This window comes from Mchenga conophoros, linkage group LG3 (assembly GCF_057382185.1).
Source record: "Mchenga conophoros isolate Kocher_MC1m ecotype Shallow Benthic linkage group LG3, M_conophoros_male_GT1.1, whole genome shotgun sequence".
In the NCBI taxonomy this organism is placed as follows: domain Eukaryota; kingdom Metazoa; phylum Chordata; class Actinopteri; order Cichliformes; family Cichlidae; genus Mchenga; species Mchenga conophoros.
Window position 1 is genome coordinate 57,525,054 of NC_140528.1, and position 61,550 is coordinate 57,586,603.

General features: G+C 39.2%; 1 protein-coding gene and 1 pseudogene across 2 annotated transcripts in view; both read right to left on the minus strand.

Moving 5' to 3' along the window:
• Positions 1 to 9,204: 9,204 nt before the first annotated feature.
• Positions 9,205 to 42,528, minus strand: LOC146579720 (uncharacterized; annotated as a pseudogene). Its single transcript, XR_014890666.1, has 35 exons — positions 42,412 to 42,528; positions 41,204 to 41,224; positions 40,011 to 40,166; positions 39,747 to 39,914; positions 39,464 to 39,493; positions 38,518 to 38,673; positions 38,247 to 38,414; positions 35,449 to 35,478; positions 35,024 to 35,065; positions 33,203 to 33,241; positions 30,146 to 30,301; positions 29,882 to 30,049; positions 28,130 to 28,159; positions 27,683 to 27,724; positions 27,467 to 27,505; positions 26,467 to 26,622; positions 26,196 to 26,363; positions 23,881 to 23,910; positions 23,435 to 23,476; positions 23,219 to 23,257; positions 20,165 to 20,320; positions 19,901 to 20,068; positions 19,155 to 19,759; positions 18,996 to 19,048; positions 15,725 to 15,846; positions 15,407 to 15,628; positions 14,040 to 14,243; positions 13,724 to 13,855; positions 13,427 to 13,605; positions 12,150 to 12,326; positions 10,699 to 12,065; positions 10,560 to 10,601; positions 10,152 to 10,202; positions 9,956 to 10,031; positions 9,205 to 9,668 (listed from the first exon to the last, which is right to left on the minus strand). The product of XR_014890666.1 is annotated as an uncharacterized LOC146579720 (transcript).
• A 9,163-nt stretch (positions 42,529 to 51,691) lies between these two features.
• Positions 51,692 to 61,550, minus strand: part of LOC146579721 (adhesion G protein-coupled receptor F4-like) — an 11,221-nt gene continuing 1,362 nt past the window's right edge. The window contains exons 4-14 of the mRNA XM_085264298.1: positions 60,608 to 60,729; positions 60,299 to 60,511; positions 57,285 to 57,488; positions 56,969 to 57,100; positions 56,672 to 56,850; positions 55,237 to 55,413; positions 53,779 to 55,152; positions 53,641 to 53,682; positions 53,042 to 53,092; positions 52,856 to 52,922; positions 51,692 to 52,537 (exon numbers count right to left, since the gene is read on the minus strand). Of these exons, the coding sequence (XP_085120424.1) occupies positions 52,479 to 52,537; positions 52,856 to 52,922; positions 53,042 to 53,092; positions 53,641 to 53,682; positions 53,779 to 55,152; positions 55,237 to 55,413; positions 56,672 to 56,850; positions 56,969 to 57,100; positions 57,285 to 57,488; positions 60,299 to 60,511; positions 60,608 to 60,729 (2,620 nt within the window). The 3' untranslated portion in view covers positions 51,692 to 52,478. The remainder of the gene's footprint in view (positions 52,538 to 52,855; positions 52,923 to 53,041; positions 53,093 to 53,640; positions 53,683 to 53,778; positions 55,153 to 55,236; positions 55,414 to 56,671; positions 56,851 to 56,968; positions 57,101 to 57,284; positions 57,489 to 60,298; positions 60,512 to 60,607; positions 60,730 to 61,550) is intronic.

The window sequence follows — 61,550 nt, forward strand, 5'->3', positions numbered from 1 at the left end:
ACTGTGGAGAACTGTTCTGGAAAACAGAGAAGAGAATTAAAATAACAAAAAGCCAAACAGGATTTCCACAAAGACTCTCTTGGAATCAGCAATCAAAAAAATCACTGGTTCATATTTCAATTAAATATGAACAGGTTCCTTAAATGTACGCAGTTCAGATCTGATTTAATTTAATTTCCTTCACACAGCACATTCGTCCAGGCTGACAGGTAAACATAGAATTAATCTCAGGTAACATGACTCATAGTAGAGATTCAGTAAGAAAGATTGCAGGCTCTAATATTATTACCACACAATCCAAGGACACACCAACAGCTCAGATTTGTAGAACTATTTAAACAAATGTCTTCTGAATATTCAATTCAGGTTCGCAGTGGGAGGGTGGGGAGGTGTCGTGGAATTTTTTAAATAAAGTCTGCAACACAGAAAGAGCTGTGATCAAGCTATTTATTACTGCGCCAACACACATCAAACATCACAGTTCAGTCATGTCAGCGCTGCCACAGAGGTCGTGCTCCTCCTCCTTTATGCATTCCAAGGAAGAGGGAGGAAGTTAAACTGATCACACCACACTTCACGTGTCTCGCTATGAAACCTAACCGATCAATGGTTAAGCTGTTTTGTGCCCTTGGCCTTATCAGCACCTGTAAAGGGAGTTGTTTTCTCAAACTGCTGACGCTGAAGTAAGTTCATCTAGTTTTAGAAACTTTCACTGAACAGTAACAGTGTCACAACTAAGCACATGCATAAGCACTTAAATACTTTAAATGAGAATAACAGAACATTTCTATTACAGAGGCTAGAGCCTGTCCCAGTAGTCATAGGTAGAACACATCTGGACAGGTCAGCAGTCTGTCAGAGGACTAACACAGAGACAGACATCAGAGTAACAAATCTATTTAAAATTAATGTAAGTTTGCTGCAGCTGTATGTATGAACATGTGTTTCTGTGCTCACAGTCCACCTCTCAGGAACCTGCAGTTCATTTTTAGTCAACTTTAAACAGACCTCACAAAAGGCTGATGTGGCTGGATCAGTAGTCTGATTTAAGTACAATACCTTTGGCCAGGGATTCATCTGGTGCATCGCTTCACTGCAGTCTTACGTATTTTCCCCACATCTGAATTAAAAAAAAAATACTGATATATACAAATAACAGCTTCAGCTGATGCAGCCTGACTCAATCCTAGATGTTCAGCACACAGAGACACAGAGGTGCCGTTTAAAGTTTAGTGATAACCTGAGTCACTGATCATTTGCAGTATTACAGAGTCTGGCAGTCTTTGCATGACTTACTCATCACTGTAAGTTTCTAGCTGACTCTCAGGTGTGACAGGTGTGCCAGCAGGAAAGAGTAATAATAACCTGCATCCTGAGGTTTGTCATGCAGGATTAAAGGAGCCAGGCTTTGTTCACACAGCTGGGATTGTATTTTACACTGACCCTGGGTCAGTATAAGTATCATACAGTTTAAACGAAGCACTGAAACTTGCACATATTTATTATAGATGCACTGAAGCTAATCGAGATATTTGCTGTCAATCTGTGGCTGCCATTAAACACTTTACTGAAAAGTTTATTAACTAGTGTTGGGGGAAAACTCTGTAAAAAACCCAGGAGAAATAAAGACACAATGAGACAAAGTTACTTTCTTTATCAAACGTGTACACGGGTGAGCTGCTAAGAACAACTCACACCATGCACAGTGGCTTGGTAATTTTTATAGGCACAGAGCACAGAGACAGTGAGAACAGGATAACAAATAATAAACAGATAAAATAAAACAACTCCATATATGGTGCTAGTCTCGTCAGCAGAGAGCTAGGGAAGATAAAACAATCTAAAACAATATGTCCCAGAAACAAGATGTGTTTGCTGGGAAAGTCTAAAAAGATAATTCTAAACTAATCTAACCATAGGCAGAGGGCAGACAAAAGGCATCTTTGTACATTTAAAAGAAGGTAAAGAAACATAGAATCATTTTTCCTGTAACAACTAGTAACTTCATCAGTCATGACAGAAGCTAATATCTCTGTGCTAACATCGTTTAACCAGTAACAGCTTTACTAATATAAGCTAACGTTTACACCGTAACTTTAAGCTAGCACCACAAAGACGGTAAAACACGTAATAATATCTACAAATGCATCTTAAAGCTGTTATATTAGCACTCGGTGTATTACTAACATCACCACATTAACATTACTGACACTCGCTGACTTTTAATAGTCATTCTATAAATGCTGTCCGTTTAAATGGTCTTACCTGTTGGTAATATCCACTGCATATCCAGCCAGAGTGGATTCTGGAGTCTTCCCACGCTCCTGTTAGTGATCCTCCATCTGGATGGATGAGAACAACCTTCTGAACAATCTAGCAGGAGATGGCCCATATCTATGGGACTGATTTGTGCTAATAACGCCCATTGTATGGACTGATAACAGCCGAAGCGGGTGAATAAAGTCACCCAGTAGCTAGCTGTGCCGTTACCCAGCATACATCACTCCCTCCGTAAATGCAATAAACGATACAAAAGTATCGTTCTACCTGTTTTTCAGGTAGTTGTTTACATTATATAATTTATTGTGTTCTGTATACGTCACTACAATGTGATTTGGAAAATGTCTAAATATACTGACAACAGGCACTTCCGCGGCAATCTCTTCAATCGAAGGACCCTCCACGTCAATTCCCGATGCGAGGGGGGTACCCTGCGCGTCCATAAGTGAAGCAGAGGGAGCCTGACCATGCGTCACACGTTTGACGAGTTGGGAGTGAGAACGTGTTGGTTTAGCTGAGCAGCCAGCTGTACCTGGATTAGATAGGTCTCTGGAGGTGCCTCCCCGTTATAGCATGGTAGCTTCATGCTCCTGTCCTGATTTGTATTTGAGGGAAGAGACATACGACTGGGGGTCCATTGTGCGTCAAAACAATGATTTTATTAAAACACATATATGTGGGAAGTCGAGCACAATCACTCAAACAGCATCGATCTTCTCCGGACAATAAATGGGGTGTCATATATATAACATAGTTGATGACGAGCATTATGTGTCAGAGCAGATAAATAAACATGCATGTTCCAGTAATTCCAGCTCGGACATATTCTAAAAAAGAACAGTTCCTTCCTCTGTTCCTCCGCCACCGCCAGATGCTTCCTGTTATTTCACTTACTGCACTTCAGAACAGAACATGAGCATGCCGTTTACAAGCAAAACAAGTCTATATACTGTGCATGTGTGCAGGCAGCCCGTGTGTCTTTACCTCAGTGCATGACCTCACTCGACAAACAAAGACATTTTAGAAATATACGTCCTGACTCCGTTTGAGTCAACTGTTACCAGGCAAACTCCAATGCAGCAGGCTGCTGAGGGCACACACAGGCCTTTAATATGTGGTAAATTGTACTGTAAGTATGTATGCAATTCTTTCAATAGCTGTGGGTCACTTTGCACAATTGATCGGTCGAACATCGCGTCGGCCGTAGCTTCAAACCATTAATTAACTTGACCGAGCTTCAACTCTTTAACTCAGCCACTGGTAGGATTTCTGGATATCAGCCACCTCCTCTATCTGCCGGTGGTACATACCGTGCAGGGGCCTGTCCTTCCATGATGGTTCCTCATCTCCCTCCTCTTTCTTGGGTTTCTGCTGCCTGAGGTATTCACTGAGCACTCGGTCAGTTGGGGCCATCTTCCCAATGTATTCTTGGATGTTCATTGTCTCATCCTGGACTGTGGTGCTGACACTCACCAGTCCCCGGCCCCCTTCCTTCCGCTTAGCGTACAGCCTCAGGGTGCTGGACTTGGGGTGAAACCCTCCATGCATGGTAAGGAGCTTTCTTGTCTTTATGTCAGTGGCTTCTATCTCCTCCTTTGGCCAGCCTATTACCCCAGCAGGGTACCTGATCACGGGCAGGGCGTACGTGTTGATGGCCCGGATCTTGTTCTTACCATTCAGCTGACTCCTCAGGACTTGCCTGACCCTCTGCAGGTACTTGGTGGTTGCAGCTTTTCTAGCAGCCTCTTCATGGTTCCCATTCGCCTGCGGGATCCCCAGGTACTTGTAACTGTCCTCTATGTCTGCAATGTTGCCTTCTGGTAGTTCAATCTCCTCAGTTCTGACTACCTTCCTTCTCTTTGTTACCATCCGCCTACACTTCTGCAGTCCGAACGACATTCCGATGTCATTGCTGTATAGCCTGGTGGTGTGGATCAGTGAATCGATGTCTCGTTCACTCTTGGCATACATATATATATATTTTCTGCACGCATTATGTGTTGCTAGCGGAATGGAAATCAGTGGATGTCATGTGGTAGCCATCTAAAAAAAGAAAAGTGAAGTTATTCTGGGTTGTATATTCAAAAGAAATACAACAGTAGATACATACTACACCGGGAATCTGTAGTTTTGTTGGCAGATAAAATAATTGTATAATTTTTTTTTAAATGACATTTTGTGTGTGTTGATGCGAAATGCATCCAATTATTATTTTCCCTGTTGGACTGCCTGATTACAGTACAAGCACACCTAAAAACACACAGCTTTCACTTCATTTTTATATAGAAATTTAGTTGATTAATTCGATCGATTCCAGTCACCCGGAATGACGTCACCACGTTGCGGAGCGTCATTTACCTGGCAGGAAACACGGCGGCTCAAACGCTCAAAAGTTTGGTTATGCTTTATGAGAATGGATGACAACAGGGCAACTTGCAATACTTGCAAAGTAGATATTTAATTTAAGGGAGGAAACATTACGAATATGCAAAAGCATTTGCTCATCAAACACGCGATATCCTTAAATGAATGTCATGTTTTTAATTTCGCTCCGGACTCGTGAATCTCAGCCCAGCAGCAGTGGTAACGTTTGCACGTCCTCTCCCGTTAATGCGGCAGGTAAATACCGTAATTGTCGGGCTATAAGCCGCTACTTTTTCCACAAGCTTTGAACCCTGCGGCTTTTAGTCAGGTGCGGCTTTTCTGTGGATTGTCCCTGATTTTTGTCATATCGTAAGACGATTTGTTTTGTTTGTTCCGCTGTTGTACGGCACTACGTTGCCTGGTGGAAGGGCATGTGATCAGACACACAGTATCGGGGTTCAAGAGTGGTATGTTGGCCACGTGTCCATCCGCCAGGCAACATAGTGCCGTACAAGTAGCGCGAAAAACAAACTTCAAAGTAGCGGTACGCGTTCAGCGGGAGTCGTGGATGACGAGCGGCGATAAACTTGCGAAAAGCAAGTTATGCTCAACTCCACCGGTGGAATCTGACAGCGTGGAAAAGTGTGAAAACATCCATGATCACCAACGGATTTCGAAGGGCTGGACTGCTGCATGATGGAGAGGAGGACACTGCCACGGCCCTTCAGAGGGTGTTCGACTCTGACACTGACAGCGAGGATTTGTTTGGTTTTGTAAGTGACAACGAAGGAAAGAAGCTGAGAGTGGATGACGAAGCCACTCTGAGCCTGTTCGTTTCTGACACTGGAGAAGAGGACTTTGGTGGTTTTAGTGCGCAGGAAGATGGTGGTGAATGACTGACTTTTCTTCATGTTAAAGCGTGTGACTGCACCTGAGCCTAAAAGGTAGTCTGAATCTATTTTTCTGGTGTGCTGTAGGTTATTGTTATGTACTACATTTATTACTCATTTATGAAGCACAGTACATGTTTCCTACTTGTAATTACCGCTACTTGTACATATTGTATGCTAATGTGAGAGATGCATACAGAGCCACCCCCCTCCCCCCACTAGGGAAGTCAGACCACAACCTGGTTTACCTACAGCCACATTACACACCCCTCGTCCAAAGGCAGCCGGTCACAACGCGCTCCATCCGGAGATGGACCCCAGAAAAGGAGGATGCTCTGAGGGACTGTTATGACACCACAGACTGGGATGTGCTCCTGAGCCCACATGGTGAGGACATAGAGGGGGCGACACACTGTCTTACAGACTACCTCAACTTTTGTGTGGACACGGTCGCCCCTGCTAAGACGGTACGGTGTTATCCTAATAACAAACCGTGGGTAACACAGGAAGTCAAAGCTGTCCTCAACATGAAGAAGAAGGCTTTCAGGAGCAAAGTGAAGGAGGAGATGAAGGCAGCACAACGGGAGGTGAAACGCTGCCTGAGGGAAGCAAAGGACACCTACAGGAGGAAGGTGGAGCAGAAGTTGGAGAGGAACAATATGAGGGAGGTCTGGAATGGTGTGAAAACCATCACAGGCCACAACACCAAGAAAAGCACAGTGGGGGGGGGACTGTGGAGAAGGCAAACGAACTCAACAACTTCTTCAACAGGTTTGACCAGCCCACAACCCCCCCACCCTCACCTTCACTACAGAGTCCAATCCCCACTCTCCTACCTCCCTCGCTTCCCCCCCTTCCTGACACCATGACACCCCCCTCCTCCAATCCCTCTCTCAGCAGCAAGACATCTCCCCCCCTCCCCTCTTCCCAAACATCTCCCAGTGTCACAGTGGATCAGGTCAGGAGACAACTGAGGAAGCTTCGCCCCAGAAAGGCAGCAGGCCCAGACAAGGTGTGTCCTAGGATGCTAAAGGCGTGTGCTGCTGAACTTGGGGAGCCGCTACAACGAGTCTTCAACCTCAGTCTGCGACTGGGGAGAGTGCCCGCCCTATGGAAGACATCCTGCATCGTCCCGGTCCCCAAAAAGAACCGGCCCAATGAGCTGAATGACTTCCGACCGGTGGCACTGACGTCACATCTTATGAAGACTCTAGAGCGGCTCTTCCTCAACCTCCTCCGACCACAGGTACAACATGCCCAGGACCCACTACAGTTTGCATACAAGGCGGGTGTCGGAGTGGAGGATGCCATCCTGTACCTCCTACACAGAGCCCACTCACACCTGGATGGGGGAAAAGGCACGGTCAGGATCCTGTTTCTTGACTTTTCCAGTGCCTTTAATACCATCCGGCCCTGTATGCTTCAAGAAAAACTGAACAGGATGGAGGTGGACCCCTGCCTGGTGGCTTGGATCTCCGACTACCTCACCGACAGACCACAGTACGTCAGGCTGAAGGACATCACGTCTGACACTGTGGTCAGCAGCACAGGAGCACCACAGGGAACTGTGCTGTCCCCTCTTCTCTTCACCCTGTACACCTCTGACTTCTGCTACAACTCTGAATTATGCCACATTCAGAAGTTTGCAGACGACACAGCCATCATGGGGTGTATCTGGGATGATCAGGAAGAGGAGTACAGAAGTCTGGTGAGGAACTTTGTCGCATGGAGTCACACAAACCACCTGCAACTCAACACCTCAAAGACTAAGGAACTGGTTGTGGACTTCGGGAGGTCTAGAGCAGGTCCACTGCCGGTTCAGATAGAGGGGGAGGAGGTGGAGGTGGTCAACAAGTACAAGTACCTCGGGCTGTGGGTGGACAATAAACTGGACTGGTCATGCAACACAGAGCACCTGTATAAAAAAGCCCAAAGCCGACTGTACTTCCTCAGGAGGCTGAGGTCTTTTAACATCTGCAGGAAGCTCCTGAGGATGTTTTACCAGTCGGTGGTTGCTGGAGTACTTTTCTATGCTGTGGTGTGCTGGGGGAGCAGCACAGCAAAGAAGGACTCATCCAGGCTGGAGAAACTGATCAGGAGGGCTAGCTCTGTGGTTGGCATGAAGCTGGACACTCTGGTGACAGTGGCAGAGAAAAGGACATTAAAGAAACGGATGGACATTATGGACAATGCCAGGCATCCTCTGCACACGGCCATTAACAACCAGAAGAGTCTGTTCAGTGACAGGTTGCTTCTCCCAAAGACAAGAACTAACAGACTTAAAAACTCCTTTGTCCCACACGCCATCAGACTGTTTAACTCCTCTCTGGAGGGGAGAGGGAGGGGAAACAGGAGGACAAAGGAGGGAACAACTAAGCTGTAGTGCCTCTTCACCTCACTGTGCAATACCTTTTGTGCAATACTTTTGTAAATAGTCAACGGTGCAATAGACTCAATACTTGAAATGTGCAATTCACTTGTATTTTTATTTTTATTCCTATTTATTCTATTTATCCCCTTCGTATATTTTATTTATATTGTCTCTGTATTTATATATATGTGTGTGTGTATAACTCTGTAACTTCTGTCGGTGCTGTGCTTTTTTGGAAATCGAATTTCCCAGAGGAACCCACCCGAGAGATTAATAAAGTTCTATCTTATCTTATCTTATCTTATCTTATCTTATCTTATCTTATCTTATCTTATCTTATCTTATATACCTAAAAAGTTATGCAAACATGTACCCATAACTTGTTCTTCAAAATATTAATAAAAGGGGTGTGTCTCCAAACAGCCATCTCTTTCCTGACCATTCCCTATGTGCATATTCTCTTACATATGATAAGTCAACATTGAAACACCTGCGGCCTTTAGTCAGGTGCGGCTAATGTATGTACAAAACAGGATTTTACCGTGATTTTAGCTTGTGCGGCTAATATTCAGGTGCGCTTTGTAGTCCGGGAAATACGGTAATCAACTAACAGTGCATATTATGTTAGCACGATCTGCCTTATTACAAAACCTGCCATTACTGTGCATTTAGGTGACCGTGATGAGACAGACAGAGTCTGGCTCAGATGCTGACAGTTCTCGCTGCAGTCTACCGGTAGCGTCTCCTTTCAGGCCAGGATAGACGAATGTCACCGAGCAGTGACTAAGTTTGTGGTCAAAGGCTTGAACCCATTTGCCACAGCAGATGCCCCCGATTTAAAGTGAATGTGTTTAATTGTAGGCAGGACATTACTGGATATTCTTGTGTAATTGCTACAGAATAATTTATGTTATACTTTGTTATTGCTACAGAAGAATATTTATCTTATTATTTTACATTTACATTTTTTTCCTGGGGACCCTGAGACACCCCATTGAAAACCCGTAGGCTGCGGATCTCTTAAGATCTCACTATTGGGTTTGTAAGGCCATTAGGGCTGGGTATCGTCACTGATTTCTAGATTCGATTCGATTAAAATCTGGGAAATTTTGCCTCAGACACAGAGTCACAGGTTCTACACTCCATAGTGTACATAAATGCCATTTCTTTTGCACAATATCCAATTGCTAACCTCTGTATATTCTTTATTTCACATATATGTACACACACACACACACGTATATATGTATATGTATATATATATATATATATATATATAATTGAGAACCTTCCGGAAACTTAAGCATTTTATTTTACATGGATATACTCACTCTTTAGAATAAGTAAACTTAACTCTTCCTCTAAAACAGATGAATAAAAATGTATTACTAATTGCAAATATGTACTCTGTGACATGTGATAATCATGCATTCAAATCAAAATCAAAGATAAATAACAAGTTATAATTACAATTCCAACATTTATTATGCCATTCAAAAATATTGTAGCAATCACATACGTTTTTCTTAATTAAATTTTCTTCAAAATCAAGCCAGATTCTTGTAGGATTCAATATTATTTAACATATAAATAAAACCATCACAGATTAACTTATTGTAAATATGGCAAAAAAAAGGGGGGGGGGGGGGGGGGGGGGGAAGCCGACTTGTTGGTTATCTGAATAACCACAGTTTTCTGCACACATTATGTGTTGCTAGCGGAATGGAAATCACTGGATGCACTGGATGTCATCTGGTAGCCATCTAAAAAAAAAAGAGTGAAGTTATTCTGTGTTGTATGAATTTAAAAAAAAAATACAACAGTAGATACAGTACGACACCAGGAATCTGTAGTTTTGTTGGCAGATTAAATAATTGTATAAATAACATTTTTTTAAATTACATTTTGTATGTGTTGATGCAAAACGCATCCAATTATTATTTTCCATGTTGGACTGCCTGATCAAAGTACAAGCACACCTAAAAACACACAGCTTTCACTTCATTTTTACAGAGAAATTAAGTTGATGGTTTCCTTGATGGTTCTTTACCTCTTCCACGTCTTCCACGTCTCCAGTTCCTTAAAAATCGAAGTCGACTTGATGTTGAGTTTCCAGCACTTGTGCTCTAAAAAAACAAAACAAAAAGCAAATCAAACAATATTAACAAGAAGCAAATTAGCTGTGATTAACAAGAAAGGAAAGAAAAAAGGAACATGAAGCCCATGACAGGGAATCTTGTTCTTACCCCTGTCCTACTTCTGGAAGGTTGTGACCATGATGCCATTGCTGACCGCACCTGATAAATGAAATGTCAAATGTTAGAACACTAAAATAGAAGTCACAGAAATTTGATAAATTTGTTCTTATTGCCAAGCCAAAAACTATAAGCAAACTATCTTGTATTGTTTTTGCACTATGGTGATGTTCATCATATTTTTTTGTGTGTGTTCTTGTGTGGAATATGAGCATATGCACATAACTGTTATTTATTAAATGGTCCCGTCTACTACTTGTCTACTTCTATCCTCAAGTCTGAGTAGCCATTTAAACGGGCTTACAGAGAAACCATGACATGGCACTGAAAGTGGAAGTGGATTTTAGTGCAGTATTATTAGAATTTATATTTCTGTTCTTAAAATTGAGCTGTACGTACCTTACCGTCCAGCAGTGTTCCAAACACCAAAATAAAGAAGCCCTTTTTTTAAAAACAGAGTAACATGAGTTATCAAGGATTTAGTGATTAAAGATGCTACTATCATGGTATACAGATAGGGGAAAAAATGAATTTGTACCTGTAGTGAATTGAAGAATGCAAATGCAATATGGATTCCTTCATTTGGTGGATCAGCCAGAATTCCAATTCCCAAACCCCAAGTTATGCCAAAAAATGGTGTGAGCACAGCCAAGCTCTTGGCAATAACCACTAAGACGTGCTTTTCCTCTGCTTGTGCAGCAGTTGTTCCAACCCTTCTCCTTATGATTTTGTACAAAACCACAACCAGGATAATGAGGTTTATCACCACTATTAAAAGTGCAGGAATCACAAATGCCAGCAGAGCTTTGGACTTTTCCCAGTTGAGCCAGCATATGGTATCTTCTCGAATGTATCCGTTGTCAGGTGCAGTTGCAGCTATAGTTACTGTTGCAATGATGAGAGGAGCTCCGTAGCCTAGAAAAAATCCAATGGCCAGCATAGATGCTTTAGACAAACCCCCACCAAAAACATTAGTTGTACGGTAGAGCAGCAGCATAGCTGAGGCCAGCATCCAGAAGAACAGGGCTAGGTAGAAAAAATGGATAAAAAAGGTAGCTGCAGTGCATGCTGGGGGGTTTTTAACTTCTGCATCTGAAATGGCCGCTCCAATGATAAACCAAATGTTTGCAATCAGGAGGGAAACGGCGATGTTAACAATGGCAACATGACGCAAGTAAGAGGTTTCATTCTTTCTTATTTTTCTCCAAATGAGGCCTTCAATGATGAGACATATGACCAAGGATCCCATTGAAATGCCAACTCCAATGTAGGTTATAATGTCCAAATAGGGTTTCTTCAGACTGTTCGGTGACATGAGGATGGAGAATGAGGTCAGGTGGTTGCAGTTGCAGGTGACAGTTTCTGTTTCATTTATGTTTAACACTAACTCGCAGCCCTTGCCGTCCCATCCTCCCAGACCATCAAAGAGGCTGAAGTTCCAGAAGACACATTCAGGGTTTTCCAGTGTATCATTTAAAATGTCATATGTGAAAGAGATATTATTGATTTGGCCAGTGGACTGAACAAGTACAACCCTGCCATTTATGGACTTGAGCGATGAATTGGCCTTGCAGGTAGTACGTTATCTAAGGAGTTAAATACTATCATAGTGATTGTTTTGTTATCTCCATTAGACTCTGGTATTTGTATTGTCACTGAAGAATTAAATTCAGCATTGAAAGTGTCTGTGAATGTAGTTCTGTTTAACTGAATAAAGCCTGTCATAATCTCAAAAGTTGCATTGACAAGACGAGATGTTATTATTTCAAGGGAGTCCAAAAATGATGAGCTAACACTTTTAACAGCAGTGTTGTTTGAGATCCTTTTGTTGTCATTGTTATTGAGAATGTTCCATGTTTTCTTTGTTCCATTGATGGTGAGAAACCCTGCTGTTATCAAGACATTCTATAGTAAAGAGAAAAGAATGATTTTAGATTAAAAACATTAACTGTTCAGAATGTGAAAACGTCTGCAATCTAATCAACATACCTCCATTGAATCTCTGCTAATTGAGATATCGAGGGATGAAGATTTGTTGGCGACATTGCTGAATATTCTCACAATAGCTTTAATGTTGGCAGGAGATGTAATCACTTCTTCAGTAAAATTGACAGTGACGTTCTTGAGCTGTTCCAAAAATACTGGCAATGTAGCGGCAGTCAAGAACTGTGAGATTTGAACAGAGGCATGTTAACTCCACTTAATAATTTTATATATTCTACTTATTTTACTTTCTTCTAGTTTTCCTGCAGGTTTAAGCATAAGTGATGCACTTGCTTTAAAATCACATATGAGGCTTCTGATGCATTTTTCTCATTCCCTTTTTAAGGAGAACACTGGACCACACACACAGGACCACTGTGCATCAACAGTACAGATATTCATTCATTACATACAGCCAATATACTGATATAGAATTATTATTACACATAATTATTTGCTAGTCTTGGTACCCGGGAATCAGTCTGCCAGGGCCTCTGCTCCCATTTGACGTGCGACACCCATTGCAGCTGACCCCCAATGGCACCTCCTACAGGACTGTGGGCCTACAGGATGATGGGCCCATGTCCCTTTTGCAGGCTGCGTCTGGCACACTATGTGCAGAGGTGTCCAGTGACCATATGATTTTACTATTTCGTGGCTGACTGTGGACTTTAGGAGGACCATGAAACCACCACAACATAAATACCTCAGAGAAAACACTGACAATAAAGTGGAGTGGGTTAAAAACACAACTGCACTTTACAGGAAGGGCCAGAGTTTTCTCTATTTTCTGAGGCAGATGAGGTCTTTTAACATCTGTTGGATAATACTCTATGAATCTGTTGTGGGCAGTGCTTTCCTCTGTGATGTTGCATGCTGTACCCATTTTAGGTGGTGTTGGGGAGTAGGATGGTATCTAAGATAAGTTCAATACAGGCCAATACCTCCCACCAACTCCATCACAGTTGCCAAATTAGGGTTTGGCTCAGACCATTACTACATCTGACCTCTGTATATTTTATACATATGTACACACACACACACTTAATGATGTGCATACATTATTATAGTTCCTATTCTTGTAATTCTCTTGTTTCTTGCATTTTGCACAAGACTGTTGCTTGAAGCTTGCACACAAGAATTTCACTCGCATGTGCTGTACCAGTGTACCAGTATATTGTGATGTGACAATAAAAGTAATTTGATTTGACTTGCATTGTGTTGCCTTAATTGAATCAATGATTCATTATCTGTTGTTGGAAACAACCAGAGCGCTAGGTTACCTGGGACTGGTCAAGCAGCTCCTGAACTGGCAACAGGATGCAGTTGTCTTCAACATCGTCAAATTTCCTATTTTCCTTGCACACTGCAGTTATTTCTCCCACCTTGTTTGGTTCACAGGGCACTGCAGCTTTGTAACCTATATCTCCTTGGCCAAATGTGTCATCTCTACAGTAAGCACCTATGCAGAGAGAGAACAAATACATCATCAGTTTTAATATGTATTTTTCATTTTGTATGTATGAATGCATGTTCATGATCATACTTGTGAATATCTGAATGTATTAAGTAATACTCACTCTGTGAGGATAACTGTAGTGTTATTGTATTTGCAAATACAGTTTGGTTTTTTAACTGACAGATGACTGTCTTTTCCCCTTCTTGACAACCTTGAGGTGTAGGATAATTATAGGTAATCGAAGTATTAGTGCCTAAACAACAACAATAAAGGTAAGTTAAAAATATCCTAGAGAGCAGAACAATAGCAAGACTGAAAAGTTACAAAATAATATTAATTGCATTAAATATGCTTTTGTGAAAAATGCTGTGATATAAAATGTTTCTCAGTAACAGATTTGCCTTTTGTTGATTTTTGTGTTTTTGTGTCAGGCTTACCTGCTGCAGAAATGTTCTGAAACTGAACCTTATACCCATCATTCACACTGCACTCCAGAGCCACACTTCCTCCAGAACATTGCACATACTGTCTGATTGGTGAGACTGTGATTGTGGGTTTTGTTTTCAGACTGAATGATGTTGCAGATTTCTGACGAAAAAATGCTTTGTCATTTGTGCGCATCAGCCGACATTCATAAACTCCTGTAATTAAAAGTGAAAATTTCAAATTAAACCAACAAAAGAGGTATAAAATATTTGTAATAACAACAACAATAACATTTTTGGAATACTCCTGGTTTTCCGCCCTCATACACTGAAACTTTACTTTTTAGCAATCCAACCCTAATTTTTCTGGGAATAACCAACTGCGATTGTTTAAAAATATAGCTTAAATGCTTAAAAGCAGAACATATTACATTCTGTATTAAAATGAAAGGACTCTTTACAATGTATTGTGAGGGAAAAGAAACTGGACTGCACAGAACTAAAAAGTAGAATATCAGCTCATTAATAATAAAATAGTACAGTAAAAAAACAACAACCTAATACTCTGTTTGGCCACAAATTGTCATAAACTGCACACCCGTTATAATGTGCTTGCAAACCCAAGAGGGGAAACTGTTTGTCTGCCCCCAACCAATGGCGGTACTCTTTTGCATCACTAAACTATTATTTGAGAAGTGAGCCATAGAAACTGGGAAAAACTGTATATCAGAATATTAGTGTACCTATAAATGTCACGTCCCTTTGTTTAGATGCTATTGTGGTCCTTAAATCACTGGTTAAAATGCATATACTGCTCACATGAAGTGTAACAGCTCAGCAAAGGAAAACATTTTTGGGCTTTTGTACCATATTTCTTTTGTATGATCTGTGTTGTGGATCTTTTGGATGACATGTATACCTATACACTATATATCTATCTGCACTGAACATATATACTGTATACAGAGTCTTCCGCACCAGACATTTTGCTCTCATCAGAGTTTATTGCGGTGGTTCAGTAACATGGCAGAATTCTTCTGCACTGTATTTCTGTGAGAGACTTAGGCACAACCATTGGATACCTCTTCAATACATAAAATAATTGTAGTGGTATATTTACTACACTAAGACAGACTGCGCTATAATTATTTTTGGGTGAAACTTTCTCTGCAATTTGTTCTTTTCAAAACCAGGTCAGACTGATTGATGCACTGACAATGCTTGCGTTGCACTGTAAGATGAATTTTACCCAGCCAATCAGAATTTTGCTGTTGCTCTGGCCTGAGTACTAAGAGAAAACTGTGATGCAGAATTTTAATTTTAATTAAAGCAATTCTATTAAAATGTATTCCTATTAAATGCACCAACCCATTTCTTACCATTGTCAGCGCTAATAAACCTTGACACAGTTAAGGTTGATTTTCCATCCTCAATTGGATTAATTCTGTGTTCTCCATCTTCAGATATGAGCACCGTATTACGTCTCCACTCTGCTGCTGAGACATTGCCAAAATTGAGATCCACTGGTGGAGGGCCACATGTTACAGTCACTGTTTGCTCATAAAATCCATCATTTGGCGAAAATGTCAGGGGACCCGAGGCTTTAAGGACAAAAATGTCACACAATTATTAAACAACTATCTGGACCAACAGATATTCACAACATTTGAAAGCATAAATGTAAAAAACTACCTTACCCTCAAATATTACAGGATATAATTTTGCCAGGTTGTTGGATATGTTTAAATTTGTTGTCTGAAAGTCTGGTGTAATAGAAGAGGGAGCACTGACTTCATATTGGGCAATGGTACTTCCACTCCTGCAACAGAGAACAGAATTCCTTTAAAAAGAATGTAACCACAAAAGAGTTGCCAACTCTTAAGTTCTCACATGCTATGTGTTCACTCACACAGGCCAAACAAGTTTCATCTCAAATAACAAAAACATCAAATGCCTTTAGTTATGGCAACAACAAAAAAAAGAAATTACAGTAAATTGCAAATAATTAACAATTATTTTTTTCTCTACTGGGTAAAGGCTAAATGTCAGACTATTTCCAGATTATATGTTTTTAGAATGAGTAGTAGAGACAGTTTTACTGCATGTTGAGTTTTCCCTCAGTCACATTAATTTACAACTTAACAGATGGAAATGTTTACAGTGAAGTCTTCGTTGTGATGAGGCAGGATAGACTAAGACATTTCATCACATAAAAGTAACCTACGTTTACTGCTTTAATAACTTTTTATTCTTTCCTCCTAGTTTATTAAATAAAATATATTGTACACTTCATGGCTGAAGGTAATAAACAGAATCAGTGACAAAGCGCAGCCTTTGGCCAGCACTCTTCATCTTGCTGCCAAAGCAAACCAAGCATTCAGTCCATTTGTTAGTGAAGCCAGATATCTTGCATCAACAGGTCGATATTCATGGGCCACAATGGCCAACAGTGGGCCAAAGATGTCACGGTACTGGGTCTGGGACCCAATGTTTTCTGTTTTTTTATTTAGTTCTTGGTTTTGTTGTTTTTCGTGGTTTTGATTGTCGCTCTTGTTTCCTGCTTATGTTATTTATAGTTTGTAATGTTTAGGTTTCTGTCTCTGTGCCACTCCTGTCTTCCTTGTGTCACATCTAGTCAAGTTATGTTTTCATGTCTGTGCTTCTCCTTGTTTCACTGTCAAATTCGTATTTCTGTGCCTCTCTCGTGTTTCCTCTTACTTTGATGGTCTCATGTCCTATGCTAGTGTTTTCAGTTTTGCTTCCTCCCTGTCTCGTTATGTGTGATTACTCCCAGCTGTGCTCTCCTCCTGTGTCTAATTCCCTCATTATCCCTCTGTGTATTTACGCCCTTTATCTTCTGCTGTTTGCTGGTGGGTTGTCTGTGTATCACTCTCTGCAGGTCTAAGGGTCCCATGGTCCATAGTTTGAGTTTCAGTTGTTTAGTTTCGTTTTACTTGTTTCTAGTTTCCTCTCTGTTTAGGTCATATTAGTTTAGTCATTGCATTCCTGTATTTTTATTCGCTCTGCTCCAGTTAAAGGAATGTTTTCAGTTTAAGTTTGTTGTCAGTGTCTGCATTTGGGTCCACACTCTCTCCACTCCACACGTCTGTCATAGCCGACGTGACAAAAGAACACCCGAGGACTTCATTTAAAGGCTTTTTGTAGGTTATGAAATGTTTAACATGATCAGTTTCCGACTCGCCCTGTGGGCAGTCTTGACCCTTCAAGCTCAGGTCCTCTGCCAGATGCCTGCAGGCTTGAGGGTCCTTTGCAGGATCTTTGATGTTCCAAGGACTGCCCACTTCTAGATGTAGACCTCAGATGTCGTTGCTGGGCTCAGCTGTACCCTTTTGCTCAGTTTAGGAATCGCTGCCCCAAGTGCTCTGATTACCGCTGGGACCCATGTTGCATTCACCCTCCACAGCATTCTCATTAAAAGTAAGGCTCCATTTAAAAATAACAGAAAATAAAATGTGAAAATTGTGGCCTTCAAATGAAGTGCCTAACTTCAGAAAAATTCAATAAAAAAATTATTTTAAAATGAATGGGGACACTTTCGCAGATAATAAATCTCATCTGAAATCTTAACAACTGAAGAGTAGTGTCAGTAGGATCTTTTGACCCAGCATTTTGAGTTTTAGTTTATTTTGAGCCTTTATAAACGGCTCGTTTTTTGTTATTCCACGTCACGTTGCACATTCTGTTTTGGTCTGCTTTTGAGTCCTTCTTCACAATACATGCAGTCTGCCTCAGTCAGACTGTGACAGAATGACCTGACCATATAATGGACTCAGCAGACGGGAGGCAGCTTTCACTCAGCTGGAGGAAGAGCTCCACGGGAAGTCGTGGCATGCTGCCAACTACAAGTGCATTGTCCGTGGGACCCAGCTGGCTCTCGGAGGTCCCCGGAGCTGACAAAAGCACCCACCTGTTGCTCCGCCTGCACCCAAGGCTCGCCCGCTTCAGGTGGGAGTCCTCTGTGTAACTTCAGGTGCTCTCCAGGATGCATAGGGCTACTTTACTCACACTGGAGAAAGTTATCTCAAGGTGCTTTTGGAATAAAAAAAAATGCACCATGACAGTTTCTAAGGGCCCAGGTATATAAAGCTTGTTGTACTTCTTTCCTGTACTTCTTTCTTCATCATACCTTTCTGTAATTTCAATAGCTAAATGGCCTGTATTATATAGCGCTTTACTAGTCCCTAAGGACCCCAAAGCGCTTTACATATCCAGTCGTCCACCCATTCACACACTGGTGATGGCAAGCTACATTGTAGCCACAGCCACCCTGGGGCACACTGACAGAGGCGAGGCTGCCGTTCACTGGCGCCACCGGGCCCTCTGACCACCACCAGTAGGCAACGGGTGAAGTGTCTTGCCCAAGGACACAACGACCGAGACTGTCCAAGCCGGGGCTCGAACCAGCAACCTTCCGATTACAAGGCGAACTCCCAACTCTTGAGTCACGATCGCCCCTAGCTGACTTCTCTCTAGTCTGCTTTGATCTTAGTCTCTTCCTCTCCATGGAGTGTTCTGCGTATTGTAGCCAAGTATCTCAAAAGGTCACTCAAGGACCACTATAGATCAGCTGGTAAGTTTTTAGTGATTGTCACACTAGGGATTATACGTAATGATGTAGGAGACTTTCCCTTCATGTAGTCCTAAAATTCAGCCACAGAGGGTGTAGGTTTTCAACTTAGGCATAATCCTTTCTTTCAGGTCACCTGCTTTCGAATTCAGTGCCTTCAACACACCAGTTGTTCTTGGAGGTTGTTAACTAATCTCATTGGGTTAGGATGATAATATCCCCCCATAACTAGTTAACACTAAAATATCAGTTTTGTGAAAGGACTTTGCAAAAACAGGTGGAATGTTTCAATAACCATACTATAAAAGGAGTAGAAGAGGAAGAAAAAAAAACCTTGTTAGGAATAGTTAAGTTAATAAAACAAAGACATTGTGAGTTACCGGAAATTAATTAATTTTGTTTCTATTCCTTGGTTTGTTCCTTCAAGTCTGATCTGTTTGAGACAATGACAAAACACAAGAATTAATATCCCATACAGTTAGTAGATTGAGAACACAAGAAAACTAAATGACACAGAAAAACAGCAAATAAAGACTTACAGTTTCGTTAACAGTTTTGTGAAATTCATTGGTTTCCTGATTGTATTCTTCCTTGAATTCAACATCCATAGTTATGTTAAATGTCTTTGTTATCAGTGTAGTTGTTTTTGTCGTTGATGTTGTTGTGGTCGATGTTGTTGTCGTCGATGTTGTTGTTGTTGTTGATGTTGGAGTTGTCGTCGATGTTATGTTTGCTGTTGGTATTGGCGGTGCTATTGTGCTTGTTGTTTGTGTTGTCGCTGCTATTGTGCTTGTTGTCGATGTTGTGTTTGTTGTTGGTGTTGTCGCTGATGATGTGTTTGTTGCTGGTGTTTTCGCTGATGTTGTTGTTGTTGTTGTTGTTGTCGTCGATGTTGTGTTTGTTGTTGGTGTTGTCGTCGATGTTGTGCTTGTTGTTGGTGTTGTCATCGATGTTGTGCTTGTTGTTGGTGTTGTCGTCGATGTTGTGTTTGTTGTTGGTGTTGTCGCTGATGTTGTGTTTGTTGTTGGTGTTGTCATCGATGTTGTGCTTGTTGTTGGTGTTGTCATCGATGTTGTGCTTGTTGTTGTGTTTGTAATTGTTGGTATTGATGATGTAGTTGTAATAGTTGGACATGGATTAAAAGCTGTGAAGAATAAATTAAAATCCATGGAAAAAGAAGGAAATTAGTCCAAAACAAATTAATTTATTCAAGACATATTTGAATACATTCTGTGAGTATATAACCACACTCTGGTCACGTAAAAATTATTTGTTAAATCCTTACTTGAAATTGGTTCACAGAACTCTCCACCAGGAGGAAGCCCTTGGATGCATTCACAGGTTTGGGAGGTGACATTACTGCATGCACCGTATTGGCCACACTTCTCACATGACCAGGCAAACTGGTCCTCACATTGACACTGCTGTCCTCCAGTGGAGTTTGGATAGCACCCTGATAAACACATTTAAGACAATCACCAAACACAGCTCACAAATCATGCACCAGAGTATGAACACATTTAAATGTGACTGAGCACAAAATTCTTACATGTGGTGAAGTTCAAGTCTTCTATTATTAAAGACTCAGTGATGTTTTGGGGGAAGGACACATTTTCCACATAGCCTCTAAACAGATCAATGAAATTTGGGGGCAGACTGGATATTGGGAAGAGCAAGTTCAAGTCTATATTAAACTCCACTGGCTCTGTAGAGGAGACAAGAAGAAAATCATCACAAAACTCTTTCACAATTATGAGAAACAACATTTACATAAATTGTTTATGAACAAGCACAACATTTATCTAACATGTATGTTTTTGCTTCTATTGAGACATACAAGACCAGAAGTAGTAGGGAAGTAAAGGGCCACACCTCTTAATTTTTTAATTTAGATTTTTTTTCAGCTCCATTTTCACAGGTGTAAAAACAGTATCTAGCCATGCAGTCCACCTTTTTCAAACATTTATGAAAGGATGGATCTTTCTAACGAGCTCACTAACTCACTAACTACTGAGGTCCAAACCTCCTCTGGCATCAGCTTAAATACATGAGTTTTCTTGGCTGGGCAGCTGCAGCTGATCCAATCAAACATAAATTATTAAATTTTGAAAACAACATTGATTTTGATGCAAATGTTTATTATAATGATGAATAATATTCTAAATGTTATTCAAGAAGAAATGTAATAGTATTTGCATATTGCATTTAAATAGTAGAAGCATTCATATAAATCTTGTTGAAATTGGAAATTATTTAAAAACATTAAATCATCGGTTTCAAGTGACCTAGTAAACCTAGTCAGATTACCAAAGACAGTACTTTCCTTATTGACAAAATTGATTTTCCGAATGCTCATTTTTCAATAACAAGTGGATTTCTTTTGACTTATTGAAGTTATCATCTCCCTATTTTTTGGATTATACATGATTCAGATGTTAAGTGTTCATTTAGTGTGAGTGAACCACCTTAAAAATAGTAAGGCTAAGAACACAAGAAAGAATTACGGCATTGAAGACATATAAATAAATCAAAATTGGGATGACGTATATATTGATGACCCAAGTCAAACATAAAATGAAAATGTGAAAAAGTTTTCTTGAAGATATCAATAAATATTTTGTAAGAATAACTCCAAAGTTGGCTGGTAAAACTATGATCTTTTTTCTGTCTGCTGCACCCTGGAATTGCTTTCAGTGAACAGCTTGAAGATAATTGCTTAACATTAATACTAGTGGTGCAACAGATCACGGTTGATCCGTAATCCGAACCGATCCCACTCTACAGTTCGGCACGCACGTGATCCGAAGATTCGAAAAAGAAGAAAAAAAGTATGTGTATGGTGGGCGTGGTGGGTCTGCCAAGTGATAGATATGGCCAGCGCTAGCGGTCTAAGTGGAGGAGCAGAGGAGTTTGCGGTATTTAAGCAGCCCTTTGCTGCCCATTCGACCAGGCAAAAGCTATTAAAAAAGCTATTGGGGTGTTTAGCTGCAGACGGGAGGCCATATTTCATTGTGCAAAACAAGGGGTTTAAACTATGATGAACCTGCTTGAGCCACGCTATGATATCCTGTTTGCGTCCACTTTAGTGGCAAGATCGTTTCAAGCATGTATGAGCAGGAAGAGATTTAAGTTGTGGCTGAACTGTCCCAGGCATCTTCTATTGCCCTAACTACTACAAATAGGTGTAGCAACGGAAAGCTACGTGACCGTGACTGCTCATTATATCACAGCGGAGTGCAATATAATGAGCAGTGTGTATTATTGTAGGGTCTACCTTACAATATAAAGTGCCTTGAGGCGACTGTTGTTGTGATTTGGCGATTTATAAATAAAATTGAATTGAATTGAGTGGTAGATACAAAGCCTTATACTGTCCTATATTGAACCATAATTGCTTTTTTTAAATAATTGCATGGAATGAGTCTTGAGTTGAATGTTTTGAACAGGCAAAAAAGACTTCAATAAGTAAATGTTAATTTTTTTAAATTTTTTTGTTTTTACTGATGCAAAAATTGAGCCAATCCGTGACTTAAAACCGTGATCCAATCCGAACCGTGACATTTTTGATCAGTTGCAGCACTAATTAACACTACTACTACTACTACAACTAATAATAATATAGTCCTGCTGCAGTCGATTTCAGAACTTGGTGCAGCAGCTCTACAGGTCATTTGAGAGTGCCTCCCAGATGACCAAAATCCTCACTATTTTGCTAAGGGAGAGACACTTCAGACACGCTAAAACAATAAGCTTATTTCTGCTTATATCTGCAATCTAATTTGTTCAGTCACTACACAGAGATCATGACAGTGTCACGGTTAGAACCTGATTCGAATGTTTAAAGATCAGCTCTTTTAACCACAGCAGGTAGCTGAAAAAGTTCAACTCTACAAGAACATCGAGTTGATCCAGACCTTGTTAAAAAGATCGGCACAGCTAAAAAAAAAAAAAAAAAAAAAGACAGAGAAGATATAAAGGGGACAGAACATGGAGAATATTTAAGGTCATAGATACCCAGGTATAGCAGAACTGAAAGATGTAGTAGTGACAGTCAAAAGAGCTTCACCATAAAAACACTATAAGAATTCCAAAGGATTTGCTCCTGACTCAGAAAGACATTAACTAGGACTAGTTTGTGAAAACAACAGAACATTCATATTTAGAGAGTTGAAGGATGGGACTCTGTTAGAATTACAAGACTTGGAAAGAACTAAGAAAACTTCAAGTTGAAGTGTTAATCAAATATTTCAGGAATGTGGTTTCCCTTAAAACAGACAAATACAAATGACAATGAATCCACATTTTTGCACAGATTTTTGGCCTGTGAGCCCCTGAATGGCCCACTGAATGACCAAATGAAAGACCCACTGACGACCCACTGAACTGAATTTGGTGGTGAAAAATGTTTGTTATGTTAATTACTGTTAACACTGACTGGTCAGTTCTGACCGGGGACACTAAAGTAAGGGGATGGGGTGCACAAAACCAGACGGTTAAATAGCGGTGTAGTTACAACGACGGTGATGCAGTTTTTTACATTTTAAAGTGCAAGTGATGATCAAGAGCTCAAAGACATTTATACTTTTCATTTCGTACGTCATACCATATGGTGAAGTAGGAATTGTTGTTTCTGTTGTTGTGACTGTGAAAACAGAAAAAAGCAGTAGTTCAGATTTCAGTATACTTTTCTAATGCAGCCAAATAAATAGCTGTGTTGGTACAACAAAAGTCATTCATGTTTTAGATTTTACAGTGCAACTGATAATCTGGAGCTCACACAAGGACATTTATTCTTCACGTTACATTTCAAAAGCCATACCGGTTGTTGCTGTAGTAAAGGGTGGGGTTGATGGTGTTATAACTATGGAAACAGCAGCAATTTAGATTTTAGCATACTTTTTTATCTTTCAAAATCATATTTTCCAATGCAGCCACAAAATCTAATGTACATCATCTGTGCAACATTACATATAATGTCTGTTACAACTTTTATATTATGTTTTGAATATCAGGTGTTTGCTTTAAAGAGATGAAGCAAACACTTCAAGTGCTGTGGTTATATGTTATCCCCATATAAGCTTTGGTCAGTAAAGGTAGCTTAAATTTATATTTGAAGCTATATAAATTATTAACACAAATTGAATTGTTGAAAGATTGTTTAAGTACAGTTTGTAAGTAAAATGACTACACATCTTTGTAATGAAATTTACTGGGAAAAAAATACTTTAAAGAATGAACAAAGAAGCAAGAAGGATGTTCACATACCAGGAGTTGTTGTTGGACATGAAGCAACATCTATGGAGGAAAATTATGGCTTTAAAATGTTCATTTTCTAGTGAATGATAAAAATGATTAATGGCAAAGAAGAAAAAAACAAATGAAAGACAGACAAAAGAAAAAAGAACACACCCTCATTTCTAACAACAAAAGGTTCACGCTGAAGCACATGTTTAATAAATGATTCTAAGTAACCATAATTCTATGTTGTGCTGGTCAGACACATTTATTAATGTTTTTGGTGAAAGCACTTATCTTTTGCAACAGCTGGAAGATTTCAGTGCTTATGATGATTTAATGTAAACAACATCATTTAATATGTAGATCTGTATTGGTGTAACTCCTTTCCAGGCAACTAAAACTGACACAGTTATATAAACACATGTATGGATCTAGGTTGGAGCTTCCATTAACAGCTGTGGATGGCAGGACTCAACCTGCCAGGCTCCTCAGGTTCAACTATTTGTTAGGGTGCCTGGGTCATTGATCCTGTGGTTTTGGTTCTTTGATTTTGTTTATTTCATTATATTCTAGCTTTTCCTTATGGGTTATAGGATTATTCTTAGTTTAGATTCTTTGTGTGGGTTTTGTTAGAGTTTTAGTGTTCTGGTTTTCTGTCTGTGATCCCCGTGCGTCTCTGTGTTATATTTCCTGTTTTACTTTGAAGGTCCATGTCTGCTTCCCTTGTCTCGTTAGCCCTGATTTGCCGCAGCTGTGTTTCCCTCCTGTTTCCCATTCCCTGATTGCTCCCTCTGTGTATTTAAGCCCTGTGTTTTCATCTGTCTGTGTCGTGATCTCCATTATCTACTCTCATCTGCCAGCCAGCCAGCCAGCCAGCCAGCCAGCCAGCCAGCCAGCCATTAAGACACTCATGTCTTAATGTGTTGAAATAGTGATGGGCAGATGAAGCCTCATGAAGCACTGAAGCTTTTCATCCAATTGGTTCACCCCAACGCGAAGCTTCTTGAAGCTTCATTTGCTCTAGCAGGACACCTACTGGACGTAAAAATATTAGTTGGCATGAATTTGAAGAGTGTGGCCTTTTGCACACAGCCTGTAAATGTCAACAACAAAAGGAGTGTGTAAAACATCTATATTGTAGTGATGCAGTATACTGTGTATATTTATACTGGCAGTATGGAACATGATTATTTGGAAATGCCTAAAATGGAAATGATCATATACTGTGAGGTGTGGACAGTGGTTGTGCTTTTGTAATATTGAGGCAAGGACAGTGATTAGTGTTTAGGGGACACATCATTGGTTTTTATTTAAAAACAACAGTTTCTCCACTGTGGCAGGTCGTAGGCGATTTCTTTTTTTTCTAAACTGTCTCTAACTCTCTCCAAACTGTCTCTAACTCTCACTAACCGCAACTCTCCATCAAACACCCACATTTTGAATGGGGTCTGAGGGGTTTATATTGCTGTCATAGCTCGCGGCAAAGTTCGAACCGCTTCCTGAACCAGTCACGTGGTACAGCCGGGCAGCGAGGCTTTGGACGTCATCATTTTCAGCTCCTCCCATAAATGAAGCAAGCCTCGATACGCGCTTCGCGGAAACGCCCCCTCCATTACTCGACACACGCTTCGAAGCCTCGATACAGAACGTCACATCACTATGTTGAAATAACCTCAGACCTATAATTATAATTGGATGGGAACAATCAGTAATGAAGCTTGGGCACGGAGTTTATTAAATAAAATTTGTGCAAGATCAATTAATTGCACTATTATTTTACTCTTTGTTGTCTGCAGTCTGGTTTTGCTTTTAGTGGACAGCTTGGAGATACTTGCCTAATAAGAAAGTAATGCCATCCCACAGTCCTGTGTACACCCTCAAAACAACCCTTTTGCCCTTCTCATCATGGCTATGTGGTCATGGTGGAAATTAATAAAGTTGGAGTCAACACTATGCATTTAGCAGTACTGCTCAAGAGAAGTGAGAATCAATAGAGTAACTTTTTTCAGGTGTCATGAGATTTAAAAGTAAGCTCAACAAATGTAAGCAAATACAAAATTTGTCTGTGCAGTTTGGATCGTAGGGTATCTTGCTACGGTAAATATACCATTTCTCTGTTTCCTATGAAGAGGAAAAAAACCTTAATATGCAAAAAATAGAGAGAAAGACCAAAGAGAGGACTGGAACGGAGAAGTTAAAGCTAAAGTCCTTTTGTCATACTGTAAAAAGACAAAAACAAACAAACCAAAGTTTAATCATTATCTTTGGTTGGTTAATTTGCACTTTTGCGGTGCGTGTGCTGCAGAGCAAGGAGTTAGAAACTCGCCATGACAGAAGCTTACTTTCGATTGGTTCACAGAACTCTCCACCAGGAGGAAGCCCTTTGATGCATTCACAGGTTTGGGAGGTGACATTACTGCATGCACCGTATCGGCCACACTTCTCACATGACCAGGCAAACTGGTCCTCACACCGGCACTGCAGTCCTCCAGTGGAGTTTGGATAGCACCCTTTTTCAGACAACGCAAAACACAATTCATAAGGCATACAGGATCACATGAACACTATTACACATGACTGATTACAAAGTTTAAATTAACATCAAGTCCTTACATGTGGTGAAGGTCAGGTTTTTCAGTGTTAAAGACTCAGTGATGACTGGGGTTAGGGAGACATTTCTCACAATGTGTCTGAGTACATCACTGAAATCTGGGGCCACACTGGATGCTGGGATGTGTAATTCAAGGACTATATCAAAGTCTATTGGTGCTGTGAAGCAGAAAAAGGGGGGAATCCATCACATATACATAACACAATGATAGGAGATGATATTTACAAGAAAATGCTGACAAAAGCTGTCACTTATATGGCCCCTGTTTATTACATAGACACAATTTTGATGATGCATCTGCTCCCCACTTCCACACTGTTCTAATCTGGCACTGTCAAACCTTATTTACTACCACTTAAACTGAAAGTTCAAATACAGCTAATTGAGTCACAAGTCACATGTGATTCTAGATCATTTAAAGAGCTGTATTGTTGAAACAAAAGTGATTTTTTTTTTATTTTTTAGATTTAATAGTGCAAGTCATAATCTGGAGCTCACACAAAGACCTTCATTCTTCACTATATGTTTCCAATGTCTTACTGTATGTTGGTGTAGGTGAGAGTTGAAGGATGGGACTCTGTTAGAATTACAAGACTTGGAAAGAACTAAGAAAACTTCAAGTTGAAGTGTTAATCAGATATTTCAGGAATGTGGTTTCCCTTAAACAGACAAATACAAATGACAATGAATCCACATTTTTGCACAGATTTTTGGCCTGTGAGCCCCTGAATGGCCCACTGAATGACCAAATGAAAGACCCACTGACGGCCCACTGAACTGAATTTGGTGGTGAAAAATGTTTGTTATGTTAATTTAAGAGCTGTTAACACTGACTGGTCAGTTTTGACCGGGGACACTAAAGTAAGGGGATGGGGTGCACAAAACCGGACGGTTAAATAGCGGTGTAGTTACAACGACGGTGATGCAGTTTTTTACATTTTAAAGTGCAAGTGATGATCAAGAGCTCAAAGACATTTATACTTTTCATTTGATACGTCATACCATATGGTGAAGTAGGAATTGTTGCTTCTGTTGTTGTGACTGTGAAAACAGAAAAAAGCAGTAGTTCAGATTTCAGTATACTTTTCTAATGCAGCCAAATAAATAGCTGTGTTGGTACAACAAAAGTCATTCATGTTTTAGATTTTACAGTGCAACTGATAATCTGGAGCTCACACAAGGACATTTATTCTTCACGTTACATTTCGAAAGCCATACCGGTTGTTGCTGTAGTAAAGGGTGGGGTTGATGGAGTTATAACTATGGAAACAGCAGCAATTTAGATTTTAGCATACTTTTTTATCTTTCAAAATCACATTTTCCAATGCAGCCACAAAATCTAATGTACATCATCTGTGCAACATTACATATTATGTCTGTTGCAACTTATATATTATGTTTTGAATATCAGGTGTTTGCTCTAAGGACATGCAGCAGAACACTTCAATTGTTGTGGTTACATATTATCCCCGTATAAGCTTTGGTCAGTAAAGGTAGCTTAAATTTATATTTGAAGCTATATAAATTATTAACACAAATTGAATTGTTGAAAGATTGTTTAAGTACAGTTTGTAAGTAAAATGACTACACATCTTTGTAATGAAATTTACTGGGAAAAAAATACTTTAAAGAATGAACAAAGAAGCAAGAAGGATGTTCACATACCAGGAGTTGTTGTTGGACATGAAGCAACATCTATGGAGGAAAATTATGACTTTAAAATGTTCATTTTCTAGTGAATGATAAAAATGATTAATGGCAAAGAAGAACAAAACAAATGAAAGACAGACAAAAGAAAAAAGAACACACCCTCATTTCTAACAACAAAAGGTTCACGCTGAAGCACATGTTTAATAAATGATTCTAAGTAACCATAATTCTATGTTGTGCTGGTCAGACACATTTATTAATGTTTTTGGTGAAAGCACTTATCTTTTGCAACAGCTGGAAGATTTCAGTGCTTACTTGTGATTAGTTTACAGAACTCTCCCTTAGAAGGAAGGAAATGTGAAGGGATTTCTATGTTAAGAATAAAATAGAAAATGTATTAAAGTGATTTTAGAGTTTAGACTGGGAGGGTTGAGAGAATGATAGGTTGTGCCTCGACATTGGATGATTTAATGTAAACAACATCATTTAATATGTAGATCTGTATTGGTGTAACTCCTTTCCAGGCAACTAAAACTGACACAGTTATATAAACAAATGTATGGATCTAGGTTGGAGCTTCCATTAACAGCTGTGGATGGCAGGACTTAACCTGCCAGGCTCCTCAGGTTCAACTATTTGTTAGAGTGCCTGGGTCATCGATCCAGTGGTTTGTAGTTTTGGTTCTTTGATTTTGTTTAAGGAAAAGCTAGAATATAATGAATTTGATTTTGTTTATTTCATTATATTCTAGCTTTTCCTTATGGGTTAAAGGATTATTCTTAGTTTAGGTTCTTTGTGTGGGTTTTGTTAGAGTTTTAGTGTTCTGGTTTGTGATCTGTGATCCCCGTGCGTCTCTGTGTTATGTTTCCTGTTTTACTTTGAAGGTCCATGTCTGCTTCCCTTGTCTCGTTAGCCCTGATTTGCCGCAGCTGTGTTTCCCTCCTGTTTCCCATTCCCTGATTGCTCCCTCTGTGTATTTAAGCCCTGTGTTTTCATCTGTCTGTGTCGCGATCTCCCTTATCTACTCTCATCTTGCTGTGTGTTCAGCCAGCCAGCCAGCCATTAAGACACTCATGTCTTAATGTTTTGAAATAACCTCAGACCTATAATTACAATTGGATGGGAACAATCAGTAATGAAGCTTGGGCACGGAGTTTATTAAATAAAATTTGTGCAAGATCAATTAATTGCACTATTATTTTACTCTTTGTTGTCTGCAGTCTGGTTTTGCTTTTAGTGGACAGCTTGGAGATACTTGCCTAATAAGAAAGTAATGCCATCCCACAGTCCTGTGTACACCCTCAAAACAACCCTTTTGCCCTTCTCATCATGGCTATGTGGTCATGGTGGAAATTAATAAAGTTGGAGTCAACACTATGCATTTAGCAGTACTGCTCAAGAGAAGTGAGAATCAATAGAGTAACTTTTTTCAGGTGTCATGAGATTTAAAAGTAAGCTCAACAAATGTAAGCAAATACAAAATTTGTCTGTGCAGTTAGGATCGTAGGGTATCTTGCTACGGTAAATATACCATTTCTCTGTTTCCTATGACGAGAAAAAAAACCTTAATATGCAAAAAATAGAGAGAAAGACCAAAGAGAGGACTGGAACGGAGAAGTTAAAGCTAAAGTCCTTTTGTCATACTGTAAAAAGACAAAAACAAACAAACCAAAGTTTAATCATTATTTTTGGTTGGTTAATTTGCACTTTTGCGGTGCGTGTGCTGCAGAGCAAGGAGTTAGAAATTGGCCCGTGACAGAAGCTTACTTGCGATTGGTTCACAGAACTCTCCACCAGGAGGAAGCCCTTTGATGCATTCACAGGTTTGGGAGGTGACATTATTGCATGCACCGTATTGGCCACACTTCTCACATGACCAGGCAAACTGGTCCTCACATTGACACTGCAGTCCTCCAGTGGAGTTTGGATAGCACCCTGATAAAGACATTTAAGACAATCACCAAACACAGCTCATAAATCATGCACCAGAGTATGAACACATTTAAATGTGACTGAGCACAAAATTCTTACATGTGGTGAAGTTCAAGTCTTCTAGTATTAAAGACTCGGTGATGTTTTGGGGGAAGGACACATTTTCCACATAGCCTCTAAACAGATCAATGAAATTTGAGGGCAGACTGGATATTGGGAAGAGCAAGTTCAAGTCTATAATAAACTCCACTGGCTCTGTAGAGGAGACAAGAAGAAAATCATCACAAAACTCTTTCACAATTATGAGAAACAACATTTACATAAATTGTTTATGAACAAGCACAACATTTATCTAACATGTTTTTGCTTCTATTGAGACATGCAAGACCAGAAGTAGTAGGGAAGTAAAGGGCCACACCTCTTAATTTTTTAATTTAGATTTTTTTTTCAGCTCCATTTTCACAGGTGTAAAAACAGTATCTAGCCATGCAGTCCACCTATTTCAAACATTTATGAAAGGATGGATCTTTCTAACGAGCTCACTAACTCACTAACTACTGAGGTCCAAACCTCCTCTGGCATCAGCTTAAATACATGAGTTTTCTTGGGTGGGCAGCTGCAGCTGATCCAATCAAACATAAATTATTAAATTTTGAAAACAACATTGATTTTGATGCAAATGTTTATTATAATGATGAATAATATTCTAAATGTTATTCAATAAGAAATGTAATAGTATTTGCATATTGCATTTAAATAGTAGAAGCATTTATATAAATCTTGTTGAAATTGGAAATTATTTAAAAACATTAAATCATCGGTTTCAAGTGACCTAGTAAACCTAGTCAGATTACCAAAGACAGTACTATCCTTATTGACAAAATTGATTTTCCGAATGCTCATTTTTCAATAACAAGTGGATTTCTTTTGACTTATTGAAGTTATAATCTCCCTATTTTTTGGATTATACATGATTCAGATGTTAAGTGTTCATTTAGTGTGAGTGAACCACCTTAAAAATAGTAAGGCTAAGAACACAAGAAAGAATTACGGCATTGAAGACATATAAATAAATCAAAATTGGGATGACGTATATATTGATGACCCAAGTCAAACATAAAATGAAAATGTGAAAAAGTTTTCTTGAAGATATCAATAAATATTTTGTAAGAATAACTCCAAAGTTGGCTGGTAAAACTATGATCTTTTTTCTGTCTGCTGCACCCTGGAATTGCTTTCAGTGAACAGCTTGAAGATAATCGCTTAACATTAATACTAGTGGTGCAACAGATCACGGTTGATCCGTAATCCGAACCGATCCCACTCTACAGTTCGGCACGCACGTGATCCGAAGATTCGAAAAAGAAGAAAAAAAGTATGTGTATGGTGGGCGTGGTGGGTCTGCCAAGTGATAGTTATGGCCAGCGCTAGCGGTCCAAGTGGAGGAGCAGAGGAGTTTGCGGTATTTAAGCAGTATTTTGCCGCCCATTCGACCAGGCTAAAGCTATTACAAAAGCTATTGGGGTGTTTAGCTGCAGACGGGAGGCCGTATTTCGTTGTGCAAAACAAGGGGTTTAAACTATGATGAACCTGCTTGAGCCACGCTATGATATCCTGTTTGCGTCCAATTTAGTGGCAAGATCGTTTCAAGCATGTGTGAGCAGGAAGAGATTTAAGTTGTGGCTGAACTGTCCCAGGCATCTTCTATTGCCCTAACTACTACAAATAGGTGTAGCAACGGAAAGCTACGTGACCGTGACTGCTCATTATATCACAGCGGAGTGCAATATAATGAGCAGTGTGTATTATTGTAGGGTCTACCTTACAATATAAAGCGCCTTGAGGCGACTGTTGTTGTGATTTGGTGATTTATAAATAAAATTGAATTGAAATGAGTGGTAGATACAAAGCCTTATACTGTCCTATATTGAACCATAATTGCTTTTTTTAAAATAATTGCATGGAATGAGTCTCGAGTTGAATGTTTTGAACAGGCAAAAAAGACTTCAATAAGAAAATGTTAATTTTTTTAATTTTTTTGTTTTTACTGATGCGAAAATTGAGCCAATCCGTGACTTAAAACCGTGATCCAATCCGAACCGTGACATTTTTGATCAGTTGCAGCACTAATTAACACTACTACTACTACTACAACTAATAATAATATAGTCCTGCTGCAGTCGATTTCAGAACTTGGTGCAGCAGCTCTACAGGTCATTTGAGAGTGCCTCCCAGATGACCAAAATCCTCACTATTTTGCTAAGGGAGAGACACTTCAGACACGCTAAAACAATAAGCTTATTTCTGCTTATATCTGCAATCTAATTTGTTCAGTCACTACACAGAGATCATGACAGTGTCACGGTTAGAACCTGATTCGAATGTTTAAAGATCAGCTCTTTTAACCACAGCAGGTAGCTGAAAAAGTTCAACTCTACAAGAACATCGAGTTGATCCAGACCTTGTTAAAAAGATCGGCACAGCTAAAAAAAAAAAAAAAAAAAAAAAGACAGAGAAGATATAAAGGGGACAGAACATGGAGAATATTTAAGGTCATAGATACCCAGGTATAGCAGAACTGAAAGATGTAGTAGTGACAGTCAAAAGAGCCTCACCATAAAAACACTATAAGAATTCCATAGGATTTGCTCCTGACTCAGAAAGACATTAACTAGGACTAGTTTGTGAAAACAACAGAACATTCATACAGTATTTAGAGAGTTGAAGGATGGGACTCTGTTAGAATTACAAGACTTGGAAAGAACTAAGAAAACTTCAAGTTGCAGTGTTAATCAGATATTTCAGGAATGTGGTTTCCCTTAAACAGACAAATACAAATGACAATGAATCCACATTTTTGCACAGATTTTTGGCCTGTGAGCCCCTGAATGGCCCACTGAATGACCAAATGAAAGACCCACTGACGGCCCACTGAACTGAATTTGGTGGTGAAAAATGTTTGTTATGTTAATTACTGTTAACACTGACTGGTCAGTTCTGACCGGGGACACTAAAGTAAGGGGATGGGGTGCACAAAACCGGACGGTTAAATAGCGGTGTAGTTACAACAGCGGTGATGCAGATTTTTACATTTTAAAGTGCAAGTGATGATCAAGAGCTCAAAGACATTTATACTTTTCATTTGATACGTCATACCATATGGTGAAGTAGGAATTGTTCTTTCTGTTGTTGTGACTGTGAAAACAGAAAAAAGCAGTAGTTCAGATTTCAGTATACTTTTCTAATGCAGCCAAATAAATACAGTGGGGCAAAAAAGTATTTAGTCAGCCACCGATTGTGCAAGTTCCCCCACCTAAAATGATGACAGAGGTCAGTAATTTGCACCAGAGGTACACTTCAACTGTGAGAGACAGAATGTGAAAAGAAAATCCATGAATCCACATGGTAGGATTTGTAAAGAATTTATTCGTAAATCAGGGTGGAAAATAAGTATTTGGTCAATAACAAAAATACAACTCAATACTTTGTAACATAACCTTTGTTGGCAATAACAGAGGTCAAACGTTTACTATAGGTCTTTACCAGGTTTGCACACACAGTAGCTGGTATTTTGGCCCATTCCTCCATGCAGATCTTCTCGAGAGCAGTGATGTTTTGGGGCTGTCGCCGAGCAACACGGACTTTCAACTCCGCCACAGATTTTCTATGGGGTTGAGGTCTGGAGACTGGCTAGGCCACTCCAGGACTTTCAAATGCTTCTTACGGAGCCACTCCTTTGTTGCCCGGGCGGTGTGTTTTGGATCATTGTCATGTTGGAAGACCCAGCCTTGTTTCATCTTCAAAGTTCTCACTGATGGAAGGTGGTTTTGGCTCAAAATCTCACGATACATGGCCCCATTCATTCTGTCCTTAACACGGATCAGTCGTCCTGTCCCCTTGGCAGAAAAACAGCCCCATAGCATGATGTTTCCACCCCCATGCTTCACAGTAGGTATGGTGTTCTTGGGATGCAACTCAGTATTCTTCGTCCTCCAAACACGACGAGTTGAGTTTATACCAAAAAGTTCTACTTTGGTTTCATCTGACCACATGACATTCTCCCAATCCTCTGCTGTATCATCCATGTGCTCTCTGGCAAACTTCAGACGGGCCTGGACATGCACTGGCTTCAGCAGCGGAACACGTCTGGCACTGCGGGATTTGATTCCCTGCCGTTGTAGTGTGTTACTGATGGCGACCTTTGTTACTTTGGTCCCAGCTCTCTGCAGGTCATTCACCAGGTCCCCCCGTGTGGTTCTGGGATCTTTGCTCACCGTTCTCATGATCATTTTGACCCCACGGGATGAGATCTTGCGTGGAGCCCCAGATCGAGGGAGATTGTCAGTGGTCTTGTATGTCTTCTATTTTCTGATGATTGCTCCCACAGTTGATTTTTTCACACCAAGCTGCTTGCCTATTGTAGATTCACTCTTCCCAGTCTGGTGCAGGTCTACAATACTTTTCCTGGTGTCCTTCGAAAGCTCTTTGGTCTTGGCCATGGCAGAGTTTGGAGTCTGACTGTTTGAGGCTGTGGACAGGTGTCTTTTATACAGATGATGAGTTCAAACAGGTGCCATTCATACAGGTAACGAGTGGGGGACAGAAAAGCTTCTTACAGAAGACGTTACAGGTCTGTGAGAGCCAGAGATTTTCCATGTTTGAGGTGACCAAATACTTATTTTCCACCCTAATTTACGAATAAATTCTTTACAAATCCTACCATGTGGATTCATGGATTTTTTTTTCACATTCTGTCTCTCACAGTTGAAGTGTACCTCTGGTGCAAATTACTGACCTCTGTCATCATTTTAGGTGGGGGAACTTGCACAATCGGTGGCTGACTAAATACTTTTTTGCCCCACTGTAGCTGTGTTGGTACAACAAAAGTCATTCATGTTTTAGATTTTACAGTGCAACTGATAATCTGGAGCTCACACAAGGACATTTATTCTTCATGTTACATTTCAAAGGCCTTACCGGTTGTTGCTGTAGTAAAGGGTGGGGTTGATGGTGTTATAACTATGGAAACAGCAGCAATTTAGATTTTAGCATATTTTTTTATCTTTCAAAATCATATTTTCCAATGCAGCCACAAAATCTAATGTACATCATCCGTGCAACATTACATATTATGTCTGTTGCAACTTATGTATTGTGTTTTGAATATCAGGTGTTTGCTTTAAGGACATGCAGCAGAACACTTCAAGTGTTGTGGTTACATATTATCCCCGTATAAGCTTTGGTCAGTAAAGGTAGTTTAAATTTATATTTGAATAGATAAATGATTAACACAAATAGAATTGTTGACAGATTTTAGGTTAATAAGTACAGTGACTACACATTTGTTAATGACGTTTACTGCAAAAAAATACTTTAAAGAAGCAAGAAGAATGTTCTCATACCAGGAATTGTTGTTGGACATGAAGAAACATCTGTGGAGGAAAATTATGGTTTTAATCATTTTCTAGTGAATGACAAAAATGAATAACAGCAAAGATGAAAACCAGAAATAGATTAAAAAAAAAAAGGAAACAAGAACACAAATACACCCTTATTTCTAACAACAGGTTTATATTAGAGTTAAAATGTTATAGGTTACCATTTCAAAAGCTAAAATGGCTTGGCTTGCTCCCTATGTAACCTACGCATATGAGCACGTGCATGAACTTCATAAAGGGAACAAGCAGCCTTGAGAAGAACAGACTGCACTCAATAAAGGAAGCCACCTGGCGTCACAAGATAACGACAACATCATGGGAGGCTGCATTCACATCGTATGACAACGCTTGCACAACATGCTTTGTAACCATATATTGTGTCTTAGCTAACATAGCAACAAGCTTCATGAATATTCATGAGTATAAACAATAAAAGCAGCTTGCAGAGTGAAGCAAGTTGAAGTGGTTTGGAGACAACGGCTTCCCTTGCGGTGAGTGAAAATTTGAGCTCTGTGTGACCTCGTTCCTGGGTGAGTTTCTTTTTATCCAGCAGTATCAGGGGTAAAACTGTGACATTAAATTGGTCCTTCGAGCCGGATTCTAGTTCATCGGGGAGGAGAACGATGGGCTGAAGTCTCACGTCAGCCAGGAATACTTATCAAAAGACCAAGGGCACAAGATTTTCTGCCAGGCCGGTTGAATAGCATCTGCCTTCCCCCCAGCGGGCACGGATGTATGGATTCAAGACTGAGACCACGCGGTAACAACTTCACGTAAGTACAAAGGGGACAGCCCTGTAAACCGTGTTCCGTATATGCAGAGTAGTTTGGAACTACTGTACGTCTCTCTGGGAGAGCCAACGAAAGAAGTGTTTGTTGCTTTGTAAGGTAAAGCCGCGACCGTGAAGCCCGGTGTCCGGGACACCACCTGGCTGTCGTCACGGATGACTAGAAGTCTTTCAGAGAAAGCCACGAGCCGGGATTGTGAGGTCCGGGACTCTGTGCGGCCATCGTCTGGGACGTCAGGGAAAGTGAAATAAAAGTGAATAACGTTGTGTGTGCTCATGTGAGTGAGTGTGAAACAGGCACATTGTCTGTGGCACCAATTATTGTCAAAATGCAAAATCAGGCGAGTAAGACTGCCTCAGGGGGGGATGAGAAATTTATGGAAAAACACTCCCCAGGGAGCACACAAAGTGAAAATATGTTGGTAAAAAATTTAGTAAAACAGAAAAATAAATACCAAAGTAGATATCATAGAAACCTGATTGTATTATGTGAGATTATTACACTGTCTTAGCCCATGTTATACCTCTGATTTAAGCTTATGAAATTATTATATAGGTTTAGGTCTGTGAAGGTTCTCAGTCATCCAGGTCATCGTAGTCAAATGAGTTTGCAAAGAAAAGCATCTGGACTTCTTTAAGTTGCTTGAAGACGTTTCACCTCTCATCCGAGAAGCTTCTTCAGTTCTAAGGTCAAATGGTGGAGAGTCCCAGATATAAACCTAGTGGGAGTGACCCCCCACAGAGGGACAAAAGGACCCCCTGATGATCCTCTAATCGCCTGAGCCAAGGTGTGAAACTGGGTGTGGGTCCCAATCAGCCAGAGTTTCGGGTATGTTCATTGTGAAACCTGGCCCCACCTTATCATGCGAATTCCTGAGATCAGATGGCCCAGGATGTGAGTGGGCGTTAAGGCGTCTGGGAAGGGATCTCAAAACTGGATCAAAAAAGTCATTCTGAAAAACTCAATGAATTCTGAAAAGGATGGTATTGTGATAGCAATAAACAAGTTTTTTTTAAAGAAATTGTTACTTTTCTCTATGTTTTATGAAATCTGGGAGTGGTTTTATTATTCTTTAGTGAAACAAGCAAAAAAAAAAAAAAAAAAGAGCTCTCCAGTGAGAAGAAGCCCTTTTATGTACCTACAGGTTTGTGAGGTGATATTACTGCAGAGTGCAAGATATTTAAAAGTAGAATAGGAGGCAGAGCCTTCAGTTTTCAGACTCCTCCTCGGGGAAACCATGGAACCAGCTCACTTTTTGAATAAAAAAAAATACACTCATGTCTTAATGTTTTGAAATAATCTCAGACCTATAATTATAATTGGATGGGAACAATCAGTAATGAAGCTTGGGCACGGAGTTTATTAAATAAAATTTGTGCAAGATCAATTAATTGCACTATTATTTAACTCTTTGTTGTCTGCAGTCTGGTTTTGCTTTTAGTGGACAGCTTGGAGATACTTGCCTAATAAGAAAGTAATGCCATCCCACATTCCTGTGTACACCCTCAAAACAACCCTTTTGCCCTTCTCATCATGACTATGTGGTCATGGTGGAAATTAATAAAGTTGGAGTCAACACTATGCATTTAGCAGTACTGCTCAAGGAAAGTGAGAATCAATAGAGTAACCTTTTTCAGGTGTCATGAGATTTAAAAATAAGCTCAACAAATGTAAGCAAATACAAAATTTGTCTGTGCAGTTTGGATCGTAGGGTATCTTGCTACGGTAAATATACCATTTCTCTGTTTCCTATGACGAGAAAAAAAACCTTAATATGCAAAAAATAGAGAGAAAGACCTAAGATAGAGAGGACTGGAACGGAGAAGTTAAAGCTAAAGTCCTTTTGTCATACTGTAAAAAGACAAAAACAAACAAACCAAAGTTTAATCATTATCTTTGGTTGGTTAATTTGCACTTTTGCGGTGCGTGTGCTGCAGAGCAAGGAGTTAGAAACTCGCCATGACAGAAGCTTACTTGCGATTGGTTCACAGAACTCTCCACCAGGAGGAAGCCCTTTGATGCATTCACAGGTTTGGGAGGTGACATTACTGCATGCACCGTAACGGCCACACTTGTCACATGACCAGGCAAACTGGTCCTCACACCGGCACTGCAGTCCTCCAGTGGAGTTTGGATAGCACCCTTTTTCAGACAACGCAAAACACAATTCATAAGGCATACAGGATCACATGAACACTATTACACATGACTGATTACAAAGTTTAAATTAACATCAAGTCCTTACATGTGGTGAAGGTCAGGTTTTTCAGTGTTAAAGACTCAGTGATGACTGGGGTTAGGGAGACATTTCTCACAATGTGTCTGAGTACATCACTGAAATCTGGGGCCACACTGGATGCTGGGATGTGTAATTCAAGGACTATATCAAAGTCTATTGGTGCTGTGAAGCAGAAAAAGGGGGGAATCCATCACATATACATAACACAATGATAGGAGATGATATTTACAAGAAAATGCTGACAAAAGCTGTCACTTATATGGCCCCTGTTTATTACATAGACACAATTTTGATGATGCATCTGCTCCCCACTTCCACACTGTTCTAATCTGGCACTGTCAAACCTTATTTACTACCACTTAAACTGAAAGTTCAAATACAGCTAATTGAGTCACAAGTCACATGCGATTCTAGATCATTTAAAGAGCTGTATTGTTGAAACAAAAGTGATTTTTTTTTTTTTTTTAGATTTAATAGTGCAAGTCATAATCTGGAGCTCACACAAAGACCTTCATTCTTCACTATACATTTCCAATGTCTTACTGTATGTTGGTGTAGGTGATGTTGTTGATGGTGTTGTGACTATGGAAACAGGGAACGAAGCTATTTCTATTCTTCAAATTATTTTTTTCAAATGCAACCATAATATGTAATTTACATCATCCTTGCAAAATTACATATTATGTCTTTAATATCAAGTATTTGCTTTAAAGAGATGAAGCAAACACTTCAAGTGCTGGGGTTACATATTATCCCCGTATAAGCTTTGGTCAGTAAAGGTAGCTTAAATTTATATTTGAAGCTATATAAATTATTAACACAAATTGAATTGTTGAAAGATTGTTTAAGTACAGTTTGTAAGTAAAATGACTACACATCTTTGTAATGAAATTTACTGGGAAAAAAAATACTTTAAAGAATGAACAAAGAAGCAAGAAGGATGTTCACATACCAGGAGTTGTTGTTGGACATGAAGCAACATCTATGGAGGAAAATTATGACTTTAAAATGTTCATTTTCTAGTGAATGATAAAAATGATTAATGGCAAAGAAGAAAAAAACAAATGAAAGACAGACAAAAGAAAAAAGAACACACCCTCATTTCTAACAATGACAAAAGACAAAAGACAAACAAACCAAAGTTTAATCATTATTTTTGGTTGGTTAATTTGCACTTTTGCGGTGCGTGTGCTGCAGAGCAAGGAGTTAGAAACTGGCCCGTGACAGAAGCTTACTTGCGATTGGTTCACAGAACTCTCCACCAGGAGGAAGCCCTTTGATGCATTCACAGGTTTGGGAGGTGACATTACTGCATGCACCGTATCGGCCACACTTGTCACATGACCAGGCAAACTGGTCCTCACATTGACACTGCAGTCCTCCAGTGGAGTTTGGATAGCACCCTGATAAACACATTTAAGACAATCACCAAACACAGCTCACAAATCATGCACCAGAGTATGAACACATTTAAATGTGACTGAGCACAAAATTCTTACATGTGGTGAAGTTCAAGTCTTCTACGATTAAAGACCCAGTGATTGTTTGGGGGAAAGTCACATTTTCCACATAGCCTCTAAACAGATCAATGAAATTTGAGGGCAGACTGGATATTGGGAAGAGCAAGTTCAAGTCTATATAAAACTCCACTGGCTCTGTAGAGGAGACAAGAAGAAAATCATCACAAAACTCTTTCACAATTATGAGAAACAACATTTACATAAATTGTTTATGAACAAGCACAACATTTATCTAACATGTTTTTGCTTCTATTGAGACATACAAGACCAGAAGTAGTAGGGAAGTAAAGGGCCACACCTCTTAATTTTTTAATTTAGAGTTTTTTTCAGCTCCATTTTCACAGGTGTAAAAACAGTATCTAGCCATGCAGTCCACCTTTTTGAAACATTTATGAAAGGATGGATCTTTCTAACGAGCTCACTAACTCACTAACTACTGAGGTCCAAACCTCCTCTGGCATCAGCTTAAATACATGAGTTTTCTTGGCTGGGCAGCTGCAGCTGATCCAATCAAACATAAATTATTAAATTTTGAAAACAACATTGATTTTGATGCAAATGTTTATTATAATGATGAATTATATTCTAAATGTTATTCAATAAGAAATGTAATAGTATTTACATATTGCATTTAAATAGTAGAAGCATTTATATAAATCTTGTTGAAATTGGAAATTATTTAAAAACATTAAATCATCGGTTTCAAGTGACCTAGTAAACCTAGTCAGATTACCAAAGACAGTACTTTCCTGTACTATCCAGTTAATCTGATCAGACCTTTTAATGAAAAACTATTCTTTAATATATGTCACTTAAAGAAAATACAGATGCATATGATACAAAACCACATTAACATGCAGGTTTTTCCATATTGAGCAGTTTTGTAACCTAAAAAGATGATACTAAAAAAAAATACTTTGTATACTTTGTTTTTTCCTAATAAAATGAAATCCTTACAACTAAGTTCTGCTAAGTATTTTCAGGAAATTAAAATTACACCATAGCGCCACATAATTATATGAAAAATGCATGGTAAAGTTAAGAGAGTTTTTAGTCAGAGGCTATATTATAAAATGTAACTGATGATGGTGTTTTTGTCTTGTTATGAAACATGTTAAAAAAACAAACATGAAACTTGAAGAATTTTTAACAAAATGCCTTCATTTGCTCACCAGGCAACTGTGAGTGGCAACCTAAAAGTGGAAAAAGACAAAACCAGTTTAGAGGAGATAGCTTGTGCTTGTGAGAAAGCAAACATATGAAACGTTGCAGTGAATTCTTAAATCAAAACATTTTTGACAAAAAATGCTGATCTTTGTTAATAATTATTCCATAAAAAATAATATCATTGTGGCGGGGGTGTGGTATTTGGCCTGCTGCGGGGGAGAAAGCGTCACAGCGAGCTCATGGGGCGGCACGGAGGCGGGGAGAACAGGTACATAAATTGACTGTGTCTGCTTTCTGACAGTGACAGCTGGCTGGGAAGGTGTGGCAGCGAGACAGAGTGCCTTTGTCCGGAGCCTAGGGTCGAAACCACAGTATTATTTGTCACACAATAAAGCGTCTGTGCTCTGGCAACTGCTGCGTCGAGTTTATGTGCTCCACCTTGGCGGTCCAACGCTACAATCATTTATGGTTGTTTTAGGTCACTCTGTTCAGTATTGTAGTAATAATTATGTTAATCATATTCTGATAACCTCAGCTGAACAATTATTTTATGTTTTATATTATAGATTTGTTAATAAAAAAGTGTTATTGTGACAGATTTACAGCGAGATTTACACACTCAGGTAATCAAACAGAGCTCTCTTCTCAAAGCAATTCACAGATGATGTGTGCTTTGTCCTTGGTACTGTCACACCCCAATAGTGTATCAGTGTAAAGGGTTAATATAGTAAAGCATCATAAACCAAATGTTTCCTAAACCTAATCTAAATATGCTTTGGTGTCAAACAGACAACATCATTTATAAAGAGAAAAAGTTATTATTTATTATTTTGAATTGTAAGCTCAAAAGTATTTGTACCACCTCCAGGTTCACTGTTGTATCATATTAGCAGCGTGGTATCGACAATACTGATCCGATACCAATACTTTGTACAAAAACTTAGTGTTTTATTATTTTATTAATGATAAACTGCATATTTACCCCAAACAGATTCAAAAACATTAATATTCCCAGATGTCTTCACACTGTGAACATTTCCGATGATTTCAGATTTTAAACTGTTTAAATGTACTTTTATAAATACGATATTAGATATTTATCACAGTATTGACAGAAAAATGTTTCAAATAGTTTACATTTATAGCTCTAATTAATCTTAATTAAACTAGCTAATGAGAAAAAAATAACTGAAGAAAAATCTTTGTTTCTCACCTTTGCAAAAAAGTATGATAATCACATTGAACCAGCACACAAGTTGTTGGAGAGCCATTGCTGACTACACCTCTTTCACGCTTTCTTAGACTTTCCTAAAAAATATGCTCCTCGCATGACGTTCTTCACCATAATGATTATCAGCTTTATGAGTAAAAGAACCAAGTCATACACAATGCTCTTCCTGCTGTCTCTTAGTGTGGTTAAAGAATGCATTCACTGTAATGTTGTGAAGGCAGTTGGACCACATTTCTCCACATGACTCCCTGACAGACTGTAATCTGTTAAGCTATGATTCAGCTATGATTTTTTTGTTATTATTTGTGTTTCTGTTGTTTTGTTATTATTATGCAGGTTTAGTTTAGTTTTATTGTCAGTGGTTTTGGCAACTTGTATTGGATAGTCATGGTCCCAGCAATTCCTGGGGTCCACCTCCAATCTTAGTTTCACGCATTGCTCTCTCTCTGCTCGGGTAGTTGCTGGCTGGCTGTTCTCACTACGTAGCACCGCCGGCAGGTAAAGCTTTGGGTTTTTCCAGGCTGTAGTTGTTATACCTGTTTCTTGCCTCCTAATGGCTTAATGATAGAACTATAAAGATAATATTCCAGAAATAACTTTTTTCTGAATATAAATATGAGACATGGTCAATACAAAGTCAATAGAACACAGTCTATGCATATTTTGACAGAAACCAAGAAAGGCCGGTGCCAGCATCAGTGTTTGTAGGGCTGGTGTGCAGTGACAACAGGTCTTGTGCCAATAGTTGATTTCCTTGTTGGACTATAATCTGTGAAACATATGCCAAACATATCTATCAGGAATGATATGAAGCAATTTTGAGCCACAAACATTATTCCTGTCACAAGCTGCAATCAGTTATTGGCAAAGTGACTTTTATACATCCTTCATGTATCCATCTAAAGAGTGTCAGTGACATTAACATGTCTTTTAAGAGCACTCTGGTCATGAGGACAGCAGAAATATAAACAACAAATATAACAGTTTTGCAAAGATATTTTAGATATTTTAGAGGCCAACTATAGATATTATACATAAGAACATTATAGTAACCTATTGGCCAGTGTTTGGTATGCCAGATGGACTTGTTTTACTTAGGTCTAGAGTTTGCAAGTGCAGTCAGAAGAGTCATTATTTGACACGAAACCAGCCAACTGTGGGTGGCTGTGGCTCAGGTGGTGAAGCAGATCGGCTACTGATTGGTGGTTCAATTCCTGGCTCCCCCAGTCTGCATGCCAAATATCCTTGGGCAAGATACTAACCCCAAATTGCCGATGCTTTCATCGGAGTGTGAGTGTGTGTGAATGGGTGAGTGAGGCATGTTGTACTTTGAATACTCCTCTAGAGTATAAAAGCGCTATATAAGAATCAGTGGCACCCAAGGCACCTGATGGAGCTGACATTAGGAGCTCATCCCAAGACAGTGTGGTGGCTGAGCTGACTTGTATAAGAGCTATTCTTGAGCAGGTAGTGCATGACATTAACCCAAGTCCGCCAGCACTTATCTTTATATTTTTACATGCTGTAGTGCCATTTTTGGGAGCATTTCAAGTTGCTATACATCAATACAACCATTATAGCCCAAATTTTAGTAATATGTCTGCATTAAGTCCATAGAAACTACATAAATTGCAAAAAAGTGCAATAAACTACAAAAAAATTGAAAATCGTTTTTGGTTTTATTTAGATATATTTCCACTTGGAGAAATTTAAGAGGTTTATTGCTCAAAACTGTAAATACAAAAAAGTTGTACAAAATAGTTTCCAACAAAAGGAAATTTATTTTGAGTGTCTTCATAGTTTCATTTTTGAGATACACCAATTGTATATACTGCAGGAAAAATGAAAATAAATGTTGTAATGCAAATTTAAAAAAAAACACAGCATGTGTATCAAAATAAACTATTTCCAGCAGTGCAATTTGAGTTCTAAGCATCCCAGGAAATATACAGAAAAGAATATAAAGCCAAACATGACTTTTGAAGCATGCTTGAGGCCTAGTAAAATCCCTCAATGAAATGGGATGCCCCCAAAATCATTTTTAGGGTGTCAGATAATGTGTCAGGACTCATTAGATAGGTCAAAGAAGCTGTTTAACAAACTGTTGATATATTCACTATGGTATTTAAGATCCAATGCACAGCTTTCTTACGTGTCAGGAACTGGTATCACCCTACGAAACAGTCTAGCCCATGCAGAGTGTGCACAAATAATTGTTAGTCAAGTAGCTGTGAAATTTGCATATTATATTTACACTAGTTACATTTAATCATATCAGGACTAGAGAAAAGTTAGAAACTCAGGAATTCATATACACCTTTCCTTTGTTTGTGATGTTTGGGAAGACATGTACATTTTTATCATTTGTAAAAATGATTAGAAAAGTCACATCAATGACCACCTTAACCTAAAACACACTGAACTTTTCAGGCAAAACTAGCCTGACTGTTTAATCAGGCGTTGTTTGTGTTTCTTTGTTAATCCCTCATGGGTGACACAGTTTCGCTCTGCATGTTGAAACTTGGCATGCTCTTGTTGGAGGAGGGCGCTATTCACCCCTCATTCTCTTGTTCCAAAGCAGCTGTAGGATGAAAGGGCAGAGCACGTCGTACACCCTTGTTGTCTTCCTCAGCATCTAATACAAGGATCTTTCTGAACCCTTTGGGTTATTACTGTGGTTCTGAAATCTTCTTGTCATGACTAGCTAATGATGATTTATTTTGACAATTTATAAAATACAATTTCAAGAAACAGCTGATCAGCACTGTGTCAGTTCACTTTTTCATGGCACGATCATATTCTGCTCTCTCATCAAAGCCACAGGTGTCTCAGAGACATGCACAAAATGTCCTTAGGCACAAACACCATGAAGTATATGCTAATGGGAACTTCCATCAAGTAACACATAAACAAGAACTTGACATTTGTTTTTCTGCCAGCTAAGTTGGCAGATCTGCCAATGACTAGTTTTTGTTTTACATCAGTGTTTTTGGAAACCTGCTGAACAACATAAGCTTAGACATTATCATTCTTAAAACATGACATTTCTTGCCTCCATTTCCTTGTTGGGATCCATGGGTTTTTTTCTTTCTGCCACCCTCTCTCTTTTTTCTTTTTTCCCGCTTCACTCCGCACGCGAGTCTTGTGCTTTGCGCTGAGCAGAGGGGTGAGGGGCAGTAGTTACACTCACAGTAGCAAAGGAACAGAGCAGGACGGAAAGAGAGAGAAAGAGAGCCAGGGACAACAAGAGACAACATCGTCACATTAGTAAGGTGTGGTATTATTATTATTATTATTATTATTATAGTAATCATCCACAACTATTTTCAGTTGCGCATGATAAAATATTCAGAAAATTTATTCATGCAGTGATTCTTCTTTTTGTTTCGCATATTTTAATTTATATTTTATTATTTTGTGGTTTGCAGTGTTTTGTGTTGTTTCACTTTAAATTTCTTTAAAAGCAAAAAGCCTAAAATTTAAATAGTTAAAAGTTGAAATGTAAATAGTTGTTTTTATATGTTATAATTTATTTATTACATTTTATGTAAAGTGAATAAATAAAAGTATATTTACGGTGGCCCCTAGAGACAAAGCACGTACAAACTCCAAAACACAACGGAAGTGCTCTAGGATGCTAGGGGCAGTGTTGAGCTTTTGTTAGCTAGTGGCTACACAAGCCAGGAAGTACCAACGACCGGATTTGGTGTGTGGTAGTAAGAGGTAAATGAAGATTTCTTTTTAATTACTTGAATATATATGAGTGCTTGTGTATAAATACACAAACAATACACACATGCTTTCAATTGTATATTTAAGTGATCTAGTAGCTCTGTTTTGGAAGTTTAGTTAACGCTAGCAATGTTTTTTGGAGTTTGTACGTGCTTTATGTTTATATATTTATATATAAACATATATAAATAAAACCACAGGTTTTTTTTACATTAGTAATTCCTTTTGTGCATAATTTTATATTGTTGTTGATAATAAATTAATTAAAGCAACAAAACAACCTGAAGAGCCAAAAGAGCTGGTTCTCTAAAAAGAGCCGGAATTGCCATTGCTAACAAGCACTACCGTCATACAAAATAAATGCAGTTTACCCCTTCTGCCTCAGTGCTATTTACAAACGAACACTACAATACTATATACCAAAGCTAGTTATGCTCAGAAGACACACAGATGCGTGCACACACACACACACACACACACACACACACACACACACACACACACACACACACACACAGGGTTAAACACTAAAGGGTTTGCTGCCAGTTGCTGCAAGAGTAATGACTAGTGATGTGCGAATCAGGAACGAATCGTTCAATACTCGAGAATCACTTTACTGACTCATGAATCATTATTCACAAGCCCAACTGACTCATTCACTGACTCATCCCTGTTACTGTTAGCAAACTAATTTCATTAGTAGAAATATGTCTAGCTTAAAATTATGTTTATTAAATTTTTTGCACTCTCTGGGCAACTGACTCAGTGACTCAAATAACACGATTCATTTTGGTGAGTGACTCATTCAAGCTTGATTCAGCAAAAAGAATAGAATTTACCATCACTAGTAATGACTGATGCTGGAGGAAGTTTTTTCAATGGCCAATGAGCAGCGACCAGGAGACCAGGGACCAGCAGAGTCTTAAAAGAGAGAACACAAGCAGAAATAATTTACAGACATAATGAGACACTCCTCTATGATTAAATATGGCTAGGGTCATATTTGGGATATTTGGGAGTCCTGTAACTCTTTGTCTGCAAAATATGGTATATATCGGTCAATGTCATACAAGTTATTTTGTAAAAGTAATCTATACTGTGAAAACTAACCTGAAGCTAGAAAGCCTGAGACATAGAGGGAATGACACACCGGAGAGACGCCAAAGTAATGCAGACGAACCGACAAGGAATAAAGGGAACCACAGACTATATATACCCACATGACGAAATGGCAGACAGGCAGGGAACACAGCTGACGCTAATCAGACGAGACTGGGAGGAAGCAAAACAGAAAACATGAACATAGAACCAAAAACACTAGACACAACACAAGGCATGCCTGGGTCGTTGACCCAAGGTTTTTGAGTTTATTATTTATTATTTCCAGTCTTTGGTTTCTTTGAGTTCTGTCTTATGGTTTATGTCTCCGTCTTCTCTAGTTGCTCTGTCTCCCCTGTCAGCTGTATCCCCTTGTCTCTGTGTATCCTTAGTTGTTATATCCCCGTGTCCAGTCAGTGTCTGTGTCTGCCCTGTTCCCACGTCTCTGTTCCCTCTGTTGTAGTGCCTGCATGTGAGTCTGTGTCTTTTGTTCAGTCTGTGTTATGTTTCCTGTTTTACTTTGAAAGTCCATGTCTGATGTTAATGTGTTTGGTTTTGCTTCCCCTTGTCTCGTTAGGTCTGATTTGCCCCAGCTGTGTTTCCCTCCTGTTACCCATTCCCTGATTGCTCCCTCTGTGTATTTGAGCCCTGTGTTTTTTTGTGTCCGTTTACCGATCTACCGTTTACCTAGCTGTGTGTTCTCTCAGTCCTCCGGTTTAAGTTTATTTTGATTTTTTCCAGTTATGTTATATTTTGAGTTTTACATTAAAGCTGTTTTGAGTTCACGACTGTCTACGGAGTCTGCACCTTGGGTCCTATTCCTGTCTGCACACAGCCACTCATAACACATAGAGCACTAAAACACTGGATATTAATAAACACAAAACATGGCCAGATACTCCAGACCGTGGCAAATAGAGGAGACACAGAAAAGAGGTCCAGCATTTACGTTACTGACTGTTTTAAACTGACAGCACGAGGAGTTCTTCATTAAAGTGGACTACCAATTTAATGAAGAGCCAGACCAGAAGGACCCAAGGTCCTGCCGCAATTTTTGCTGTAAGTTAAATGTGCTTGTAAGCTAAACTGTAACTAACATCCTTCAATCAATCAATCAATCAATCAAAATGTATTTATACAGCACATATTAAAACAACAGTGTTGACCATAGTGCTTCACAGTCAATCCTTAGCTAGCTATCTAAGATGAGGACTCAGCTGTGGGGAAACTTGTTTTGTGAAGTTCGTTTAACTAATCTGTGGAGGTGAATCAATTTATCCAGACTAAAGAAATCAGGAGAAATGCACCGGGCTGCTCAGTCACTAACTAACTACAGTTACCGTACTTTTATTACGAGTATTATGCTGTAAGAGCAACAGGCTAGACACCCCTTCAGCTCTTGCGCATAAGTAATTATTAAATATGTACAAACAGCAGCATTTTCTATATCTCTTGCCACATCTGTAACGACAGTAACACCAACTTAAATAAAAGTTTTCAATTTAGTAACCCCTTATTAATCAATATTAAAATAACACAGCCCAATATTTATTCACTGAAACCAACTACTGCCACTTGGCAGGTACGCAAAAATGTATGTTTAATTTTTAGCACTGACTCTGTACAATTGTCTTTTTTACTGAGTTTGTTTCATGTATTCAGATTTTTTTTTAAAAAACTGTCAGAATGATTTTTAATGCGGTATTGTTCAAAAAGTTGCATATGCAGTATTCTGTACAATCCTGTGAGAGTAATAATTTTAATAATATTTGTTGTCCAATACTTGGGCAGCAGCTCAAACAATGCTGATAATATCTCCATATGTTGTTGAATACCACCACGCAGGAGCAGACTGAACCAGGACTGAAACCCACTCCATCGTCTCAGCTTTGGAGATCTCCATTTAAAAAGCACCAACAACTCAAAAGTAAATATTATGTTGGAAACTTGCTAGTATATTGTGGGCGACCGTGGCTCAGGGGGTTGGGAATCACATCTGTTGCCGGTTCGATCCCTGGGCTCTCTGTCCTGGTCGTTGTGTCCTTGGGCAAGACACTTTACCCTACTTGCCTACTGGTGTTGGCCAGAGGGGCCGATGGCGCGATATGGCAGCCTCGCTTCTGTCAGTCTGCCCCAGGGCAGCTGTGGCTACAACTGTAGCTTGCCTCCACCAGTGTATGAATGTGAGAGTGAATGAATAGTGGTATTGTAAAGCGCTTTGGGTGCCTAGAAAAGCGCTATATAAATCCAATCCATTATTATTATATTAGGCTTTTCTTTTTCTTAATAAATAGCTAATAAAATTTATATTTCACAGTTTGTGATTATTCTGTTCTCTTTGTGATTACAGGAGCTTTGTCACTATATAGCATTAACAGTAGTGGAACATTCAAGTGGAACAATAAGGCATTTGCATATTTTCTCCACTTGAAAAAATAAATCCGTTGAGCATCTTTCCTGGCCTTCAGAAAACAATTTTGATTGCTAAAGTACCGAATGGAACAGGCAAAAAAAAAAATTACCAAAAAAAGTGTGTCAAATATTCACCACAGCATCAGGATCTGCAGCTACTGGGAGCATCGTGTGAGCGCGTGGCTCTCTTTGTGTTTTAGAGAATAACATGCAGGGGGTGTCCAAGTTCATGGGCTGCAGCCTCCTGAGGCTGCATTGGTAGGCCAATTACGTCACAGCGACGCAACGAAGGCTGTCCAAATTCGTAGCGTCCTCCGAATGCAGCCGACAAATGCGTCCTCCTTTTCCCCAAATTTGAAGGATGGGTCGGGTGTGTCCTACCATATTCCAGAATTCATAGCACAGCCCAGCCAAACTCCAGTTTCCAACAATGGTGGCCGCTACGCAGTTTTAATATTACTCTTTCTGGGTCACAAAATAAACTTTTAACATATTTCCAGGCGAGGTGTGGGTGTGTAAACTTCAAATATCTGCTCAGTTTATCAAGACATCACATATTTGCAAAAGTGCTCCAACGTTTTCGGAGACATCAGTCACCCACCAGCTCGATAGCTAGCCGGGGGGTTCAATGGTGACTTGAGCCAGCGAGAATGGCAAACCTCCGGCACATCATTTTCAGGTCACCGCGGTCTTTCGCTACTCAGGTAGAACATGATATATATACTTAACTTACTTTATACTTTATTGATCCCCTTGAGGAAATTCCTCTCTGCATTTAACCCATTCACTCAGTGAAGGCAGAATGCTACAAGCATAGCTCTAAAGAATGTAGCATCATGGGCAGTGTAGTCCGTGTTGCAGGGAGAATGGACTGCCATACACGTTATGGGTCTGTGAGCGAGGAGGGAGAAAAAGGAGAGTGGAAAGGTACGAGTTGTCGTCGAGGAAAAACGGGAGCTGGAAGCATGTAAATATAATAATAACCACTGCAGCCAAGAAGAGTGCCTGACAAGCCCAGTTGTAAGTAAGCTATTAAGACTCGACTGTACACCGTGTTCGTGTTTTCCTCCGAAAACAATAAGTTCCGTTGGAGCAGCCTTTCAACGCCTCTCTCTGTCTGTCGCAAGAAAAGTTGACCCACACAACAAAGTAAAGCTATTTTTCGGCTACGAGCCGACAGGGACCCCGCCGTATTAGTCAGAGGTCCCTTTACTACAGTTCGGAGTCGCGGACCTTCAGTAATAGTAATAAATCACACAGCAATAGTACATTCACGTTGTTGTAAAAAGCATGATAATATATTAAGTAATCCAAAGTATTCAGAATACGTTACTGTCATTGAGTAACGTAACAGAATACGTTACAGAATACATTTTAGGAATGTATTCTGTATTCTGTAATGGAATACATTTTAAAAGTAACCTTCCCAACACTGGACACCTTCACAGGGACACCACCTGGCTTTGTTACCTACTCCTCCCCAGGAACTGACAGTGACTTCAACGTTGTGTTGCTCCATGTGTGTAGAAAACCCAAATATCACAAATGACATATAATTAAATGGAAACGACTGCTTTACTGTCAGTGTAGGGACTAACGCTTTATTAAGTAACACGTTACAGTAACTACGTTATTATTGTGGTAACGAGCACAGTAACTAGTTATTATGCCAAAATCAGGAACACATTAATCGTTACTGGGATTTAGATAGGGTCGTTATTCGTTACTTTGTGTGGTGGCTATCGCGGAGCTTCCACAGATTCAATAACATTAGCAAGTGTTGGAGGCCAGCAGGTGGATGAGGGAAAGGGGAGGAGGAGAGACCCGAGGCGGCCGCCGGTCCGAGTGTCAGGTGTTAAGGCATGGCAAAATTATGCAAGAATATACAACAATAAGTGCGCAAAAAAAAATAAAAGCATATTTAATTTATTTTGAGAAGCCAGAAGAGAGTGACTATAACATGAAAGTGCTAGTTAGTATAACAATTTTTTGGTCAGGAAAGAAAAAAGGATTGGGTAAAAGTAAGATGTATGAGAAATTATTAAGAAATTATTATTATACAGCATAAAATATACAGAATTAAAAAAATACCAGCGATTGGTAAGAATTAATGATATTATTAAAGCTAAATTAATTATTTTCATGAGATTAATTTTGGGATCATGCACTATAATACATTCAGATGGAATTAAAACCGCAAGATTTAGAGACAGATTTCCTTCTACAACTAAGTGGTAGCCAAGCTTATAAAGTGATTAACACCAAAACTTTCTTTAACAAAGGTTGTTTGGTATTTAAAATTAGCTTATAATGACTACATGTAGAAAATGTTAAATATTTTTTTAGCAACCAAGATTCGCTGATGCACTGATGTTGCAAGTGCAATGTTTAACTCATGTTTACATCAGAAATCAAATCTGCTCACTCTTTAGAATAAGTAAACTTAACACTTTTCTTCTAAAACAGTTCAAACATACATTCAGAATGTATTAGTAACTACAAATATGTACTATTTGACATGTGATAATCATACATTCAAATCAAAATCAAAGATGAATAAAAAATTTAAAACGTTATAATTATGATTCCAACATTTATCACGCCATTCAAAAACTAGTGTAGCAATCACATATTTATTTATTTTGGGTTTTTTGTTTTTTAAATCAAGCCAGATTCTTCTAGGATTCAATATTATGTAAGATATAAATAAAACCCATCAAAGTTTAATTTATTGCAAATAGGGAAAAAGGTGAGAGGGGGGCTGACTTCTTGTTGGTAATCTGAATCACCACAGATTTCTGCATAGATTACGTGTTGCTAGCTGAATGCACATCACTGGATGCACTGGAGGTCATGTTGTAGCCATCTAAAAAAAACCAAACAAACAAAAAAAAGCAAAACAATAATAGAACAGTTATTCTGTGTTGTGTGAATTTAAAAAAAAAATACAACAGTAGGAACAGTACTACACCAGGAAGCTGTAGTTTCGGTGGCAGTTAAAATAATTGTATGAATAAAAATGTTTAAAAAATGACATTTTGTATCTGTTGATGCGCCACCCATCTAATTATTATTTTCCCGGTTGGACTGCCTGATCAAAGTACAAGCACACCTAAAAACACACAGTTTTCACTTCATTTTTATATGGAACCTTAATTGATTAATTTCCTTGATGGTTCTTTACCTCTTCCACGTCTCCAGTTCCTCAGAAATCGAAGTCCACTTGATGTTGAATTTCCAGCACTTGTGCTCTAAAAAAACAAAATAAAAATAAATCATACAATATTAACAAGAAGCAAATTATCGGTGATTCCTAAGAAAGGAAAAAAACAAGGAACATGAAGCCCATGACTAGGAAACCTGTTCTTACCCCTGTCCTACTTCTGGAGGTTTGTGACCATGATGCTATTGCTGACCGCACCTGATAAATGAAATGTCAAATGTTAGATTACTAAAATGGAAGTCACATAAATTTGTTCTTAAAATTTAATTTATTCATGTGGCCAAGCCAAACACTACAAGCAAACCATCTTCTATTTTTGCACTTCTGTGAAGATGTTCATTGTGCTGTTTTGTGTGCTTGTATGGAATGCGACCACATACACATAACTGTTAGTTATTGAAGTGTGGGCCTGTCTCCTACTTTCATGCTCAAGTCTGAGTAGTCATTTGAATGGACTTACAGAGAAACCAAGAAGTCTCAAGAAATGTAAAGGCGGAAGTTTGACTTGACAAAGGACGATTTTAGTGTAATATTATTACAATTTATAGTCTTTTGTCAGTAAAGATCAGGAGACAATTACTACATTTCTTTCCAGTACACACTTGGTTGTTAAACCAAACTGATATCATTTACCTTTAATTTTTAAGTAATTCAGGAATAATCATATATTCATTCGTAAACATCATTCATATATAAATTATTATTTTTCCTTGAATTAACCTGCACTAAAATTGAGCTGTACGTACCTTACCGTCCAGCAGTGTTCCAAATACCAAAATAAAGAAACCCTTTTTAAAAACAGAGTAACATTAGTTATCAAGGATTCAGTGATTAAAGATGCTACTATCATGGTATACAGATAGGGGGGGAAAATGAATTTGTACCTGTAGCGAATTGAAGAATGCAAATGCAATATGGATTCCTTCATTTGTTGGATCAGCCAGAATTCCAGCTCCTAAACCCCAAGTTATGCCAAAAAATGGTGTGAGCACAGCCAAGCTCTTGGCAATAACCACTAAGACGTGCTTTTCCTCTGCTTGTGCAGCAGTTGTTCCAACCCTTCTCCTTATGATTTTGTACAAAACCACAACCAGGATAATGAGGTTTATCACCACTATTAAAAGTGCAGGAATCACAAATGCCAGCAGAGCTTTGGACTTATCCCAGTTGAGCCAGCATATGGTATTATCTCGAATGTATCCGTTGTCAGGTGCAGTTGCAGCTATAGTTACTGTTGCAATGATGAGAGGAGCTCCGTAGCCTAGAAAAAATCCAATGGCCAGCATAGATGCTTTAGACAAACCCCCACCAAAAACATTAGTTGTACGGTAGAGCAGCAGCATAGCTGAGGCCAGCATCCAGAAGAACAGGGCTAGGTAGAAAAAATGGATAAAAAAGGTAGCTGCAGTGCATTCTGGGGGTTTTTTAACTTCTGCATCTGAAATGGCCGCTCCAATTATAAACCAAATGTTTGCAATCAGGAGGGAAACGGCGATGTTAACAATGGCAACATGACGCAAGTAAGAGGTTTCATTCTTTCTTATTTTTCTCCAAATGAGGCCTTCAATGATGAGACATATGACCAAGGATCCCATTGAAATGCCAACTCCAATGTAGGTTATAATGTCCAAATAGGGTTTCTTCGGACTGTTCGGTGACATGAGGATGGAGAATGAGGTCAGGTGGTTGCAGTTGCAGGTGACAGTTTCTGTTTCATTTATGTTTAACACTAACTTGCAGCCCTTGCCGTCCCATCCTCCCAGACCATCAAAGAGGCTGAAGTTCCAGAAGACACATTCAGGGTTTTCCAGTGTATCATTTAAAATGTCATATGTGAAAGAGATATTATTGATTTGGCCAGTGGACTGAACAAGTACAACCCTGCCGTTTATGGACTTGAGCGATGAATTGGCCTCATCTCTTGCAGGTAGTACGTTATCTAAGGAGTTAAATACTATCATAGTGATTGTTTTGTTATCTCCATTAGACTCTGGTATTTGTATTGTCACTGAAGAATTAAATTCAGCATTGAAAGTGTCTGTGAATGTAGTTCTGTTTAACTGAATAAAGCCTGTCATAATGTCAAAAGTTGCATTGACAAGACGAGATGTTATTATTTCAAGGGAGTCCAAAAATGATGAGCTAACACTTTTAACATCAGTGTTGTTTGAGATGCTTTTGGTGTCATTGTTATTGAGAATGTTCCATGTTTGCTTTGTTCCATTGATGGTGAGAACCCCTGCTGTTATCAAGACATTCTATAGTAAAGAGAAAAGAATGATTTTAGATTAAAAACATTAACTGTTCAGAATGTGAAAACGTCTGCAATCTAATCAACATACCTCCATTGAAACTCTGCTAACTGAGATATCGAGGGATGAAGATTTGTTGGCGACATTGCTGAGTATTCTCACAATAGCTTTAATGTTGGGAGGAGATGTAATCACTTCTTCAGTAAAATTGACAGTGACGTTCTTGAGCTCTTCCAAAAATACTGGCAATGTAGCGGCAGTCAAGAACTGTGAGATTTGAACAGAGGAAAGAACAATGTTACATGTTAACTCCACTTAATAATTTTATATATTCTACTTATTTTACTTTCTTCTAGTTTTCCTGCAGGTTTAAGCATAAGTGATGCACTTGCTTTAAAATCACATATGAGGCTTCTGATGCATTTTTCTCATTCCCTTTTTAAGGAGAACACTGGACCACACACACAGGACCACTGTGCATCAACAGTACAGATATTCATTCATTACATACAGCCAATATACTGATATATAATTATTATTACACATAATTATTTGCTAGTCTTGGTACCCGGGAATCAGTCTGCCAGGGCCTCTGCTCCCATTTGACGTGCGACACCCATTGCAGCTGACCCCCAATGGCACCTCCTACAGGACTGTGGGCCTACAGGAGGATGGGCCCATGTCCCTTTTGCAGGCTGTGTCTGGCACACTATGTGCAGAGGTGTCCAGTGACCATATGATTTTTCTATTTCATGGCTGAGTTTCTACTGTACCCAGTCTCTTCCACAAAGTGAGAAAGATCAAAGAATTGACTGTGGACTTTAGGAGGACCATGATATCACCACAACATAAATACCTCAGAGAGAACACTGACAATAAAGTGGAGTGGGTTAAAAACACAACTGCACTTTACAGGAAGGGCCAGAGTTTTCTCTATTTTCTGAGGCAGATGAGGTCTTTTAACATCTGTTGGATAATACTCTATGAATCTGTTGTGGGCAGTGCTTTCCTCTGTGATGTTGCATGGTGTACCCATTTTAGGTGGTGTTGGGGAGTATGGGGAGTAGGATGTTATCTAAGGTAAGTTCAATACAGGACAATACCTCCCACCAACTCCATCACAGTTGCCAAATTAGGGTTTGGCTCAGACCATTACTACATCTGACCTCTGTATATTTTATACATATGTACACACACACACACACACACACACACACACACACACACACACACACACACACACACTTAATGATGTGCATACATTATTATAGTTGTACATATATTTATTCTTATAATTCTTATAATTCTCATATTCCTATTCTTGTAATTCTCTTGTTTCTTGCATTTTGCACAAGACTGTTGCTTGAAGCTTGCACACAAGAATTTCACTCGCATGTGCTGTACCAGTGTACCAGTATATTGTGATGTGACAATAAAAGTAATTTGATTTGACTTGCATTGTGTTGCCTTAATTGAATCAATGATTCATTATCTGTTGTTGGAAACAACCAGAGAGCTAGGTTACCTGGGACTGGTCAAGCAGCTCCTGAACTGGCAACAGGATGCAGTTCTCTTCAACATCGCCAAATTTCCTATTTTCCTTACACACTGCAGTTATTTCTCCCACCTTGTTTGGTTCACAGGGCACTGCAGCTTTGTAACCTATATCTCCTTGGCCAAATGTGTCATCTGTACAGTAAGCACCTATGCAGAGAGAGAACAAATACATCATCAGTTTTAATATGTATTTTTCATTTTGTATGTATGAATGCATGTTCATGATCATACTTGTGAATATCTGAATGTATTAAGTAATACTCACTCTGTGAGGATAACTGTAGTGTTATTGTATTTGCATATGAAGGTTGGTTTTTTAACTGACAGATGACTGTCTTTTCCCCTTGTTGACAACCTTGAGGTGTAGGATAATTATAGGTAATGGAAGTACCAGTGCCTAAACAACAACAATAAAGGTAAGTTAAAAATATCCTAGAGAGTAGAACAATAGCAAGACCGAAAAGTTACAAAATAATATTAATTGCATTAAATATGCTTTTGTGAAAAATGCTGTGATATAAAATGTTTCTCAGTAACAGATTTGCCTTTTGTTGATTTTTGTGTTTTTGTGTCAGGCTTACCTGCTGCAGAAATGTCCCGAAACTGAACCTCATACCCATCATTCACACTGCACTCCAGAGCCACACTTCCTCCAGAACATTGCACATACTGTCTGATTGGTGAGACTGTGATTGTGGGTTTTGTTTTCAGACTGAATGATGTTGCAGATTTCTGACGAAAAAATGCTTTGTCATTTGTGCGCATCAGCCGACATTCATAAACTCCTGTAATTAAAAGTGAAAATTTCAAATTAAACCAACAAAAGAGGTATAAAATATTTGTAATAACAACAACAATAACATTTTTGGAATACTCCTGGTTTTCCGCCCTCATACACTGAAACTTTACTTTTTAGCAATCCAACCCTAATTTTTCTGGGAATAACCAACTGCGATTGTTTAAAAATATAGCTTAAATGCTTAAAAGCAGAACATATTACATTCTGTATTAAAATGAAAGGACTCTTTACAATGTATTGTGAGGGAAAAGAAACTGGACTGCACAGAACTAAAAAGTAGAATATCAGCTCATTAATAATAAAATAGTACAGTAAAAAAAAAACAACCTAATATTCTGTTTGGCCACAAATTGTCATAAACTGCACACCCGTTATAATGTGCTTGCAAACCCAAGAGGGGAAACTGTTTGTCTGCCCCCAACCAATGGCGGTACTCTTTTGCATCACTAAACTATTATTTGAGAAGTGAGCCATAGAAACTGGGAAAAACTGTATATCAGAATATTAGTGTACCTACAGTGGGGCAAAAAAGTATTTAGTCAGCCACCGATTGTGCAAGTTCCCCCACTTAAAATGATGACAGAGGTCAGTAATTTGCACCAGAGGTACACTTCAACTGTGAGAGACAGAATGTGAAAAAAAAATCCATGAATCCACATGGTAGGATTTGTAAAGAATTTATTCGTAAATCAGGGTGAAAAATAAGTATTTGGTCACCTCAAACAAGGAAAATCTCTGGCTCTCACAGACCTGTAACGTCTTCTGTAAGAAGCTTTTCTGTCCCCCACTCGTTACCTGTATGAATGGCACCTGTTTGAACTCATCATCTGTATAAAAGACACCTGTCCACAGCCTCAAACAGTCAGACTCCAAACTCCGCCATGGCCAAGACCAAAGAGCTTTGGAAGGACACCAGGAAAAGTATTGTAGACCTGCACCAGACTGGGAAGAGTGAATCTACAATAGGCAAGCAGCTTGGTGTGAAAAAATCAACTGTGGGAGCAATCATCAGAAAATGGAAGACATATAAGACCACTGATAATCTCCCTCGATCTGGGGCTCCACGCAAGATCTCATCCCGTGGGGTCAAAATGATCATGAGAACGGTGAGCAAAGATCCCAGAACCACACGGGGGGACCTGGTGAATGACCTGCAGAGAGCTGGGACCAAAGTAACAAAGGTCACCATCAGTAACACACTACAACAGCAGGGAATCAAATCCCGCAGTGCCAGACGTGTTCCGCTGCTGAAGCCAGTGCATGTCCAGGCCCGTCTGAAGTTTGCCAGAGAGCACATGGATGATACAGCAGAGGATTGGGAGAATGTCATGTGGTCAGATGAAACCAAAGTAGAACTTTTTGGTATAAACTCAACTCATCGTGTTTGGAGGAAGAAGAATACTGAGTTGCATCCCAAGAACACCATACCTACTGTGAAGCATGGGGGTGGAAACATCATGCTATGGGGCTGTTTTTCTGCCAAGGGGACAGGACGACTGATCCGTGTTAAGGACAGAATGAATGGGGCCATGTATCGTGAGATTTTGAGCCAAAACCTCCTTCCATCAGTGAAGGAGGTTCACTGATGGAAGATGAAACGAGGCTGGGTCTTCCAACATGACAATGATCCAAAACACACCGCCCAGGCAACAAAGGAGTGGCTCCGTAAGAAGCATTTGAAAGTCCTGGAGTGGCCTAGCCAGTCTCCAGACCTCAACCCCATAGAAAATCTGTGGCGGGAGTTGAAAGTCCGTGTTGCTCGGCGACAGCCCCAAAACATCACTGCTCTCGAGAAGATCTGCATGGAGGAATGGGCCAAAATACCAGCTACTGTGTGTGCAAACCTGGTAAAGACCTATAGTAAACGTTTGACCTCTGTTATTGCCAACAAAGGTTATGTTACAAAGTATTGAGTTGTATTTTTGTTATTGACCAAATACTTATTTTCCACCCTGATTTACGAATAAATTCTTTACAAATCCTACCATGTGGATTCATGTTTTTTTTTTTCACATTCTGTCTCTCACAGTTGAAGTGTACCTCTGGTGCAAATTACTGACCTCTGTCATCATTTTAGGTGGGGGAACTTGCACAATCGGTGGCTGACTAAATACTTTTTTGCCCCACTGTATAAATGTCACGTCCCTTTGTTTAGATGCTATTGTGGTCCTTAAATCACTGGTTAAAATGCATATACTGCTCACATGAAGTGTAACAGCTCAGCAAAGGAAAACATTTTTTTGGCTTTTGTACCATATTTCTTTTGTATGATCTGTGTTGTGGATTTTTTGGATGACATGTATACCTATACACTATATATCTATCTGCACTGAACATATATACTGTATACAGAGTCTTCCGCACCCTACATTTTGCTCTCATCAGAGTTTATTGCGGTGGTTCAGTAACATGGCAGAATTCTTCTGCACTGTATTTAAATGGTATATATATATATTAGCTTTTCTGTGAGAGACTTAGGCACAACCATTGGATACCTCTTCAATACATAAAATAATTGTAGTGGTATATTTACTACACTAAGACAGACTGCACTATAATTATTTTTGGGTGAAACTTTCGCTGCAATTTGTCTTTTATAAGCAGGTCAGACTGATTGATGCACTGACAATGCTTGCGTTGCACTGTAAGATGAATTTTACCCAGCCAATCAGAATTTTGCTGTTGCTCTGGCCTGAGTACTAAGAGAAAACTGTGATGCAGAACTTTAATTTAAATTTTAATTAAACAAATTCTATTAAAATGTATTCCTATTGAATGCAGCAACCCATTTCTTACCATCGTCAGCGCTAATAAACCTGGACACAGTTAAGGTTGATTTTCCATCCTTAAATGAAATTCTGTGTCCTCCATCTTCAGATATGAGCACCGTATTACGTCTCCACTCTGCTGCTGAGACAGTGCCAAAATCCCCTGGTGGAGGGCCACATGTTACAGTCACTGTTTCCTCATAAAATCCATCATTTGGCGAAAATGTCAGGGGACCCGAGGCTTTAAGGACAAAAATGTCGCACAATTATTAAACAACTATCTGTACCAACAGATATTCACAACATTTGAAAGCATAAATGTAAAAAACTACCTTACCCTCAAATATTACAGGATATAATTTTGCCAGGTTGTTAGATATTTTTAATTTTAGTGCCTGAAAGTCTGGTGTAATAGAAGAGGGACCACTGACTTGATATTGGGCAATGGTACTTCCACTCCTGCAACAGAGAACAGAATTCCTTTAAAAGAATGTAACCACAAAAGAGTTGCCAACTCTTAAGTTCTCACATGCTATGTGTTCACTCACACAGGCCAAACAAGTTTAATCTCAAATAACAAAAACATTAAATGCCTTTAGTTATGGGAAAAAAATAAAATAAAAATAAATTACAGTAAATTGCAAATAATTAACAATTATTTTTTTCTCTACTGGGTAAAGGCTAAATGTCAGACTATTTCCAGATTATATGTTTTTAGAATGAGTAGTAGAGACAGTTTTACTGCATGTTGAGTTTTCCCTCAGTCACATTAATTTACAACTTAACAGATGGAAATGTTTACAGTAATGTCTTAATTGTGATGAAAGTAATGAACAGAATCATTGACAAACTGCAGCTTTTGCAAAGTCCAGAACCCACCAGGAATGAATTTGACATCTTGCCGGCAATGCAAACCAACCATTTGTTTGTGAGGCCAGATATCTTGCAACAATGGGTCCATATTCATGAGCCACAATGGCCAACAATGGGCCACAGAACACCCTGAGGACTGCAGTTAAAGGCCTTCTCTAGGTCCTGAAATGTTGAACATATAAATTCCTCACTCGACCTGCGAGCAGTCTTTATCCTTCAAGCTCAGATCCTGGCAGCTTGAGGGCCATGCACAGGGGATCTTTGCTGTTGCTAGGACTGCGCACTTCTGGATATAGGTGTCAGATGTTTTTCCTGGGATCTGCTGGACCCTTTTCCCCATTTTAGGAATCACTGCCCCGGGTGCTGTGATTACCACTGGGACCCATGTTGCGTTTAGATTCCACAAC